Raw genomic sequence first — 72,089 nt, 5'->3', positions numbered from 1 at the left:
CCCTACTTCAAACAGTATCGAAACAATCCTCCTCCTCACCTCACCTCAACCCCCCCCCCCAAAAAAAAAAGAATAAATAAATAAATAACACTTAACCAGCACTTGCACTTGACCCCTCCCCGCCCCGACCCCATCCCCCCTTCTAGCTCTGACTCTACTGACAGCTACGTTATTAAGGAACAATGTACTTTCTATGCCTGTGATATGTGGTTGTACCACCTAGCTATCTTAAGACGAATGCACTAATTGTAAGTCGCTCTGGATAAGAGTGTCTGCTAAATTACTAAAACATAAATGTAAAATGTAGTTGATTATTTTAAGGCAAGGCAAAAAACAAAACATGCATCCTTTGGGGTCCCAAGGACCGAGTTTGGGAAACCCTGAACTAAAGACATGCCAGGAGGGCACAATTGTATTCATCTAAAAGTACCCTTTGAATGAATGAATGAAAAGTATTGATCCCCAGAGAGGAAATTTAGTTTGTCATCAGCATCAGACAGGAACAATACAGACAAATAAACAAACAATGTTTTTTTTATTTAGCCCTGGACCAGGAAGCTCCAGCAGGGCAGGCTGACAGGGCTGGGGGTGGAGGTGGCCCAGCACTCCTGCAGGGTGAGGACCAGGTTGGGGCCGCTTTGCTCCAGCACCCGCCACTCCACGTACACAGGTTTCCCAGGACCTTGGTGACAGGGTAGTCCTCCTCTGTGTGGTAGGAGCCAAACCTCCAGTCTGGACAGATGGGAGAGGGATGAGAGTTTTAAACCAGGGGTGTCTCTCAATCTTCTAAAGTGTCTTCCTCTCCTTGTTTACTTTCCTTCAATCTTTTGACAGGTGAAAGGAAGGGTGCCAAACCAACTATACTGAACAAAAATATAAACACAACATGCAACAATTTCATTGATTTTACCGAGTTACAATTCATATAAGGAAATCAGTCAATTGAAATAAATAAATTAGGCCTTAATCTATGGATTTCACATGAGTGGGCAGGGGCGCAGCCATGGGTGGGCCTGGGAGGGCATAGGCCCAACCACTTGGGAGCCCACCCACTGGGGAGCCAGGCCCAGCTAATCAGAAGGAGTTTTTCTCCACAAAAGGGCTTTATTACAGACAGAAATTCTCCTCAGTTTCATCAGCTGTCCGGGTGGCTGGTCTCAGACGATCCCGCAGGTGAAGAAGCAGGATGTGAAGGTTACACGTGGTCTGCGGTTGTGAGGCCGGTTGAACGTACTGCCAAATTCTCTCAAATGACGGAGGCGGCTTATGGTAGAGAAATTAACATTCAATTCTCTGGCAGCAGCTCTGGTGGACATTCCTGCAGTTAGCATGTCAATTGCACGCTCCCTCAAAACTTGAGACATCTGTGGCATTGTGTTGTGTGACAAAACTGCACATTTTAGAGTGGCCTTTTATTGTCCCCAGCACAAGGTGCGCCTGTGTAATGATCATGCTGTTTATTCAGCTTATTGATATGCCACACCTGTCAGGTGGATGGATTATCTTGGCAAAGGAGAAATGCTCTCTAACAGGGATGTAAACAAATTTGTGCACAAAATTTGAGAGAAATAAGCTTTTTGTGCATATGGAACACTTCTGGGATCTTTTATTTCAGCTCATGAAACACGGGACCAACACTTTACATGTTGCAGTTGCATTTCCGTGACTCCTCGCGTCCTCTCTCCTCGCGTCCTTCTCAAAATCCATTGGAATAAAAGGTCAGCGGGTAGGGAGTAGAGACCTCTGACTTTGTCATCCAATGGGTTTTGAGAGGAGGCGAGGAGTCAATGAAATGCAATTGAGATTCTTCCAAAGTTTGAGCAATTTAGTTATGTTAGTGCCTATTTCAAGGAAGGGATCGTTTGAATGTGTTTATGTCAATCTCTACCTCTAGCCAATCGAAGCTCCACGCATAGGGGTCCTTGGACCTTCATAGGAAGAGGAGGAGGAACCGCTAAGACCTAAGCTTCCAAAGGGACAAAGTCAGTTCTGGAGTATCTACACTGTATCCTAAGCCTGCAAGAGGAATGTACACATTATTTTTGGGGGGAAACCATCAATGCAACTGTAGAGCGATATTGGCCTCAGATAATTGTGGTTTACACTCACTGGTAGATGCTGTCCCTTGTAACACTGCCAGAGCGTCCTTCCATCACCTTGTATAAAGATGAGAAAACGTTATCATACAACACAGAGTCCCTTTCACCCTCAGATGAAAGGGTATCCATCACCACCTCCCTCTCCACCCTTTCCTCTCTGTAGACTGACAGTGGACAAGTCCAGATGAGGTTAGGTGATGTTTCTGGCCACCACAACCACAAACGGACCATCCCTGTTGCAGTGGAGAATCACTGAGAGAACTTGTCAATTTTATGTAATGGGTAGGTCTAGTCCAGATCTCTCTGACAAATATAATACAATTCAATTGGATATCTAAACAGCCAAAACAAATCCATATAGCCCTACACATGCACATAAACAAGATGTAAAGTACTACCATCAGATCACAATTCAATGTAAACAGCATATTGGGCCTACCTGTATTCCCATAATAACACTGCTGGCCGTCAAAACAACAGTACAAAGACTCACAATCAGTCTGATTGATATTTGAGCAACCACACCGCTATGGTTCACTGTGGTTTACCAAACAACAATTTGGCTACAAAGTCAGAGACCATCAGAACCAAGAGACAAAAGCTAACAGGGTGCACAATGCTCCCCTTGTCACAGTTTTTATGCAAGTAAAGTCATACTGTATTAAAACAAATCTGACAGCTGTGATGGAAACAGGAAGTTGTGGTACAATTTTATAAATGCAGACAGATAAATCATTTGTTTGACATCGTGGGATTTTTTTTGTGTCAGTACAATTTATTATGCGAGAAATGGTGGTGGAAAAGCCTTAATGTGAAATATTGCTATAATACCCATCATTTTGAAGTAAACTTGGAGTCATGCCATGATACAGTTTGTTGTATGGTCCTCCCACTACAACTAGGGAAACCATACCGTTTATTAGCATACAGACATAGCCATATGAAGTAGTTTGGGGTGGGGTTGCCGCAATTTTTTTGACGACGTATGCAGAAAAAAAAAGACATCTGTAATGGTCTGCTAATACAGGACTAGTAAAGGCCCAGTGCGCTACTTTTGTGATTTAAAAAAAACACGACATGTATTTGAGTGTTTACCAGCATTTGTAACTTGAGTCTGTTAGCCTAATTATCCGTACAAAACAGTTCATCTGATACTACGTCTTTGATATTTGTTTTCCAGTTTCTTGAAATACTTTGCAAATGCTTATTTCTATATGAAAACTGAAATGGTCTATTCATTCTCCATTTTAGGAGACTCTCTTATCCAGAGCAACTTACAGTAGTGAGTGCATACATTTTCATCCATGGGAATCGAACACACAACCCTAGCATTGCAAGCGCCATGCTCTCCCAACTGAGCCAGATCATCACATCACATCATCACATACAACTTGATGTGTCAATGTACTCAGTTACTGTATTGTGCATTGTTTTTCTTCATGGTGATGGAAAGTCTACAGGTACAAACCTAGATGACCAGCCTGTGTACAATACAGTAATGTACATTTACATTAAGTGGTTTGTAAGGATGGTAAGTTAATACTGCTGTAGTGTCGGTTATTCGTAGTTGTTACCGTCAATCAAGGAGTCTGCTTAGGCTGCATCGTGTTCAAAGGCCTTTATTAAAACCACGAGGTTACAGCATAAGTTTACAGATCCGCGGAGATCCGGAGAAGCAGTCCCAAATAAATCTCAATGCTATCTGCCCCTCCGTCGTTGTTCCCCCCTTATATATAACCTCCCAAGATGTGGGTGGCTCCCTCTTCTGGCCAATCACCAGTCTCCCCTGGGGCGTCACCCTCCAAACGCCACATTTGAACTAAGATCATAAAACAACATTCTTTGTTCCAAAACAGTCATAATGTTAATACACCACACTGCACAAAAAGTGATTGTTTCCATGTTATTTGATCAATAACAATATTACATTTGATGTGGATGTTTTGTGTCTTTTCCCATAACTTTGCACCTTTTGATGTAAATGTTTGAGGACAGGGTCTTGTTATTTCTGGATTCCATTAGAATGACAACTGCAGAGAAAGGGATAGGGCAACAACTCTTATAATTTCAACAATTGAATCCTGCAAGAAATTGTTCTTAATTATACAACTACCTTTTTTGGCAAAGCAGAGATGCAGATTTCTTTTTTGTCCGCCCTACAGAGGTCGGTCAGCTAATACTAGTAAAGGCCCTTTGCACTTTTATTTTATTTTTGGACATATTTCTTTCAGGGGGTGCTGCTGCACCCTAAGCACCCCTACTTCCCGCTGCTATGGCTACAGATGAAATAACTTATGGTGATCTTCACAGGGTGGTGAAAGTGCATGGTGATCTTGACACTCCTTTCCAATAAATATTGAGGGTCTGATTCTGGTGACAAGATGATCGATGCTTGACTGCCGTTTGGCAAAAAGATTCTCGCTCTTTAACGCAACCATTTTTGTGACAAAACTATCGGTAGAGTTGAAAATACGATGGAAACACATTGAACTTTGATTTTTATTCGGTACATGAAAACTTTTGTGTGCACTACGTCATCAAGCACTGATTTTATCTGCAACAAGTCCATTTGTTGGAAACACACCACTAGTGGGAAAATGCGCATATTTGCCTTATGCATATTTTAGAATTTGCATGAAAACCTGTAGCCAATTGGATGGAAACCTAGTTTTAGATATAGAAATTAGTGCTGATTGTTAATTTGCCAATCCAAGTTGTTGTAGATAATGAGGTGACCAATCAAGTGTAGACTACTGGCAGGTGCACATGGACCCTATTATGGATGATTTCACTTTCCCATAACAGAAAATTTAAAACATTTTACCATTTTATCAATGCAATTCTAGAGACAATTTCAAAATATACCACAAGATGGCAGCACAGCACAGTACAAATCTCCAGGGCTGTGTTAAAGCAACAATATGTAACTTTTTGGGCAACCCGACCCAATTCAAATAGAAATGTGAGTTATACATCTGTTATTCTCATTGAAAGCAAGTCTAAGAAGTAGTATATCTGTCCTATGTGCGTTATTTCTATGCTTTCTGTTCTTAAGTTTCATTTTTGAGTCTTTTACTTTCGGTTTTGTACACCAGCTTCAAACATCTGAAAATACAATAATTCTGGTCATGGGAAATATATTTCACAGCGGTTTTGATAGTACAATGATTCTCTACACTATACTTGCTTCCTTTGTCACAGAAACTGAAATTAGGGAAACTATTAGAATTTTAGCAACCAGGAAACGGCGGAGCGGTTTCTGAATAGTGCATCTTTAATGGTAAGTTCAATTAAACAGAAAACATGCTGTCCTGAACAACCAGGGGTGTATTTATTACGGAAACCGTTTACCTTTTAAGAATAAAACAGAGGCAAACAGAACGAAAAGGGGAGGGACCTATCTGAATTTGTCCAACAGAAACTCTAGTTTGAATTAATACACCCCAGTTGAAAAAGGGGTTGGGGAACACTGTCAGCATGGCTGTTGCACTTTAAATATGCCAATCATTGAGGGAGTTCAATTAAGCTAATCCGCAGTGCACTGGTCTATGGCCTGTGACATGAATGGGCAAAAGCGTTGAGGGAGGAGCGCCCTTCTCAAATGGAACAGTAATCTATGCCGCTGTTTCATGTTGTCAACAAGGCAGCATGGTGCATCATTCAGAAACATACAGTGGGGAGAACAAGTATTTGATACACTGCCGATTTTGCAGGTTTTCCTACTTACAACGCATGTAGAGGTCTGTAATTTTTATCATAGGTACACTTCAACTGTGAGAGACAGAATCTAAAACAAAAATCCAGAAAATCATATTGTATGATTTTTAAGGAATTAATTTGCATTTTATTGCATGACATAAGTATTTGATCACCTACCAACCAGTAAGAATTCTGGCTCTCACAGACCTGTTAGTTTTTCTTTAAGAAGCCCTCCTGTTCTCCACTCATTACCTGTATTAACTGCACCTGTTTGAACTCGTTACCTGTATAAAAGACACCTGTCCACACACTCAATCAAACAGACTCCAACCACTCCACAATGGCCAAGACCAGAGAGCTGTGTAAGGACATCAGGGATAAAATTGTAGACCTGCACAAGGCTGGGATGGGCCTCGGTCTGGGGCTCCATGCAAGATCTCACCTCGTGGGGCATCAATGATCATGAGGAAGGTGAGGGATCAGCCCAGAACTACATGGCAGGACCTGGTCAATGACCTGAAGAGAGCTGGGACCACAGTCGCAAAGAAAACCATTAGTAACACACTATGCCGTCATGGATTAAAATCCTGCAGCGCACGCAAGGTCCCCCTGCTCAAGCCAGCTAATGTCCAGGCCCGTCTGAAGTTTGCCAATGACCATCTGGATGATCCAGAGGAGGAATGGGAGAAGGTCATGTGGTCTGATGAGACAAAAATAGAGCTTTTTGGTCTAAACTCCACTCGCCGTGTTTGGAGGAAGAAGAAGGATGAGTACAACCCCAAGAACACCATCCCAACCGTGAAGCATGGAGGTGGAAACATCATTCTTTGGGGATGCTTTTCTGCAAAGGGGACAGGACGACTGCACCATATTGAGGGGAGGATGGATGGTGCCATGTATCGCGAGATCTTGGCCAACAACCTCCTTCCCTCAGTAAGAGCATTGAAGATGGGTCGTGGCTGGGTCTTCCAGCATGACAATGACCCGAAACACACAGCCAGGGCAACTAAGGAGTGGCTCCGTAAGAAGCATCTCAAGGTCCTGGAGTGGCCTAGCCAGTCTCCAGACCTGAACCCAATAGAACATCTTTGGAGGGAGCTGAAAGTCCGTATTGCCCAGCGACAGCCCCGAAACCTGAAGGATCTGGAGAAGGTCTGTATGGAGGAGTGGGCCAAAATCCCTGCTGCAGTGTGTGCAAACCTGGTCAAGACCTACAGGAAACGTATGATCTCTGTAATTGCAAACAAAGGTTTCTGTACCAAATATTAAGTTCTGCTTTTCTGATGTATCAAATACTTATGTCATGCAATAAAATGCAAATTAATTACCTAAAAATCATACAATGTGATTTTCTGGATTTTTGTTTTAGATTCGGTCTCTCATAGTTGAAGTGTACCTATGATAAAAATTACAGACCTCTACATGCTTTGTAAGTAGGAAAACCTGCAAAATCGGCAGTGTATCAAATACTTGTTCTCCCCACTGTACATCTCTTTTCCATAAAATCATTTTCAAATGAGTTTTCATTGGGAAGGCAGATAAAGTGTTTTTACTCTATGTGCTTAACCTACGTCACTTTTGTTTTGAGCCGACGTTGCTGGCGGTCAAAGCGGGGCACCTGGCTCACGCCCGGGAAGCAACCCAGATCCAAAACGAATGCAATCACTTTTCACCCGGTTCAAACTCCTCCCACTCGGGAAACCCGGGCGAGGTCATCGAATCCCCTCATTGCTTCAAGTACACCCAGCCACACCCACCAAACAGAGAAAAAGTACCTCAATGTCTGTTCAAGAACATTTTGGGGAAACATGTCTTTCAGTACAAACCGTTACGCAACGTAGCAAAAGTTCAATTGAACTGAATGCACCTTGTAGCTGCTACATTATTTTGAAATGGATAATATGCATTTGTACCACAACTTTTTTTATCCAGTATTAACTTTTTCTTGCTCCCTATACAGTAGAATCCCCATGAGAAGCTAAACTAGATTCAGATACATTTCAACAATCACACGTACACAATGTGATAAAAACAGGGATGTAGCACAGTTGGTAGAGCATGGCATTTGCAACGCCAGGGTTGTGGGTTCGATTCCAGTATGAAAAAAAAAATAATAATAAAAAATAAACATGTATGCACTCACTAACTGTAAGTCGCTCTGGATAAGAGCGTCTGCTAAATGACTAAAATGTAAATGTAATGTAAACAGAGTTTATTAAACATAAAAAAAAAAGAAATACATTTTGGAAACATGGATAAGGAAACAAACATTTTACATATAGTTGTACAAGGATTCAAAACATGGGCATACAATAACACTGACAAGGTAAAATGGTTTTCCAATTTCTTATACTTCCCCATCTTAGATATCCCCATGTTGGTATTTTAAGTGGATTTCATTATAGTGTAGCATTCTGAGTGTCAACTCACCTATTGAAAAGGCACATTTATGGTGGCTTCAGGAGTGTGTAAATTGATGATATTGATTCGATGCAAATTGTAAACCAAGATGACACATCTGTGAAAGCATTTGGACCGACACCGCTAGATGGCCTCTTCCTTCACAGATGATTTTAGAGTGGTGAAGTACTGAAAGCTCTGGGAGACTTGACTTGGTACACTCTATCAGAAGGCTGATAGTCTATGCAGAGATAGGAAATGTAATGTTCAGTTGATTGGTTTGCTACATACATTACTATTGCTGTTGAATGTAACATTGTAACTACGCTCCATGCATTCTAACTCTGCCCCACTCCATAGATCTTATGACCATATGGGACGGAGGGCGGGGTAATCCTGTTAGGGAGACTTTCACTCCGTCATTTTGGGTGATTTCACAGTTCTCCTGCACCGTCTGTCTTAGAGGGAAAACAGGGTCAGTGTTAAACACTCTGTGAACTCATGCTATGTTGTGTTTGCCTCTATTCAAGTGTCTATTTGAGTGAGTGTGGGCATTAGGTGTGAGTTTGCTTTGCAAGTGTTATACTGTGTGTCTCACCTTGCTCAGAGGTCTTGAGGACGTGCGTCTCACACAGGAAGGGTTCCAGCCTCTCCTCCTGATGGTGGAAGTACCAGTCCTCAACAACCTCCTCATGCTGCTCAAGTAGGGCTGTATGTTGATGTGTACACACCAGTGGAGGCTGGTGGGAGGAGCTATAGGAGGACGGGCTCATTGTAATGTCTGGAATGGAATAAATGGAACGGTATCAAACATATGGAAACCACAATTGACTCTGTTCCTTTTTATTACATTCCAGCCATTACAATGAGCCCATCCTCCTATAGCTCCTCCCACCAGCCTCCACTGGTACACACACACAGGTATGTACCTGTTTCTTCATGTTGGACATCTCCACCTAGGGTTCGTCCCAGACTTCATAGGGCAGGCCCAGCTCCACCTTCACCTTCTTATGCACCAGGTTCTTCAGAGTGGCCATGGTCCGACTGGTACCCTGAAACACACACAGACCATTAGTAGGTGTGTTACATAATGAGTGGTCAAATCACATAAAGACGTCCTCCAGCGATTTTGATTTTTACTGAAGAAGGACTTTAAGTCTACAACAAGAGAGCAGAGCTCAATGAAAGGATTGCCTCGTGCCTCTTCCTCTCCATAAGCTAAAGTGGCTTATTCTCCTTAAACCCTTCCCTTCATTGGCACTGATTTGAAAGGACAGATGACCCATCCTGTTTTATCAAATCACCACAGCTGAAGGAGAGGAGGGCCACTTTAGACTACTATCCCTGAGGTCACTTACGAGGTGTTTTATTTGATATTGCATCTGCGTTTCCCCGTGTCCAGCAGCACTCCCATCTACAGCACCTCCTTGGACCAGCCCGTCTTCTCCAGTGCTGCCTGCAACTCCACCGTCAGGAACTTACACACTGTGGGGTTTACACAGACAGACGTACTGACTGACACAGAGGAGCAGTAGCGGTGCGTGGGTAAAATCACTTGGGAAGCCATAAAAAAAGTCATATTACAACCTATGTGTTGTGATAACTGTGATGTTTGCCCTATAACCTGTTAGTTCATATGCCTTGCGACCGAGATATATAGGCTTAAGGCCGAGACAATAAGACGACACAGTGGAATAATAAATTCAACCACACCTTTATTTCATCACAAAACCGGAAAGGAACCTCTGTCAGGTGAAGTCCACAAAGCATATTGCATGTAACAAACAGTTACATGACCTACAGCATGGTCAAGCAAGTTAATGTTTCCGACATTTTCACTAAACAACTTCATTTTATTTCTTTTTTTTTACCCCCCTTTTTCTCCCCAATTTCAATCTTGTCTCATCGCTGCAACTCCCCAACGGGCTCGGGAGAGGCGAAGTCATGCGTCCTCTGAAACATGACCCGCCTAACCGCATTCCTTAACACCCGCCATTTTAACCCAGAAGCCAGCCGCACCAATGTGTCGGAGGAAACACCATTCAACTGGCAACCGTCCTCCCCTAACCCGGACGATGCTGGGCCAATTGTGCGCCATCCTATGGGATTCCCGGCCACGGCCGGTTGTGGCACAGCCCGGGAATGAACCCGGGTCTGTAGTAACACCTCTAGCACTGCAATGCAGTGCCTTAAACCACTGCGCCACTCGGGAGGCCCACAACTATTGATTTAGAACCACAGAGAGTTACCGCAAGTCGCAAAGAAATCAAGAGCTGCCTCCACTATTCCAGCAACATTTCAACTTCAACATTTCAACGTCATCAAATCACCTATGCTTAGTCTAATACAGTGACAACTTAAAGAAAACAATTTAGTCAACGTAAGCTAAATTGGATGTGGCTGTCCATGATTGTTCTGATTTCTATGTGTGCGTTCGCGTTCGTGCAAGTAGAAAAAACATGTTGACTCACCCTACTTGTAGAGAAATGCCAATGCCATCCTCCTCTCTTTCATGTTGAAGAAACGGTGTATCACTCTGTCAAACAGTACACACTTTAATTTTTTTGTTGTCCTAGGCTACCTGGCTAAAAAGCTTGCTCGCTAGCCTAACTTCCTTTCATGGGTAACGTTAGCTAGTTAACATTAGCCTTCTACATCTAGCTACATATTGAGGAAGCAAAATAACTCAGTTCTCTTTGTATTCACACTGCCCTTGCCTTTGAATGAGGACTCAACTCTTTTTCCAGTTCACTTCACCTATTTTGTGGTCTGAGTCCTCTTTGCACTCACATTGCTATGTTTAGAAAGGAACCAATATATTTTTCAAACATTCACTCAATGTACTCAGGGTTTTTACAAGGTGCAGGACAAGCAATTCCATCAGAATGTGTTGTCGGACAATTATATATACCTACTTACATTTTGGAAGCTAATAGATTGCATTTAGTTAAAAGATGAGACATAATAATTGTAATCAGAAGATACTATTAACATGTACGTAAATATGATTGTTAACAGAATAAATAGCATAAGAATAACTGCAGATTAAATAATGCTGTAATTGAAAATTGTACACCCAATGTAGGCTACTGCCACTTTAAGAGCTAGAATAGATTTTGTACCCTATGATGTGATTCTCACCAATGTGAGATGTTGTCTTACAAAAAAGGGAAACCGGATCAAGGAATTCAAGCAAACCGAACTCTGACGACCTCTCGAGATGGTCTCAGTTCGGTTCGCTTCGGGGGCTATTTTGAAGGGTCTGAGTTCCTTTGTAGTATTCACACTTCACCAAAAATAATTAAGCGAACCGCACTGAGTTCACAAAATTTGTCTGAAAGGGACAAAGTGTGCAAACACCCTCAGACTCACAGCAAGTAAATGGCAATGCACTGGTGCAGTGTAGAAGTTGGCACTACCCAAAAGGGGAATAGGGGGATTGTGCCCATTCGGTTTAGGAAACCTAGTCGAGCATTGAAAACATCAAACTCAAGGTAGGGAACGGTATTCAGAGTAAAATGTAACCACCTGCTTATTTGTTAACAATACAAAAAAAATATGCTAAGATAGCAATGCATTTCTTTTATCTCATAAGGATTTTATCAAGTGAAATTGGTTGGTGAGTTTGAAGCTTTGGAGTCCCCTGCTTGTCAGTGCTATAATTCTAGAGCTAGGGCCTTCTATTTATTTATAAACAGTATTTATAAATAGGCAGTGTAAATATGATTAATTATGACAGAGCAGGGTTTGTAGGGTTCATGTCATTGTGGTGCTATTCTTGTTGACAGTTGGTTATGAGAAAGGAAGATACTTCAGACAGGTATGAAGGAGTGAGTAGATTGATAAGCAAAGGTGGGGTTTATAAATAGATGACTGATTTAATGTGATTGTGACTAGCTGATACAGTAATATTTCATCCAATGCTTCAATGCCATCCAACTCTGAATCTCTCCTAAAATGGTGGGCCCTTGTCACAAAATGGCCTGGACGTTTAGGAAACATCATCAGACCTGCATCAAAATATTTTGGTAGACAATGGTAGACATAAGTTAAGTTAATAGCATCACATCTGTAATCCTATCTGCACATAGGCTCTTATGAGCATAAGTTTCCAGTCTGCAGTGTATCTAGTCAAAATATTGTCCTGTCCCACTGTTTCCTGTGTGTACACTGCAATCCAGCTGTTAGCTGCAAATGTGAACAACATGACATAGATACATAGCTATTTACATTTAAATGAGATTATCCGTTTTCAGTCTGCGATGACGGGGTTAAAGGAGGGGATGGGGAAGAGGAGGAGGAGGTGGTGCCCCCTGCGGATGGGGGGAAGAGAGAGGAGAGAGAGAGAGAGAGAGAGAGAGGGAAGGGAGAGAGGGAAGGGAGGAGAGAGAGAGAGAGAGGGGGAAGGCTGGAGAGAGAGAGAGAGATAGAGAGAGAGAGAGAGAGAGAGAAGAGAGAGAGAGAGAGAGAGAGAGAGAGAGAGAGAGAGAGAGAGAGAGAGAGAGAGAGAGAGGGAAGGAGGAGAGAGAGAGAGAGAGAGAGAGGGGGGGGGAGGAGAGAGAGAGAGAGAGCGAGAGAGAGAGAGGGGGGGGAGGAGAGAGAGAGAGAGAGAGAGAGAGAGAGGGAAGGGAGGAGAGAGAGAGAGAGAGAGAGAGAGAGAGAGAGAGAGAGAGAGGGGGGAGGAGAGAGAGAGAGAGAGAGGGGGGGGAGGAGAGAGAGAGAGAGAGAGAGAGAGAGAGAGAGAGAGAGAGAGAGAGAGAGGAGAAAGTGAGAAGGAGGGAGAGCGAGAGGGACGAGAGGGGTCTTACACAGATAAAGTTGCCGGGGGAGTATGGGGTTCAGGGAGAGGACAGAACCACTATCCAGAGGACCTGAAGAGAGGAGCAGACCCAACAGTAAGAGATACCTCCACATACACACATACACACACACACGCACAGGAGAAAGAGAGAGAAAGATCAATAAGTGCCTCAATGAAGAGACAACCAAACAGCACCTTAACGTGTATGTGCTGTGTGTCTTTGCATGGAATTGCCTACACACTAACAATTATAGCCTTGCATGGTCTCAAGTCTCAAGTTCTCTTGATTGGTTAGTTTGTGTCTGCTCCCTCTGTCCTACGCACCTGGGACAGTCCCCTATGTGCACTCTTAGAAAAAAGGGGTTCAGAAAGGTTCTGTGGCTGTCCCCATAGGAGAACCCTTTTTGGTTCCAGGTAGAACTCTTTTGGGTTCCATGTAGAAAGGGTTCTACATGGAACCCAAAAGGGTTCTACCTGGAACCAAATGGGGTTCTTCAAAGGGTTTTCCTATGGGGACAGCTGAATAACCCTTTTTGGTTCTATATAGCACCTTATTTTCCCTAAGAGTGTGGGTTAGAGGATGAAGAGTGTTTTTATTGTAATGGGTGAAACATTAGCATGTCTGAACGTAACCCTGTGGTGTTTCCCCAGTGTGAGAGGCTACAGTGGCTAGCTCTTGCTAATTGTGTGTTACAGTATGTCACAGAGCGATGGAAGGAGTATCCATTGTCTGTCTGGAGGGTAGGGTTACAGCAGCACAAAGCTACACAGGTCTACTGATGTTACTGATGCCCTGTCACGGTTACAGCCACAAACACTCCCACCAGACCTGGGTTCAATACTATTTAAAATCGTTGCAAATACTTTAGCTGGTCTTGATTGAGCGTCCCGGCGCAATAGGCTTAATTGAATAGTCGCAATCCCCGCCTATCTGGCAATCCAGGCAGGCTAAAGACAAAAATTGTATTTGAACCCAGGTCTAACCGACACACACATACACATCATATGAAGTCACATACGAATGGCACATGGCTGCACAGGTTGTGATAGGTTGAACATGGACATCACACATACAGCGTGGCACTCAACTCTAGGCGCTGTTACGTATTCACAAACACACTTAGGCGCTTTAAAAAGTCACAAGCGACGTCGCTCATGTCAGGACTACACACACAGAGCAGTCAGACAGAGAGAGGCACACACACACACATAGAGACACACACAGACACAGAGACTGAAGCTAAAATAAATGGCAATAGCCCAAAACATTAAGAGTTGCGATTCATGCTGTAATAACAGTACAGTCGTGGTAATTTTTTTTGAGAATGACACAAATATTAAGTTTCACAAAGTCTGCTGCCTCAGTTTTTATGATGGCAATTTGCATATACTCCAGAATGTTATGAAGAGTGATCAGATGAATTGCAATCAATTGCAAAGTCCCTCTTTGCCATGAAAATGAACTTAATCCCCAAAAAACATTTCCACTGCATTTCAGCCCTGCCACAAAAGGACCAGATGACATGTCATGTCAGTGATTGTCTCGTTAACACAGGTGAGTGTTGACGAGGACAAGGCTGGAGATCACTCTGTCATGCTGATTGAGTTAGAATAACAGACTGGAAGCTTTAAAAGGAGGGTGGTGCTTGAAATCATTGTTCTTCCTCTGTTAACCATGGTTACCTGCAAGGAAACACGTGCCATCATCATTGCTTTGCACAAAAAGGGCTTCACAGGCAAGGATATTGCTGCTAGTAAGATTGCACCTAAATCAACCATTTATCGGATCATCAAGAACTTCAAGGAGAGAGGTTCAATTGTTGTGAAGAAGGCTTCAGGGCGCCCAAGAAAGTCAAGCAAGCGCCAGGATCGGGGCACCACCAGTGCAGAGCTTGCTCAGGAATGGCAGCAGGCAGGTGTGAGTGCATCTGCACGCACAGTGAGGCGAAGACTTTTGGAGGATGGCCTGGTGTCAAGAAGGGCAGCGAGGAAGCCACTTCTCTCCAGGAAAAACATCAGGGACAGACTGATATTCTGCAAAAGGTACAGGGATTGGACTGCTGATGACTGGGGTAAAGTCATTTTCCGATTGTTTGGGGCATCTGGAAAAAAGCTTGTCCGGAGAAGACAAGGTAAGCGCTACCATCAGTCCTGTGTCATGCCAACAGTAAAGCATCCTGAGACCATTCTTGTGTGGGGTTGCTTCTCAGCCAAGGGAGTGGGCTCACTCACAATTTTTCCTAAGAACACAGCCATGAATAAAGAATGGTACCAACACATCCTCTGAGAGCAGTTTGGTGACGAACAATGCCTTTTCCAGCATGATGGAGCACCTTGACATAAGGCAAAAGTGATAACTAAGTGGCTCGGGGAACAAAACATTGAAATGTTGGGTCCATGGCCAGGAAACTCCCCAGACCTTAATCCCATTGAGAACTTGTGGTCAATCCTCAAGAGGCGGGTGGACAAACAAAAACTCACAAATTCTGACAAACCAAGCATTGATTATGCAAGAATGGGCTGCCATCAGTCAGGCTGTGGCCCAGAAGTTAATTGACAGCATGCCAGGGCGGATTGCAGATGTCTTGAAAAAGAAGGGTCAACACTGCAAATATTGACTCTTTGCATAAACTTAATGTAATTGTCAATAAAAGCCTTTGACACTTATGGAATGCTTGTAATTATACTTCAGTATACCATAGTAACATCTGACAAAAATATCTAAAAACACTGAAGCAGCAAACTTTGTGAAGACCAATACTTGTGTCATTCTCAAAACTTTTGACCACGACTGTATGCTCACTTACTGAAATCATTTATTTATTTTCCTTTTTCTTTTTATTCACATTTTATTTCAACCAGGAAATCCCATTGAACATAAAGAACATATTTTCCAAGGGAGATCAAGATGCCACTATAAACACTGGAAAACTACCACAAGACCTACAGCTGGTCTGCGAGCCTGTACGGGTTGCCTTAGAGACAGAGAAGACAGACAGGAACAACAGAAGCTGACCCTATCGCTCCATACAACCTCGCTCTCTCTCTTTCTCTCTCTCTCTAACATCCTCTATTGGATATATGGGAGTCCAGAAGTGGCTTTCCTGACTTTTAACTTCCCCAGATAACATTATACTGTATTGGACCAATCAGATGGAACTGTATTTATGACTAAGAGGGAGTGGTTTACGGGACGTACCTGAGCTCCGGGAATTTGCTCCTACCGGGAACCAAAGTGGATACAGTGACAAGCCGTCTAGAACAGGTACTCACTGTACTTAGTTAGAATATTTTATTTTATTGATTTACTTATTTGACTATGTACAGGTTAACAACTGGGCATCAAGACATATTAACAGATTGAGACATTATATTGCAAAGAAACACTGTAGTAAGGCTTCTGTCATTCTTACCTTTGTCATACACAGAGGATAGGTTATTTTCAGTTCTGCCATACTCTCATAGACAGCACCCATATCATTTACCCATATCATTTTAGAACTGTTAATGTGAAGAAGTGCTTCTCGTCTTTAACTGCCCTTAACATGGCGCCCAGAGAGGGAAAGCAAGAGTGTAATTTACTAATGTTGGCCTGTGTGTGTCTGTGTGGATGTGTGTGTCGGTACTCAGCACCACTAGATCTCCAGCCACCTACACCACACACACACCGGCTCCTGGCATAAACACTGACACAGAATCACACCTGGCTCACACACACTAATGTACACACACTCTCTGATGCACACACTCACACACTCACACATTCACACACACACATTCATTGACGCACACACACACAGTGATGCACACTCATACACACTCTGCTGGCTAGTGTCTGCCCCCTTGGCAGTAGCTAGGTCTAATGGCAAACTGTGTCCTCACCTCATGTCCCCTCCCCCTGACCCCTATGACCTTAACGTTAACCCTTCCAGCTCCACACTTTTCATTCATGTAATGTACTATCTGTGTAGAGCTTAGTTACTTTCTCGTGTTATTCTTATTGCTATTTCTCGTGTGTTTTTGTTCTACTTGACTTTTTAGGTGATTTTTTATAGTACTACTGATATTGATTACTGCATTGTTGGGAAAGAGCAAGCAAGAAATCATTTCACTGTACTAGTGCACGTGACAATAACAACTTGAAACTATCTTACTCTCGACACCAATAGAATGAGAAGACTGTAATATCACGTTCTAAATAGTGAAATGATTGGACATTCTCCTCGCTGTTCCCCCGTTTCCTCTCTCATGCCCCATCTCTTTCTCTCTCAATCCCTCTCTCTACTTTTTCTCTCTCATCCTCAGTATGCCAGAGAGAGTGTGTGGCTTCCAGGGGCAGAGTTTCCACAAGCTGAAGAGAGTGTGTCTGCGGCGGGGCAAGCTCTTCCAGGACCCCCTCTTCCCCCCCTCTGCACTGTCACTCTTCTACAAACGAGATCCACCCCCTGGACTCACATGGAAGAGACCACGGGTGAGAGAATGGGGGATGGAGGGGAGAGAGAAGTGGAGAGAGTGGGTGGATGAGTGCTAAGGAGGTGCCAAGGAGGCGCAAGTGTCAAACGCATTTTCCAGCCCTAAAGCCAGGTTCTGCAATTTACCTGTCTAACATCAGCTGTTGTGAGGAGGTGGGAGGGTGGCAATATTTGAGGTGTGTCCCCAGATAGCACATAATGTTCTAAGAACCATATGTTTGTTAGAGCTTGGTGAGAGCGTGGCTGTCCTATGGTTATTTTGCATACAACCTTCCCACACTGTTCTGGGAATGGTGCATGATACCCAGCTAGCACATAACGTTCTGAGAACCAAGTTTCTTAGGTGGGAATTTCAGTACTTCAGCATAACGTATTCTATAGGTTTCCTCATGGTTCTATTTAAAGTAATGTTCTCAGAATGTTCAGAGAAAGTTACAATGTTCTTCTGTGGGAATTTCAGTACTTCAGCATAACGTTTTCTGCAGGTTTCCTCATGGATTGTGTAGGTGAGCCATTCAGAGGGTGAATGGGAAAGACAAAAGATTTAAGTGCCTTTGAATATGGTATGGTGGTAGGTGCCAGGCGCACCAGTTTGAGTGTGTTAAGAACTGCAACGTTGATGGGTTTTTCACAATCAACAGTTTCCCGTGTATCAAGAATGGTCCACCACCCAAAGGGACATCCAGCCAATTTGACATAACTGTGGGAAGCATTGAAGACAACATGGGCCAGCATCCCTGTGGAATGCTTTTGACACCTTGTAGAGTCCATGCCCTGACGAATTGAGGCTGTTCTGAGGGCAAAAGGAGGGGATGCAACTCAATATTAGGAAGGTGTCCCAAATTTTTTATATGGTCATTGTATATAAAACATAGGGAAATCGCAATTTTGACTGCTCTGGGCCTTTAAAAACAAGCGCAAAAGTGAAGAATTTTTAAGACCCACATAAAGCAGTTTTTAATAACGCAGGTGATAATGGATTTTGTGCGTCATGGCAGCCTATCCTGCCATGACGCACAATGCCCATGGAAGGAGAGATGTGCCTTTTGTGCTGGTGAATCTCGTATTTATAAACATAAAAAAATACAATTGGTTTCCCACCATTTTGTTTAATTTGATAAAAAATCAAGCATAGCCTACCCTCCGCTTAGTCAAGTCTGGTTTATCAGCATTGCATAGGTGCATCTTTTCATCCTGGCCATTAGCCAACTTTAGCCTATGAATAAAAGTTTTTTTTAATGGTCTACTGAGAGTGCTTTGAAATATTTGGGAGGTTTTTGCCCTCATTGCTTTTTCATTATTCACAATTCCCATACCTGCAGACTTAATTTAGCTTGTTCAAATAGGCTATCCATCCCCATTTACAAAGAGCACTCCTTTCCAAATTACCAAACACACGCACCTCCAAACTATTCAGTCCTCCTATAATGCCATATTAACTCTGGATTCTTTTGAGAATCTGCCTCGCACATAGGCAGCGATACAATAGCGTAGTAAATTTAATCTTGCTTATTGTCCATGTCCAGACTGCAATTTACAGTAGGCCTAGCCCCTATATCAGTAGGAATAGCCTATAGCCTATGTTTAACAATGTATTTCTATATTGAAGCAAAGCAATTAGAACAATGTGGACCGTAAACATGTTTTACGTATTTAGCAAATATGGGGCAGGCTATTTAACGACCTAGGCTATAACGGACAAACATTGGAATTGGAGTTGATGACAACGCAATACATAAAAGACCGTAAATCCTGATAACACATTATTCCATAAAAATCAATCCATCAATTTCTTTTTTCGTCTACAACCACACACTAATGCCCTTTCCCCATGGCAGGAGGCACCAGTCTAAGTCCCCAGTCTAATTCTAGTCATCCACTCAGCAGGTTTTATTCCAGATCTAGTTAATTAAAGCCAGCCTTTCTAATGGACCAGAGGCGTCAGTACAGAGTAACTCGACCTGGTCCAGAGTGTGTGTGGCGCGTGTTGAGGATATCAGTGTGTGTTTATAAAAGAAACACTTGATTTAAATAGCATGTGTTTGTGATGACGAGTGGGGAAGGGAAGTGTAGTGGTGTGTCTTCAAGGGTGGCAATTTCTTGGATATTAGGTTGTGGTTGTATGTAGTCTTAACAAGTAAGACATACAGTGCATTCAGAAAGTATTCAGACCCCTTGACTTTTTCCACATTTTGATACGTTACAGCCTTATTCTAAAATGAATTAAATAAGTTAAAATCCTCATCAATCTACACACAATACCCCATAATGACAAAGCGAAAACAGGTTTTTAGACATTTCTGCAAATGTATTAAAAATAAAAAACATAAATACCTTATTTACATAAGTATTCAGACCCTTTGCTATGAGACTCGAAATTGAGCTCAGGTGCATCCTGTTTCCATTGATCATCCTTGAGATGTTTCTACAACTTGATTGGAGTCCACCTGTGGTAAATTCAATTGATTGGACATGATTTGGAAAGGCACACACCTGTCTATATAAGGTCCCACAGTTGACAGTGCATGTCAGAGCAAAAACCAAGCCATGAGATCGAAGGAATTGTCCGTAGAGCTCCGAGACAGGATTGTGTCGAGGCACAGATCTGGGAAAGGGTACCAAAAAATGTCTGCACCATTGAAGGTCCCCAAGAACACAGTGGACTCCATCATTCTTAAATGGAAGAAATGTCCAACCACAAAGACTCTTCCTAGAGCTGGCTGCCCAGCCAAACTGAGCAATTGGGGGAGAAGGGCCTTGGCCAGGGAGGTGACCAAGAACCTGATGGTTACTCTGACAGAGCTCCAGAGTTCCTCAGTGGAGATGTGAGAACCTTCCAGAAGGACAACCATCTCTGCAGCACTCACAAATCAGGCCTTTATGGTAGAGTGGCCAGACGGAAGCTACTCTTCAGTAAAAGACACATGACAGCCCACTAACGGACTCTCAGACCATGAGAAACAAGATTCTCTGGTCTGATGAAACCAAGATTAAACTCTTTGGCCTGAATGCCAAGCGTCACGTCTGGAGGAAACCTGGCTCCATCCCTATGGTGAAGCATGGTGGTGGCAGCATCATGCTGTGGGGATGTTTTTCAACGGCAGGGACTGGATCGAGGAAAAGATGAACGGAGCAAAATATAGAGTGATCCTTGATGTAAAGCTGCTCCAGAGCACTCAGGACCTCCGACTGGGGCGAAGGTTCACCTTCCAACAGGACCCTAAGCACACAGCCAAGACAACGCAGGACTGGCTTCGGGACAAGTCTCTGAATGTCCTTGAGTGGCCCAGCCAGAGTCCGGAATCGAACATCTCTGGAGAGACCTGAAAATAGCTGTGCAGCAACATCCCATCCAACCTGACAGAGCTTGAGAGGATATGCAGAGAAGAATGGGAGAAACTCCCCAAATACAAGTATGCCAAGCTTGTAGCGTCATACCCAAGAAGATTCGAGGCGGTAATCACTGCCAAAGGTGCTTCAACAAAGTACTGAGTAAAGTTGTTTTTCAGTTTCTTGCTAACATTTCTAAAACCCTGTTTTTGCTTTGTCATTATGGGGTATTGTGTGTTGATTGATGAGGGGGCAAAAAAAAAAAAGAATAAGGTTGTAACTTAACAAATGTGTAAAAAGTCAAGGGGTCTAAATACTTTCCGAATGCACTGTACATGAAAGATACACAAAAATTATCCTAAAGAAACCTTTCTATAGGACGTCTGATGTTGGGCCTCCTCATTGACTGTATTGCCAAATATAATACTGTACTTACAGGTAGTGTCTTAACAACTGCCTCTGTAGCCAACATTTCAACATTTATATGCCTATTTATTTTCACACTGACTCATCATCACACATTGTAAGCCAGCTAGTGCCAGTGACTACTAGGCCTAGAGACGATGAGAGACTATTGACATCGGGAAAAGAATGGCAATCAGCTATCATTTTCTTACTAAATTTTGTGGCGTTTTGGTGTTCAGCACGTCGCCCCTTTGTCGGTGATTGGTCAACAGTACGGACAGGATGGACGGGATTCTTCAATTAAGTGTTTGTTGTGCCTTTTTTCACTTGAGAAATACTGCACCACAATTCTTAGTTAGATGTAAAATTGTGCATCTAATACTTCCTCAGCAAAAACGTCAAAATTAATTACAGATTTCTTGATTTATCTTCGATTACTTCGGACTATTTTGCTACAGCGCCTCAAGAGGGACAAACATTAATATTGCCACTTTTTCTAATGCGAGGGATTATGCGAGGCAGCCATCCACTTCGCCAAGCGAGTTCTGCTAGGAGCAAACCGAACCTAGTATGCATGCGCCTTAACAGTGAGAGACACACATGACACTTCCAACTCAAATGTAGCCTCCTACACTTAGGTAAAATTGCCACGGGGATGGGGGGACATGTTGTCGTCGTCCAACTCCTCCTCTTTCTCAATTTCAAACAGAAATGGGGTGTGCTTTGGTGGTTCTTCAATATGTCATTTTGGTAATGTGCGCTGCGACCGACGTAGCTAGTTCGTTAGCTAAGCTAGCCAATTGTAGTTAGCCAGTAACTCCTCCAGTATGTGTTGACGTCGTTTCACAGGATTTGTTTTTGGAAGGAAGCTGAAGAGATGTCACTTCAGTAGCCAAATATCTTATTCATCAATTTATTTGTTTTTAAGCATGGAATAAGTAATGTCAAACTGTGTAGAATTGCAGGAAATTGATTTTAAAATATCCAAAAAACATCTGTCTACTGTTCGTCCGTCATCCGTCTGTCCGTCCGAATATAAATCACAATTTCGCACTTGTCAGTGGCCACTGCATGCAAGTCAGATGAGTGTGCTCTTGGGGCACTCATCTGACTTGCATGCAGTGGCCACCGACTGCGGGCACCGGGCGGGGAGACTTTAATACTGATATTCAAGAGCTTATGAAATTAGCTAGTTTGATGTGCAAATCATTTTATTTAAAATTAAAACCAAAAATCAAAAGAGACTCAAAATAAAATTCAAAATAAAAACATTCCACCGAGCTGACAGGGCACTTTTCCGTAGAAGGGCAAAAGGGCAGGTGCTCGAGGACTGGTTGAGCCCGATCTGTGCACGTTCCTGGTACTATAGGTGGTAGCTAACAACAAAGGGTTAAAGGTAGTGTGTTCCTAATGCTCTGCTCAGGTATTTTAAGCATCCATCCACCGGGGGTCGAATGATAGGATGACATCTGTCACCTCACTCTGCAGTGAGACACACACACTCATATAATTACTCACACAGGCACGCACACACACACACACACACTCACAGACACACACAGATACAGGACACATGGACACTGTGAACTTCCCTTCCTCAGCTATCAGAACTGTTATAAAATCCAGACAGCTTCAAACTTCATACAGTAGTTTGAACATGATATCATATAAGGGAAAATTAAGTTCATAACTTTTCTAAAGTTACATTTGTACAGGTTATGTTCTGTGTGTGTGTGTGTGTGTGTGTGTGTGTGTGTGTGTGTGTGTAGCAGTGATTGTGTGTGTGTGTGTTAGTGTATGAGTGTGTGTATCCTCATAACTCTGCTGTGACCTGATACTGTCAAAACTAAGATCAACAGCTCCAAGTGGACAGGATCTCTCTCTTCTACACTGCTCTGACATCAAAGTCAAATAAGCATAAACTGGATCGACACACTAGTCCTGACAAATACAATGGCCCCATGTCAAGATAAACTAGATCGAATGGGCTGACTGTACTGCATGTTGCACCCAGTTTACTTTTGGGCCTATAATAAATTAGAATATAATCTCTCTCTCTCTCTCTCTCTCTCTGTCTCTCTCTCTCTCTCTCTCTCTCTCTCTCTCTCTCTCTCTCTCTCTCTCTCTCTCTCTCTCTCTCAGGAGCTGTGTAAGGACCCTCGTCTCTTTGTGGACGGCATCAGCACGCGGGACCTGCACCAAGGCAGTCTGGGTAACTGCTGGATGGTGGCGGCCACTTCCTGTCTGGCCTCAGAACCCTCGCTGTGGAAGAAGGTGAGGGGTCAAAGGGCAGAAGCCGAATTTCTGTAGGTCACCTCACTGGTTTACTTCCTGGTCACTGATTTCATTTTCATTTCACTGAGAGGTCTTGATGATAAGTAGCTTATAGCTGAATCCAACATGTTAGCGCTGGGCTGGACCAAAAGCCTACACACCCTGTGACCACTGTAATAACACATTCAATGACCACCACTGAAACCTTCAAAACTCAAATTTATTTTGATTGGTTTAAACCACCAGGTTATTCCTGACCACATGGAGCAGGAGTGGAACCCCAAGCGTCCCGACCTGTATGCCGGAATCTTCCACTTCCGCTTCTGGCGGCTGGGCCGCTGGACAGACGTGGTGGTGGACGACCGCCTGCCGGTCAACGAGGATGGAACGCTGCTCTTCTGCCGCTCAGCCACGCCACGGGAGTTCTGGAGCGCCCTGCTGGAGAAGGCCTACGCCAAGTGAGACTTTACACTATGCTAAAGCCAAGACACAGCTGAGAGATTAGATTTCAGGTTGGCTAAGAGAAAGGTTGTTAATCAGTCAATTAATATCTTATTGTCCCAGTTGCACCTAGTAAATAGTTATCTAATGAATACAGTATACACCACACCTTCAACGTCTCTCCTCATTCTCAACAATTCCGCTCTTTCCCTGTCTTCCAACCTTCTTATTATCCCCTCTCGTTCCCCACCCACTCTTCTCCCCCTCTCCTCTCTCACCCAGGTTGAATGGCTGCTATGAGGCGTTGGAAGGCGGTAACACGGCAGAGGCCCTGATCGACTTCACAGGGGGGTGTCGGAGCCCCTAAGCCTGGACAGGGAGGCTCTCACCCTGCACCTCGACCAGAGGAGGGCACTGTTCCAGACTCTGGCCAAGGCCCATGGACGCAGAGCCCTCATCACCTGCTCCATACGGGTCAGTGAACAATAGACGTTTCCCTGTTTAACCGCAGATCTAGGATCAGCTTACCCTCCCCAAAACGTAACAGTAACCATGTGTGGGGAATTTTTTTTATTGACCTTAGATCAGTGAATTAGTACTAAAAGATCAGCTTGACTGTGGAACTTTAATCCATCACAATACCAGAGACCATTACTGGAGGCCTCAAAATCTAAGCTTGTGCCCACCTGCCCTAGATATTACATGAACATGTGCATGCAGGGTGGTAATGAATGGTTTGGGATTGGGCCAGAGAGCTTCTATGAATGTCATTCTACCAGAGAGGTCACCTCTACATACTGTACCGTACTGGGTCATAGAGAGACAGTTGGCTATATAGTGGCTGTGTTGAGCAATATCCAGCATTAACAATGTTAACACCAACCTTTACTGTACTATGACAGGAATGACACTGCATGCTCTCTATCCTGGCACGTTCTCTTGTCTTTGACTTCCTTGCTCTCTGCCCTTCCTCTTTCCTGTCCTCACAAACACTCCAGATACATGCCTTTATTGATTTAATGACCTGTATAGTTTATTGTGTAGTTATAGTATTGTGCATGATTCTTATTCTACAAATCAGGGCACCTTCATAGAGTGCCTGTATTGTGTATTGATATTAGTGTATTTCTATTGTGTATTGTTTTGCATATCTGTATTGAGTCTCTCTCTCTCTCTCTCTCTCTCTCTCTCTCTCTCTCTCTCTCTCTCTCCCCATCTGTCTGTCTGTCTCTCTCCCTGTCTGTCTGTCTGTTTCTCTCCCCGTCTGTCTGTCTCTCTCCCCATCTGTCTGTCTGTCTCTCTCCCCGTCTGTCTGTCTGTCTGTCTCTCTCCCCGTCTGTCTGTCTCTCTCCCCGTCTGTCTGTCTGTCTCTCTCCCCGTCTGTCTGTCTCTCTGTCTCTCTCTCTGTCTCTCTCTCTCTGTCTCTCTCTCTCTGTCTCTCTCTCTCTCTCTCTCGCTCTCTCTCTCTCGCTCTCTCTCTCTCTCTCTCTCTCTCTGTCTCTCTCTCTCTGTCTCTCTCTCTCTCTCTCTCTCTCTCTCTCTCTCTCTCTCTCTCTCTCTCTCTCCCCGTCTGTCTGTCTGTCTCTCTCCCCGTCTGTCTGTCTGTCTCCCCGTCTGTCTGTCTGTCTCTCTCCCTGTCTGTCTGTCTGTCTGTCTGTCTGTCTGTCTGTCTGTCTGTCTGTCTGTCTGTCTGTCTGTCTGTCTGTCTGTCTGTCTGTCTGTCTGTCTGTCTGTCTGTCTGTCTGTCTGTCTGTCTGTCTGTCTCTCTCTCTCTCTCTCTCTGTCTCTCTCTGTCTCTCTCTGTCTCTCGCTCTCTGTCTCTCTCTCTCTGTTTCTCTCTCTGGGTCTCTCTCTCTCTATTTGTCTGTCTCACTTTCTCTGTCTGTCCCAGCCAGCGGACGGGGAGACAGTAGAGTCAGTACTAGACTGTGGTCTGGTGCGGGGCCATGCCTACGGTATCACCGCGGTGAGGAAGGTGCGTCTGGGGGAGTGTTCGCTTCTGGGTGGCTGTGGTGGTCGTCTCTGCATGGTGCGCATGAGGAACCCATGGGGTACAGCCGACTGGACCGGGCCCTGGAGTCAGGGGTGAGGGGGCTACTACTGTACTGTTCATAGGTATAGGTCAAGGTAGCCCCACTTGGGTCATAACAAATGTCAGGATCTGGCTAGAAACATGTTTTTGTCTATTTTGGTTGGCCACAAAATTGGAGGGTCTCATAGCAAACGACACATGAAGGGAACCACTGACACAGAGCTTATTTGCGCCCCCTTCAGGTCTCAACATTGGCAGCAGGTTGGTCGTGGTGAAAGAGAGAAGATGGGCCTCATAGTCAGAGATGTGGGAGAGTTCTGGTAAAGACAAATAGTCAAATAAATGTTACTCTTTTAACAGATAACAACGTAAATGCTCCATGCTTAGCATACGTTACAAATACACTTCAATTCATGCTGAAAAGCTCAATAAATAGTGTTTTTCACCTCTCCTTCTCGCAGGATGGAGTTTGAGGACTTCTGCCGCTACTTCACAGACGTGGTGGTGTGTCGTCTGGTGGAACGAGCCCTGCTGTGGCCCAGAACTCACTGGAGAGAAGTACGCTGCCCTGGGGAGTGGGCTCCAGCCCCTAACACCCCCGGCACCCTCCTCTCTAGCCGCCATGCACCCAACCTGGGGAAGAACACTGCCAAGCCTGGGGGGTTGAACCAGACTCAGAGAGGGGACCGGAAAGAGGCAAGACTGGGGGAGAGACAGAGGGGTGGAGGGGGAGGAGGTAGAGGTGTTCGTGATGGAGGGAAGGAGAAAATGGTTGTTGCGAAAGAGAGGGAGAAGAAGATGAAGAGGAAGGAGGAGGGGGTGAAGAAGGAGGGAGAGGTGGATGGAGGATGGGATGAACAGACTGATAAGAACAGTAGGTGTGGAGGATGCATCAACCACAAAGACACTTTTCTACACAACCCCCAGGTGAGCCTACACTTCAGCTAGGTTTATGCTCATAACAACTGGTTAAATGGTTCCAGGTCGATGTCCCGTTTATCCTATACTCAGAGTATGTTTGGTTATGACTGGGTGGGGGAGAACTGTCTGGTGACTGGGTGGGGGAGAACTGTCTGGTCCTAATTTAGTTGTTACATTCTGACTGTAATGATAAACACATTCTTGATATTCTGAGAAGGACACTCAATATGCTAGTATAGTATCTAAAATCGAATATGCATATATACGACAAGCATGCAAATAGTTTGTGTTGCTGAAATTGTAAGGACTTAATGTGAACTATTTTGGCAACTGCTACAATCGTAATGGCGTGGAAATAGACCTGTGAAAGCCTATTCAGAGTGGTGCATTTGGAAAACAACATGGCTGATACTAAGCTATATTAGTGTTAGTGATTTTTATAACTAAACCAAGATAGGCCACAGCTTGTTGTTTCCAATGGGAACAAATGAGTCATAGTGGGCAGAACAAGCAAGGAGGTGGGCAGAGCCAAGCACACGCTAGCAATATCCTATTGGCACGTTCTAGTATACATCTGCAAATTTCATTGCGCGTGTGCAATAACTCAATTCGCCTTTGCACTCCTTCTAAACAGTGCGATTTTAAAAACGTATGAAAAGAGTAAAGTCTACAAAACCTAGTCCACTCTGTTCATGAAAATCAGAAAGGAAAACGCCGCACACTGCTGCTCATGCTCCCAGGTGATATTTATTTATAACAACGTTTCGACCCTTAGGTTTTCATCAGGCATCCATTTTTTTTCACTTTGTTCATAACAGATTCTAGTTTTGGGAACAGAAAACTGTATTGAGATCAAATGTTTAATCGATGAGAAAATCTGCAGAATGTCGGCCAAAATCCATCTTGTTCCATTGCCTGCCAGTGGGCTTCGTCTCACTACCATATTTGGTAGTGAGTGGAAACGCCAACCAGTTGCTTCACATTTATACATCCAGTGAAATATCTGTCTCATTGTTCTATCTGTGGTGTTACTCTAAAACTGCTATCATAGGACTCTCTTTCTCTCTCTCTCTCTCTTTCTCCCCTTCTCTCTCTACCTCTCTCAGTTCATGTTTGAGGTGCAGGGAAAGGAGGATGAGGTGTTGATCTGTCTGCAGCAGGAGGACAGGAGGATAAAGAGGAAGGATGGAGGAGGAGAGAATCTGCCCATCGGCTTCGAGGTGCTGAGGGTGAGTCACAGGGCTTTAAAAGGGCCATTGTAGAATGTTATAGTACACCCAAGGGGTGTGTGTGTGTATGTGTGTGTGTGCAAATGACCGTGAGTGTGTGTATACTCAATATTTCCTGTGTGTGTTTACCCCGCTATTCATTCACCCTCCACCCTCCACCCCTGAGGGCACACACTTAGTGTGTTGTGAAATCTGCTGTGAATGTATTGTAATGTTTTTAAAATTGTATAACTGCCTTAATTTTGCCGGACCCCAGGAAGAGTAGCTGATGCCTTGGCAGCAGCTAATGGGGATCCATAATGAATACAAATACAAATACAAATCAGGTGGAGGTGAACCGGCTAAGCCGTGTGCAGTGTGTGGTGGAGCAGGCAGCGAGCTCTGTGTACATGGACTCCCGTAGTGTGGCCCTGCGAGTGACCCTGGGCCCCGGCCGCTACGCCCTCCTCCCCACCACCTTCCAGCCTGGGGCCACCGGACGCTTCCTGATACGCCTCTTCTCACATTCCCACCTCAGACTCAGGTTAGGGGCAGGAAGGGGGAATGGTGTGAATGTTAGAAATGAAGGAATGGTGTGAATGTTAGGAATTAAGGAATGGTGTGAATGTTAGGAATTAAGGAATGGTGTGAATGTTAGGAATTAAGGAATGGTCTGAATGTTAGGAATGAAGGAATGGAATGTATCTTATGAATGAAGGAATGGTGTGAATGTTAGAAATGAAGGAATGGTGTGAATGTTAAGAATGAAGGAATAGTGTGAATGTTAGGAATGAAGGAATGGCGTGTATCTTAGGAATGAAGGAATGGAATGTATCTTAGGAATGAAGTAATGGAATGTATCTTAGGAATGAAGGAATGGAATGTATCTTAGGAATGAAGGAATGGAATGTATCTTAGGAATGAAGGAATGGAATGTATCTTAGGAATGAAGTAATGGAATGTATCTTAGGAATGAAGGAATGGAATGTATCTTAGGAATGAAGGAATGGAATGTATCTTAGGAATGAAGGAATGGAATGTATCTTAGGAATGAAGGAATGGAATGTTTCTTAGGAATGAAGGAATGGCATGTATCTTAGGAATGAAGGAATGGAATGTATCTTAGGAATGAAGGAATGGAATGTATATTAGGAATGAAGGAATGGAATGTATCTTAGAAATGAAGGAATGGAATGTATCTTAGGAATGAAGGAATGGAATGTATCTTAGGAATGAAGGAATGGAATGTTTCTTAGGAATGAAGGAATGGCATATATCTTAGGAATGAAGGAATGGAATGTATCTTAGGAATGAAGGAATGGAATGTATCTTAGGAATGAAGGAATGGAATGTATCTTAGGAATGAAGGAATGGAATGTATCTTAGGAATGAAGGAATGGAATGTATCTGAATGGAATGTATCTTAGGAATGAAGGAATGGAATGTATCTTAGGAATGAAGGAATGGAATGTATCTTAGGAATGAAGGAATGGAATGTATCTTAGGAATGAAGGAATGGAATGTATCTTAGGAATGAAGGAATGGAATGTATCTGAATGGAATGTATCTTAGGAATGAAGGAATGGAATGTATCTTAGGAATGAAGGAATGGAATGTATCTTAGGAATGAAGGAATGGAATGTATCTTAGGAATGAAGGAATGGAATGTATCTTAGGAATGAAGGAATGGAATGTATCTTAGGAATGAAGGAATGGAATGTATCTGAATGGAATGTATCTTAGGAATGAAGGAATGGAATGTATCTTAGGAATGAAGGAATGGAATGTATTTTAGGAATGAAGGAATGGAATGTATCTTAGGAATGAAGGAACATAATGTATCTTAGGAATGAAGGCATTAAGAATGTCAAGTGTTTGTCTGAGTTTCCTTTGCATTTAGCATGTCAGCACCGGATAATGATTGATTGTATCGATTCTCCCTCTTTTCCACTTTACTACAATTATTTAACTATTTTATTTAATCACTTTTTATTCTGTCTTCCTGCCCGTCTCTCTCTCTCTCTCCATCCCTGTCTCTCTCTCTCTCCCCATCCCTGTCTCTCTCTCTCTCCATCCCTGTCTCTCTCTCTCTCCCCATCCCTGTCTCTCTCTCTCCCCATCCCTGTCTCTCTCTCTCTCCCCATCCCTGTCTCTCTCTCTCTCCCCATCCCTGTCTCTCTCTCTCTCCCCATCCCTGTCTCTCTCTCTCTCTGCCTTCTCTTAGTGAGTTGAGAGAGGAGTTGCCTGCTCCCTCACTGTGGCAGTGTTGTCTTCCCCAGCCCATTATAGTGACCACCGTCCACCTACGTCGAGCATCTGGACTCAGCCAGCCTAAACAGACCGGTATATACTGTATGACATCACTGTGGCATTACGAAATAACATTATCATAACATACAGTGGGGAAAAAAGTATTTAGTCAGCCACCAATTGTGCAAGTTCTCCCACTTAAAAAGATGAGAGAGGCCTGTAATTTTCATCATAGGTACACGTCAACTATGACAGACAAATTGAGGAAAAAAAATCCAGAAAATCACATTGTAGGATTTTTAATGAATTTATTTGCTAATTATGGTGGAAAATAAGTATTTGGTCACCTACAAACAAGCAAGATTTCTGGCTCTCACAGACCTGTAACAACTTATTTAAGAGGCTCCTCTGTCCTCCACTCGTTACCTGTATTAATGGCACCTGTTTGAACTTGTTATCAGTATAAAAGACACCTGTCCACAACCTCAAACAGTCACACTCCAAACTCCACTATGGCCAAGACCAAAGAGCTGTCAAAGGACACCAGAAACAAAATTGTAGACCTGCACCAGGCTGGGAAGACTGAATCTGCAATAGGTAAGCAGCTTGGTTTGAAGAAATCAACTGTGGGAGCAATTATTAGGAAATGGAAGACATACAAGACCACTGATAATCTCCCTCGATCTGGGGCTCCACACAAGATCTCACCCCGTGGGGTCAAAATGATCACAAGAACGGTGAGCAAAAATCCCAGAACCACACGGGGGGACCTAGTGGATGACCTGCAGAGAGCTGGGACCAAAGTAACAAAGCCTACCATCAGTAACACACTACGCCGCCAGGGACTCAAATCCTGCAGTGCAAGACGTGTCCCCCTGCTTAAGCCAGTACATGTCCAGGCCCGTCTGAAGTTTATTAGAGTGCATTTGGATGATCCAGAAGAGGATTGGGAGAATATCATATGGTCAGATGAAACCAAAATATAACTTTTTGGTAAAAACTCAACTCGTCGTGTTTGGAGGACAAAGAATGCTGAGTTGCATCCAAAGAACACCATACCTACTGTGAAGCATGGGGGTGGAAACATCATGGTTTGGGGCTGTTTTTCTGCAAAGAGACCAGGACGACTGATCCGTGTAAAGGAACGAATGAATGGGGCCATGTATCATGAGATTTTGAGTGAAAACCTCCTTCCATCAGCAAGGGCATTGAAGATGAAACGTGGCTGGGTTTTTCAGCATGACAATGATCCCAAACACACCGCCCGGGCAACGAAGGAGTGGCTTCGTAAGAAGCATTTCAAGGTCCTGGAGTGGCCTAGCCAGTCTCCAGATCTCAACCCCATAGAAAATCTTTGGAGGGAGTTGAAAGTCTGTGTTGCCCAGCGACAGCCCCAAAACATCACTGTTTTAGAGGAGATCTGCATGGAGGAATGGGCCAAAATACCAGCAACAGTGTGTGAAAACCTTGTGAAGACTTACAGAAAACGTTTGACCTGTGTCATTGCCACAAAGGGTATATAACAAAGTATTGAGAAACTTTTGTTATTGACCAAATACTTATTTTCCACCATAATTTGCAAATAAATTCATTAAAAATCCTACAATGTGATTTTCTGGATTATTTTTTCTCATTTTGTCTGTCATAGTTGACGTGTACCTATGATGATAATTACAGGCCTCTCTCATCTTTTTAAGTGGGAGAACATGCACAATTGGTGGCTGACTAAATACTTTTTTTCCCCACTGTACATGATCAATATCATAACATACATTATAAACATACATTATCAATATCATAACATACATTATAAACATACATGATCAATATCATAACATACATTAAAAACATACATTATCAGAAAATACATTACCATCATACGGAATGGTGGCTTTTACCAACAACTGACCACATCTAGTCTCATTGTATACAAACCTCGATATCTATCTTTTACAAGACTACCTAGACCACAAAGTGAGACTAATTGTATATGTATTGTGTTTGTCTTTGTGTTGTGTAGCACCAGATGTGTATGCTGTGATCTGGTGTGAGGATGACACCATAAGAACACATGTGTTCAAGGAGGATGGAAACCCAGAGTTCAATATGAGGGCCATTTTCTACAGGAGATACCCAGACGCACATATTAGCATTGAGGTTAGAAATATACACATCTCTGTGACACAAACACAGACACATCAGTTAGATACACACACACACACAGCACACTGTGGTTGATACAGTAATTGAAGTATTATGATTCAAGTTATATTCAGGGGCGTAATATTTGCTTTTCTTTGGGTGTGTGTACGTGTGTGTATGCTTGCATGTGTGTGTGTGTGTGTGTGTTTAGTTGTGGAGCCGTGGTCTACTGTGGGACACACTACTGGGCAGGGCTCGCCTCCAGACTAGCGACAGCGAGAAGGGGAGGAGCCGAGTGATTGATCTGCAGGGTGGCCAATCACGGTCAGGATCCAGGGGCTGTATCTATGTGGAGACCTCATCCAGCAAATGCCTAACAGACTTATAACTGACAGCTGTGGCTTGTTCCACCCACGATACAACCATGCAATCAATGTTTTTTTGGAAGAGGCCGCAGATTTGGACGAAGATGGTACCGGTTCAATAGCTTTATCCATTTGGGGTAAAAAAATTAATAAATTGGGACTCCCATAAATAACAATGACAAATACCTCTTTGATTTAACTTAATGCATATACACTGAACAAAAATATAAAAGCAACATGCAAAGTGTTGATTCCATGTTTCATGAGCTGAAATAAAATATCCCAGAAATTTTCCATACGCACAAAAAGCGTATTTCTCTCAAATTATGTGCACAAAATTGTTTACACGATGTTAGTGAGCATTTCTTCTTTGCCAAGATAATCCATCCACATGACAGGTGTGGCATGATCATTACACAGGTGCACCTTGTGCTGGGGACAATAAAAGGCCACTCTAAAATGTGCAATTTTGTCACACAACACAATGCCACATATGTCTCAAGTTGAGGGAGCCTGCCATTGGCATGCTGACTGCAGGAATGTCCACCAGAGCTGTTGCCAGAGAATTGAATGTTAATTTCTCTACCACAAGTCGCCTCCAACGTCATTTTAGAGAATTTGGCAGTGCGTCCAACCGGTCTCACAACTTGTGTGGGCAAGTGGTTTGCTGATGTCAACGTTGTGAACAGAGTGCCTCATGGTGGCAGTGGGGTTATGGTATGGGCAGGTATAAGCTACGGACAAAAAAACACAATTGCTTTTTATCTATGGCAATTTTAATGCACGGAGATACCATGACGAGATCCTGAGGCCCATTGTCGTGCCATTCATCCGCTGCCATTTCTCATGTGATCTGTACACAATTCCTGGAAGCTGAAAATGTCCCAGTTCTTCCATGGCCTGCATACTCACCAGACATGTCATCCATTGAGCATATTTGGGATGCTCTGGATCTAAGTGTACGACAGTGTGTTCCTGTTCCCGCCAATATCCAGCAACTTCGCACAGCCATTGAAGAGGAGTGGGTCAACATTCCACAGGTCACAATCCACAGCCTGATCAACTCTATGCAAAGAAGATGTGTCGCGCTTTATGAGGCAAATGGTGGTCACACCAGATACTGATTGGTTTTCTGATCCACGCCCATACCTTTTTTTAAAGGTATCTGTGACCAACAGATGCATAGCTGTATTCCCAGTCATGTGAAATCCATAGATTCGGGCCTAATGAATTGATTTCAATTGACTGATTTCCTTATATGAACTGTAACTCAGTAAAATATTTTAAATCGTTGCATGTTGCATTCATATTTTGTTCAGTATAGTTATGAGACCTCTGAGCACTACTGAGTAAAGGGGAATAATTTGGAACACAAAAGCACAGTGATCAGTTTGTTGTTCACCACTAGTGCAGTGGTTAATGTGTAAAATACATGCCCTGGTTTTACATCTCTGCTGGTCAGACCATGTAGGGCACAGCATTATCCTAAACAAAATAATCAAATTGTGACACATTATTGGTTCTGGACACTTACCAGCTGCCAAGGTTATCTGAAGTTGTGTACATAATAAGTAGGCTGAATCCCTTTTAATGACTTTAGGGGAAAAAATGTGTGCTATCGTTAAAATGTTATCTTCTTTCTTTTTTCTCATGCAGGTAAGCACGATAGGTATTCTCAAAATATGTAAATATATTATTTTGGCTTTGGCACTGGCTCTTCTTACTGGCAGATGTATCAGCACATACTTTAATAACCAACAGGAAACAGTTTGTCACAAGACGAAGCACGAAAGTAAGTCGCACAAAATCAAATGACAGTGGATTTATGTTTTTGTTAATGAATCTGCTTGTGAAATATGGACTGTTTTGTGTGTATTATTGTAATGGATTCTCCCCAATTTCGTGATATCCAATTGCGATCCAATCACGATTTTGTCTCATCGCTGCAACTCCCCAACGGGAGAGGCGAAGGTCGAGTCATGCGTCCTCCGAAACATGACCCCCCCAAACCACGGTCCTTAACACCTGCCCGCTTAACCCGGAAGCCAGCTGCACCACTGTTCAACTGACGACCAAAGTCAGCCTGCAGGCGCCCGGCCCGCCACAAGGAGTCGCTAGCGCGCGATGAGCCAAGTAAAGCCCCCCCGGCCAAACCCTCCCCTAACCCGGGCGACGCTAGGCCAATTGTGCGCCGCCCTATAGGCCCTGTTATAGTGTTCTTAACTATGTAGTAATTCATGTTCTTAACTTTATCTTTTGAAAATAAACACATAAAAATATTCTGGGGATGAGCATGCGCATCTTCAATTCAATATGTACTCATTGTTCCTCTTTAATGTATTTTAACTATATTGCAAGTAAAAGCCTTGGGCAGCAAGTTGATACAATTCCAAGTCTGGACGGTTAAAACCGCCATCAGACTTAGGAAGATGTAAAATGTTCCTTTTTATTCTATGATTTTTATTTGGCCATATAAAGTCTGTTATGACCGAGTATACTTTTTTAAAGAAAGTCTTCGGTGGGGTAATTGGTATTACCGAAAATAGAAAGCCTTTGGGAGCCATGCCATTCTGAAGAGGTTTATTCTACCTGTAAGATTTATGGGAAGATTATTCCATTTAATTAAATCTGCTTTCATGTTTGTTGTCACAATTTTTGTAGTCCAATTAAAGGATTATGATGACATCATTTTGTGACGTTTTGGTTTGTTTTGGTCTTCAGCAAGAGTTTTGTTGGCTATTCATGCACACAATTCTTTGTTGTTGAGGCAAGCCGAAGTTCAGGAGCCAAAGTCTACGCCCCTTCGTCAGTCATTGGCCAACAGTAGGGATTTTTTAATAAAGTGTTTGTTGACATTCAACAATAAACAGTTTTTCATGCACATTTTTCACTAGAGAAATACTGCACTAAACATCGTATTTACAGTGGCTTGTGAAAGTATTCACCCCCCTTGGCATTTTTCCTATTTTGTTGCCTTACAACCTGGAATTAAAATTGATTTATGGGGGGGGTTGTATCGTTTTATTTACACAACATGCCTACCACTTTTTTAAACAAACAAAAAATCTGACAAAAAAACAGAAAACTTGAGCGTGCATAACTATTCACCTATTTCCCTGTATTTAGCGCCATCCATCATTCCTTCAATTCTGATCAGTTTCCCACTATGAAACATCAGCATCATACTGTGGGGATGTTTTTCATGGATGGTGTTCTCGGGCCAATGAGAGGTGTTGGGTTTGCGCCAGACATAGCGTTTTCCTTGATGGCCAAAAAGCTACATTTTTGTCTCATCTGACCAGAGTACCTTCTTCCATATGTTTGGGGAGTCTCCCACATGGCTTCTGGTGAACACAGGTGCCTCACAGGTCCTCAACTGGCAGCTTAATTAAATAGTACCCGCAAAACACCAGTCTCAACGTCAACAGTGAAGAGGCGACTCCGGGATGCTGACCTTCTAGGTAGAGTTGCAAAGAAAAAGCCATATCTCAGACTGCCATCTTAATCTTTTCTTTTTATTAGCCAGTCTGAGATATGGCTTTTTCTTTGCAACTCTGCCTAGAAGGTCAGCATCCCGGAGTCGCCTCTTCACTGTTGACGTTGAGACTGGTGTTTTGCAGGTACTATTTAATAAAGCTGCCAGTTGAGGACCTGTGAGGTGTCTGTTTTTCAAACTAGACACTCTAATGTATTTGTGCTCTTGATCATTTGTACACTGGGGCCTCCTACTCCTCTTTCTATTCTGTTTAGAGCCAGTTTGTGCTGTTCTGTGAAGGGAGTAGTACACAGCGTAGTACGAGATTTTCAGTTTCTTGGCAATTTCTCGCATGGAATAGCCTTCATTTCTCAATAGTTTCAGAAGAAAGTTATTTGTTTCTGGCCATTTTTTGCCTGTAATCAAACCCACAATTGCTGATGCTCCAGATACTCAACTAGTCTCAAGAAGGCCAGTTTTCATCTGTGCTAACATAATTGCAAAAGGGTTTGCTAATGATCAATTAGCCTTTTAAAATTATAAATTTGGATTAGCAAACACAGGACTGATGGTTGCTGATAATGGGCCTCTGTACGCATGATATGATGTTTTTATGGTGTAATGATGTCATGTCAAAGTATCGTGGGGAACAGGATAGAGTTACTAGATAAGTGGTTAGGAGACAGAAAGTCTACATTCCATTATGTCAAAGGAGATTACTGATGTTTAGGGTAGTATGAGTGATGTACAGGATATAATGACCTGGGGCAAAAGGTAATAACAACAGAGAAAGGGAGTGCTATGATGGTTGCCAGATGTATGTGAAAGGGAGTATAACCAAGAGTATAAAGGAGGTTAGATTTGTATGTGTGGGCAGTTCAACTGACGAAGGGCAAATCCATGTCCGTTTGTTAAATGAACCCACGAGCTCGTGATCCAATAAATACTTGGTATAAAATCTCCACAGAATGTCTAAGTAAATTCTTGCATCTTGAACTTCTCAATACCAGAAACTCATCATAACAACACCTATGTAGATATTCCATAAAAAATCTGCAATTTCCAGCTACAATAGCCATTTACAACATTAACAATGTCAACAGTATATGTCTGATGAATTTGATGTTATTTTAATGGACAAAAAAATTGCTTTTCTTTTGAAAATAAGGACATTTCTAAGTGTCCCCAAACTTTTGAAAGGTAGTGTATGTGAAAATGTTGTCTATCGTTAGTAGTAGTGTCGTATCGGATGAATGGTGGCAATTATTGCTGATAAACAAAGGAGTCCGCTCATACTGAATCCTCGATCATAAGTTTATTCAGATCACAAGCTTTCAGCATGAGTGACAGATGTCATGACATCCGGAGAACGGCGCCTCAGATTGGAATGGCCGTTCTGCCCTTTCATCGTTTAACCCCTACTTATAAACAATGCAAAAAGATGGGCTCCCTCTTCTGGCCAATCACCAGTCTCCCCTGTCTACATCACACTTCCTGTCTGTTGTATGTGACGTTACACTAAAACGTTCCCTCTTGATACTAAAATCAACATTCTTTCAGTTCCACTTAAAAACATTTAACAACGTCATAATCTCAATACACGACATATCCCCCCTTCGAGACGAACAGTCTCGAAAACAAACAGAATAGGATTATGACAAGTAACAATTTATCTTATTGAGTATCTTTAACATTAAACCAAAAACATTCTTCTCTAGAGTGTAAATACCTTTCTATGAAATAACTGTTTATGAAGTGTGAATACATTACTATGAAATATGAACAAATCTCTATGGAGTGTAAGAGCGAAAAACTGTCCGGCAACCTTCGTTCCAAATCCATCCATCAATCAAGACAGTAAAATTCTCTCACGGTCCCTCTGCCCCAGGCAACCACCTCGGTACTCCCGATAAACTCATAAACAATGTAAATGCATTTGAAACTATGATGCAATTAAATACACATGTAAGCCCCTGCAAACAAAATCCTATCCAAAAAATATCCACTCTAAGGCTGGTCAACCCATTGGACCCTAAAGTGGACCTCTCCCTGCCTAAACTCCCTGTCCCTAAGCATTCACGAAATAAACAAAAACATCTAAGATCCTCACATGTATTCAATAACATCAAACATCATTCTACAAAAATTAATACCTAAGAATATGACACAATTATGTATTACACATGCAAATATGTCTATATTTCATTGCAGACACTGGAATGTAGTCCACTACACTTCATCTCCCCGTAGTCTCCTCTTCCAATGGACTGTTGATGATGGAATCGGCCACACCCTCCTTGTTTCATCTCCTCCAGTCATATTGTCCCTTCATATTGTCCTTGTTTGAGTATTTCAATCTCCATATGTTCCCCAAATGCTTCTGGAAGAAAAGAAAATACCAAACAGTATCTTTTGCAAAACAAACACTTTCAAATTAAACATCAATATCAACTAAGAATATAAAAATGATATATAAATGATGTATGAATCACATTAACCCTTTCCCCCCTTTGATTCATAAAATCATACCAAAATCACCCTAATATTGAAATTTTTTTTGGGAAAAATGATCAAATCATAAAAAATGATATTTATCCATTCAGTTCCACTTGTCCATCTTCATCCAGATCAGGAACAGTCAACACCGGCATCTGAGTGTTGTCTCCAGGCATCACTCTCCAACCTATCTCAATATCATAGCTTTCTCAAAGGTCAGTAACAAATTACAAACATCACACAGTGTTATCAAAGCTGCCATTAAATGTAACCCATCACTGCCCCTACTGGCCTACCTGATCTTGCAACCAAATCTTCTCAGATCTCCCAAACGCATCCCTTATATTCTTCAATGCATATATAACCCTAGTGATATTATCGGAACTATCTGGACTCAAAGTATACCTAATATTATCAATATGATCTTCCCAAATATTACACCATACCATGGAAAAAGTCCCCCCTTCTCCCTTAGATTTATCCTTCAATGATAGGCTTGAAGACTATGACATGTAGCCATGTCTCTTTTCATCCAATTTCAAACCTAGCTTCAGATTTCTGTGTCCGGTGCTACCCCTCTTTTAATGGTAAAACTTCATATGGAAGCTTCAACGTTGACATGTAACAACATCCTGTCCATCCATAATGTAAGAATATATATGCTTTATCACCACAAACCCTCAAAATATCTCTAAAATTTCCCATAGTCACATTGTCAGGCAAAAGCTGATCTTTCACCATCAAAGTCCTGCTCTTCTTATTACCTGGTACATAAAAAGTTACATTATATTTGTCCTCTCTAACCTTTTGTTCGTGCTTATCCAAAGTCATCATATAATCATCACAATCTGATATTCCCATAAACATACCATTTACATCATCTGTTTTATTAGAACAAAAACAACTTTTAGCCCTCACTGGTTTCACCTCAAATGCTTCAGTTACGCTGTTACCTGATTTTACTTCCCATCTAACAAATGCACCCAAGTTAATTCACTTAACCCAATACCACCTAACCCTAGGCTTAAACAAATGTTTTGACAACGACATTATTTTATCGGTTACTGATTGTTGTTGATACCACAGTCATGACAAAGCATAAGACTGACACACACTTGATAGAGGTCGAACCCCACGTGTCTGGTGCTGGAATTCTCAACAGACATGGACCCTCAAGATTCCTCACTGATCTTACAGAATGAGTTAACCGCTGGAACCAAAGATTCCTACCTGCCATCTATCTCTAACTTTCACAACAGAAGAATCAAACCACTCCCTTTAGTTTCTCTCTCCCCTAACGAGCGGTACTGATCAGATACCTCTCCTTGTCTGTCATTAAAATCAAAGACCTCATCCTGTACTTCCATGATAGTTTCCTTCACTATTTCAGATGAATCTATATTGTCTCTACCACTATCTGCTCTCCTATTTTAAGTCCTTCTTGCTACCCCTTTAATTTCAGAAAAGTTGTTGTCGGTGTCATACTTCCTACATTTGCTATTGCCATCGTATCATTAATCCCTTCCAAAGTTACCATTAAAGTAGTTGATTTAGCTGATGTATTAACCTTAATTATTTCTAGTGGCAAAGTTACCAATATCCTATGTGTATTATTTACTGTTGGAGTGACTACTGTAACATATTCTTCCTGACCTCCTTTGATTAGGTGCAACAGCTTCTACTCCTGGTCCTGATAACAATACTTATTCTCCATAATTATATCTCCATGTGGGAGGAACGTCCCCATCCTAACCCTAAAAAGTATTTTCGTCTAAAATTGGTGCTGGAGCTATTGCTTCCCTTATAATCAAATGCGATATATTTATGGCTTTAATAACTATCAATGTTGAAAGAGTTAAATTGCTTCCCACTGTTGTTATAACAGACTGAAGTGTTGGTGTTATTGTTGTTACTTCATCCCTAGTTTTCGTAACGTTTTGGTCTGACTTTTCTCCTAACTGGTCTAGGCCTACTTTGTCTAACTGAATCACTAGCTTCTCCTGTAACAGAGTTGCCCTTGGTGGTCTTTGCTGCTTCACATCCCACTGAAATATTCCCTGTTGCTTCTGGGACATATTGAAAATCAATTTCCCCAAATCTTTGAACTCTTTGCTTGTACTTCCATCTATCACCACTAGTGTCACTTTTTCCCAACTCTCAGTCCTATCTCTAATCCCTGACTTTCAAACTTTTGATTATAAAATATACACCTACAATTACCTTGATCTCCCTGCTGTAAAGTGTCCTTCACCACTGTTCTCTCTCTCTTACTACTAACTTTGAAACTTAGCTTACTGTCTTAGAGTTCCTTCAACCTAGTTCTCCTAACTTATTTTAATCTAATCTTTTCTCCTAACCTTTAAAAACCTTTTCCACTGATTTATTCACAAAATCCCTTTACCACCAATTTAGAATATGTGATTGGGAAAGTCCCCACCTGCTTCTGACTTCTTTACACACAGACTTGGCAAACGACTAAACACCTTTTAGCCTAGCCTGAAATCCCTTGGTGTAAGAATGTAACCCAGAATAACAGTCACCCCTTTTAACTTTATTTTTCAGACCGATTGTCTAATAGGCAGTCTAATAGATTATCATCCTTCCTATGATATTATCTTTTTAAGCAAATATGATTCCCAAAAACCTACTTTTTAAAATCTTCTACCAGACAGCCGTTTAGTGTACATCCTACCCAGTTCAATTTAAACAATGCATATCTTCCCAACACTGCAATAACAGTATCTTCTAATATTAGTATGTCTATTTTAATTTCTCCTTGATTTTTTATAGCAGCTGGAAGTGTAGCTGAAATCTTCCTCCTCCTTCTAAGCCTTCTCGTCCTCTTCCTCTCCAATTCTGTGTCTGTCCAGAAACTGTCTGTGGATATGGAACACCTGGTACCCCCCTTGGCTGGTACAATTGCATTTGATATTGTTCAGTTGAAGCTGTAACAGTGATTGTTGCTTTGGTTCACTCTGATTCTTCATAACCAAAGCTTCTCTTCTCCACCAGTTGTATGATTGAGTTTTCTGAGAGTTTCTTCGTCCTGTTCTTTCTTGTTGACATATCAGGATTCTTCAACAGCTTATATTCTAAGTTCTGTCCTCAAAATATCATCTTCCATCATCTTCTTACTTTTCTTCTGTGCCAGTCCTTGTAGGACAAACTCCTTTTGAATACACAGCACCTTCAGTCTCCTCTTTCTCGCTGTCTTCATCTGAACTCGAATCTCTTGTATCCTTCTTCCTTCAACTTCCATCAGAGATCAAATCTCTAGTATCCTTCTTCTTTCCTCTCTTGCCAACTTCCTTCTGATCACAGAGTCATATCCACCCATGATCTCTTCTCCATCACTCTGATCTTCATCATCTTCTTCAAGTTCCATCTTCCTAACCTCCCTCTTCTCTTTCAGACATCTCATTTTCTTCCTTCTGGAGTTCTGGATTCATCTTCATTGTCGTTTCTGCTTGTCCTCTATCTATTATTCATCTTCATCTCTGATGCAACAATCACCCTCCTGGATGATCCCTGGAAGCTGAGGATAAACATCCCTAAGCTCTACTTCCCTTAGCCTTATCTCTATAGCTTTGTTTATCTTATCGCTGGAATCTTTTATCAGTTTTTGTTTGAGAATGAAGGGCAACTTTTGTTTCATTTGCCGGATAACCTAGCAATACTTTAGTTAAAGGATTACTATTTTGTACTATATCAATCGGTGTAATGACTTTTATAGCCTTGATGTCGTTTTTCCCCATTGTAACTACTCTTTTATATTCCTTTATTATGAATTATCTTATTTTAGACTGTATAGCCTATGGCTTCCCCCCTCTAATTATTAATATAACCCAAACAACCCAAAAAAAAAAAAAATTTAATTGATTTTTTTTAAATAAATCAATTAAAAATCATGAATAATTAAAACCAATTTTTATTCCTATATCCTATGTCACCAATTTATCAATTAGTGGTGGCTATCTTACCACAACCCATCAAATGCAAATGTAAGTTAGTCAACTTCAAAGCAATCCCCAAAAACAAAGCCTCTAACCCTTCAACACTACAATTACCATAAACCCTTATCTTAATTTTACAGAATAATGTCAGTCCTCGATTCCCAACACATCTGTAATTAACCCAAGTGATGCACATAGCCTCCAAAATGCAATTTTTAATGAATCAGTTTGCCAAGCCTATGTGAAATTGTCATAACATCAAATATTTTGTAAGGGATGATTTTGTGAACTAGCCTGATATCTGATCCTCTGCCTGCGTCACACCTTGTCACGTGACGCACGTCAGCACCCCTTCTCTTTCTCTCTCTCTCCTGTCGTATCGTCCTATTGCTCCTCTCATATGACAGAAGAACAGAGACACAGGAAAAGATTTTAGTAGTTACTGCAATCACTGAGTTATCTCAACCATATTCAACATTCCTTCGTTCACCCATTATTCACTCTAAGACTAAACTCAGAACTAAATAGATCGCTCAAAAACATTTTATTTAATTTTAATCGTCTTCTAATTCAATTTATTATAATCCGTCAACATATCTCTCTCATTTATCAATTCAATAGGTCACAAAACAAGTTTCATCTTTAACCAACCGCCGCTTTACAACTAGAAGACTCGTGTCCCAATATCTCTTTGTCTGTGTGTTTCTCTGTCTTCCTGCAGCCCCCAACAGAAATATGACCCATTAGCAAAAACGTGTTGTAGTTTAGTACCGTAAACCAAAACGTGTCCTAATCTCGTGCCATAAACTACAACTCCCACGTTTTGTAGTGTAGTGTCATAAAATTAAACGCATGCGCAAATGCATCCAATGATACGATTCCCAGACAATAGAACGATAGCATTACGCTACAGCTTCACTATTTTATACCTTATACTCACACAATTACACATAACAGAGCTCACATTTGCGTAGAACTTTGAATTCTACACACACATACATATTTTAAGAGGCTTATCCAATCGCAACAGGACCTCTAAGGATACGTTAGCATGTAGCACGCAACACAATTAGCATTTAGCATTAGCCGCCATGTACCATGTAGCATGAAACCCAATCCAGCATTTAGCATTAACATTAGCCTTAGCCTTTAGCTAACTGCGGCCTACCACGCCCTAAGTAACCTTGCATTGTGCCCAAATCATTGTCCATATATCACCTGCTAACTTTATGCTGCCGTAAGTTCTGGATAATCATATGAGCGGTTACCCCAAACGAATAATCCGTCGACTATAAGATGAGCATAACATACAATATCATCGTCCAGCTCATGGTTCCCAGAACCAACCTGACCCCACACTAGCGCGTTGCCAGGATTTCATGGCCCACTCCTAAAGAGTCGCCTCGTTTCGAGGTCTTTCCAGATTCACAATGCTCTAATTGCATATACGTATCTACCTTACTTTATTCTGCCAATATCTGCCGTTAATATCTGCCTTCAATTGCTGTACAATTTTAGAATAATTATTACCAGACTCCTAGTCAACAGCAATAACGCCACCCGAGGCACGGTCGTATGGTACATTTCTCCAGTGTACAATCACATAGCATCCAACCTAACAATCTCCAAAGCTGTGAGGAAAACTCACCCTTTTCTGAAACTTCAGACCGAAGTTAGCTTGGCGGCTACGAATGAGCAAAGGAGAGATGCAGACCAGCCCCACGTTGGGCGCCATTTGTCGTATCGGGTGAATGGTGGCAATTATTGCTGATGAACAAAGGAGTCCGCTCATACTGAATCCCTGATCATAAGTTTATTCGTATCACAAGCTTTCAGCATGAGTGACAGATGTCATGACATCCGGAGAACGGCGCCTCAGATTGGAATGGCCGTTCTGCCCTTTCATCGTTTAACCCCTACTTATAAACAATGCAAAAAGATGGGCTCCCTCTTCTGGCCAATCACCAGTCTCCCCTGTCTACAACACACTTCCTGTCTGTTGTATGTGACGTTACACTAAAACATTCCCTCTTGATACTAAAATCAACATTCTTTCAGTTCCACTTAAAAACATTTAACAACGTCATAATCTCAATACACGACAGTAGCTAGTAGCCTAGTCAATGATGCATCAATGCAATATTGGCACTCTACATTTTGTTACAGACCAACTAAACAAGTAAACCTTGAATTTATAGGTTTAAAATATCCCTCTAGTGGCCAGGGTTGACCTATTTTAAGAAATGCAATTTTTGGGTGGATATAAAGTCTGTGGTGGAGGACGTGCTTATCGTGACCATCTTGCTAGCCTTCACGCCTACGCGCCGCTCTCCTCCCACAATCTCCTGGCAACTTTGTACTCCTCCTTCTTCCCCTCCACCGTGAAGTCACTTGAATATACCCATTTATTGAACCCAGAAATGTGAAATAGTCTATCCTTGGTACTTACTGCTACAACCTTCCCTGCCAATTTAGTGTAACCCGTAGGCTCAGGTGTTACATTGGCCATTTGGAGGACCTCCTGGCATGCATTCCCATCCACCAGGTCCATGTTCCTAAACAACTTGGTTTCCGGTCGAAACATTAGGCCTCCAGCCTTCACAATTACATTTTTGGTCAGGAACGTCTGTCCCTCCACCACCCTCTTTGCCAGGGTCTCTGGGACTACCACCCGGGCTACCGTGGTCCCATCGGAGACCGCGGCACAGAAGGTGGTTGAGGATGTGCTTATAGTGACTGTCTCGCTAGCCTTCACGTTGCTTTTATGACAATAACCTTGGCCTTTACAGGTTCAGGCCTGGCATAGGGGATTGTGGGGTTCAAGGCAATTCTTAATGCACTGGCCATGATCTGGAATAGGAAAATAAAAAGACATTACATTGTTATTGTAAGGGAAAACATACATATGATCATTAAAAGCTTCCTGTTGTAACAGAGATATGCTTCCTGGGGATTGGGCACTTTTTATTGGCTAAATCATTGTGCCATTTAAAACCCTTTATGCAAATAAAAAGTTTGTAGGTTTAGACTGCCATAGAGCCACAATGATTTAGACAATAGTTTTGTTATTGTTTGTGTTGTGATTGGATGTTTCATTTATGCTATGCTTATTCACTATCAACCATGTATATTTTGTCAAAAATAACCATAATTGACTCACTGATACCATGCAAGTTGCAACATGTGAACCGGTTTATCAGGTGTGGTGACAATGACAACACTGAAACATAGGTGTGTTTACAGCTGCCATAAGAGTTCTGTAAGCAGTTTGTGTCATCACCATTGTGAGTGTGCAGTAGATTTCTGACCAGAAGACGCACTGCTGTGTTCTACTTGGGATCAGATCTACGAACACAGTTGACGGTAAGAGATAGATTTATAAATACCACGTAGAAGTTCAGAGTCATGAGTAGATCATGTGATAACATAGTTATATTGTACAGTGTATACTGTACACTATAGTGTATCATTGACACCCCCCTGATTATAGGCTATTTGTTGAGACATTTTGTAATACTGAATAAGTTGTAGCCTACTGTTTGAAAAAGTGCCCAATCCCCAGGAAGCATATCTCTGTTACAACAGGACGCTTTTCTCTACAGTGCTTCATGAGACCTGATGACAAGGACAGTATGCAACAGAGTTTAATGGTGTGTGTGTGTGTGTGTGCGTGTGCGTGCATGGTTTTCCATCTACCCCTGCAGACCTGTCTGTGTTCCTGACAATCGATTATAGTGGAGTGGTAGATTGGGATTCTAAATTGGAAGAAGATTTGAAAAATGAAAAGAATGCCTTCCAGACTACTTCTAGGTATGTTAAATCCTTATCAGCACACTTGAAGGTGTATGCTCATGGAAGAAGACTCATACAATCAAAACTCCAGTATTATATTTCAATGTTTTATTTGTAATTATTTTGGCTTCCACATATTATAATGTGATTTACAGTAATCCACACCATCACATTTAGCTGTTGGTTAGGCAAGCAGTTGTATTTTGAGGTTTAAAATCAAAGCTAAGACTTTTTGTAGTTGGAATTGCAGTATGTATTCGGCATTTGCCAAGCACAGGAATGTTAGCACAAAACAGGTCTGGACCTATGTCAGTAGGTGCTGTAGGTGGGTGTGGTGTGGAATCAGGCGCAGGACGCAGAAGTTAAGTCCAACAAATACTTTTAGTAGAGCACACAAAAATACAATCCAAACAGCCCGGAGGCGAGAAAATGTGCACACAGGCGTAAACAAACGGGCGCACTAAACATGTGCGAAAATCCTCTCCTAAAAATACAAGGAGGCAAGCTACAAATAGCGCACCGAAACGGGTAGCGCACCAACACGACAATGGGAACAATTCCAGACAAGACCAAACGAACATAGAAACATACAACGGTGGCAGCTAGTATTCCGGAGACGACGAACGCCGAAGCCTGCCCGAGCAAGGAAGAGAGGCAGCCTCGGCCGAAACCGTGACAGTACCCCCCCCTTGACGCGCGGCTCCAGACGTGCGCCGACTCCGGCCTCGGGGACGACCAGGAGGACGCGGGGCAGGGCGCGTCGGGTGACTACGATGGAATTCCGTCAGGAGAGACGGGTCCAAAATGTCTCCCCTCGGCACCCAGCACCGTTCCTCCGGGCCGTACCCCTCCCACTCCACCAGATATTGGAGACCCCCCATCCGACGTCTCGAATCCAAGATGGACCGCACTGAGTACGCCGGTGCCCCCTCGATGTCCAATGGGGGCGGAGGAGTCTCCCTGATCTCATTTTCTTGGAGTGGGCCAGCTACCACCGGCCTGAGAAGAGACACATGGAACGAGGGGTTAATACTTTTATACTCAACAGGTAGTTGTAATCTGTAACACACCTCGTTCAATCTTCTCAGGACTTTAAATGGCCCTGCTTCCGGCAGGGCAGGCGGAGGGGCAGGTTTCTGGTAGAGAGCCAGACTCGATCACCAGGTGCGTACACCGGTCCCTCACTGCGGTGGAGATCGGCGCTCGCCTTTTGACGACGGAGGGCCCGCTGCAGGTGGACGTGTGCAGCGTTCCACGTCTCCTCCGAGCGCCGCACCCACTCATCCACCGCAGGAGCCTCGATCTGGCTCTGCTGCCAAGGTGCCAGAACCGGCTGGTAACCTAACACACATTGGAAAGGGGTTAGGTTAGTGGAGGAATGGCGTAGGGAATTCTGGGCCATTTCTGCCCAGGGAACGTACCGTGCCCACTCCTCAGGCCGGTCCTGGCAGTAAGATCTAAAAAACCTACCCACATCCTGGTTCACACGTTCCACCTGCCCATTACTCTCCGGATGGTAACCCGAGGTGAGGCTCACCGAGACCCCCAACCGCTCCATAAAGGCTCTCCAGACTCTGGAGGTAAATTGGGGACCTCGATCAGACACAATATCCTCGGGTACCCCGTAGTGCCGGAAAACATGGGTGAATAGCGCTTCGGCGGTCTGTAGGGCCGTAGGAAGGCCCGGCATAGGGAGCAAACAACAGGCCTTAGAGAACCGGTCCACAACGACCAGTATAGTAGTATTCCCCTGTGAGGGAGGAAGGTCAGTGATGAAATCCACCGAGAGGTGAGACCATGGTCGTTGTGGAACGGGCAGGGGTAGTAACTTACCCCTAGGCAGATGTCTAGGCGCCTTACACTGGGCGCACACCGAGCAGGAGGAGACATAAACCCTCACATCCCTCGCCAACGTGGGCCACCAGTACTTAGCACTAAGGCAGTGCACTGTCCGGCCGATACCAGGATGTCCAGAGGAGGGTAACGTGTGAGCCCAATAGATCAATCGATCCCGAACCTCGAGCGGAACGTACTTCCGACCCTCCGGGCATTGAGGTGGACTAGGGTCGGTGCGCAGACAACCGGTGCCACCAGACAAGACTCCGGCAGTATGGGAGTGAGCTCCACTGACCTCTCCTCCGTGTCATACCGCCGAGACAGCGCGTCTGCCTTACCGTTCTGTGACCCAGGGATGTATGTGATCTTAAATATGAACCGGGTCAAAAACATATTCCACCGCGCCTGGCGAGGGTTTAGTCTCCTAGCTGCCCGGATGTACTCCAGGTTACGGTGGTCCGTCAAAATGAGGAAAGGGTGTTGAGCCCCCTCAAGCCAGTGCCTCCACACCTTTAGGGCCTGTACCACGGCTAACAGCTCCCTGTCCCCTACGTCCTAATTTCGCTCCGCCGGACTGAGCTTCTTGGAATAAAAAGCACAGGGGCGGAGTTTAGGTGGCGTGCCGGACCGTTGCGAAAGCACGGCTCCTATACCGGCCTCTGACGCGTCCACCTCTACCTGAAATGGTAAAGAGGGATCCGGATGCGCCAGCACCGGAGCCGAGGTAAACAGGTCCTTCAGCCTCCCAAACGCCCTGTCCGCCTCGGCTGACCACTGCAAACGCACCGGACCCCCCTTCAAAAGAGACGTTATGGGAGCTGCCACCTGTCCAAAACCCCGGATAAACCTCCGGTAGTAATTCGCAAACCCCAAAAACTGCTGCACCTCCTTCACAGTGGTTGGCGTTTGCCAAATACGCACGGCTGACACCCGGTCTACCTCCATCTTCACCCCTGACGCAGACAACTGATAACCCAAAAAGGAGACCGACTCCTGGAAAAACAGACACTTCTCTGCCTTGACATACAGGTTGTGCTCCAACAGCCTCCGCAACACTCGGCGCACCAGTGCCACATGCTCGACTCGGGTAGACGAGTACACGAGAATGTCATCTATGTACACGACCACCCCCTGCCCCTGCATGTCCCTGAAGATCTCATCTACGAATGATTGGAAAACTGAAGGAGCGTTCATCAACCCGTATGGCATGACAAGATACTCATAATGGCCCGAGGTGGTGCTAAAGGCTGTCTTCCATTCATCGCCCCCCCTAATGCGCACCAAGTTGTACGCGCTCCTGAGATCTAATTTAGTGAAGAAACGCGCCCCGTGCAATGACTCCGTCATGGTCGCAATCAGCGGGAGTGGATAACTGTACTTCACCGTGATCTGATTGAGACCACGGTAATCAATGCACGGGCGTAACCCACCATCCTTTTTCTTCACAAAAAAGAAACTTGAGGACGCAGGGGAAGTGGAGGGCTGTATGTATCCTTGTCTCAGAGATTCGTCTATGTAAGTCTCCATAGCTCTCTTCTCCTCCTGAGACAGAGGATACACATGGCTCCGTGGGAGCGCAGCTCCTGCCTGGAGGTCTATCGCACAATCTCCCTGCCTATGGGGAGGCAACTGCGTCGCCCTCGACTTACTGAACACAATAGCCAAATCCCCATACTCAGGGGGAACGTGCAATGCGGGCACCTGGTTTGGACTCTCCACCGAGGTAGCCCCTACGGAAACGCCTAAACATCGACCCACACACTGGGCAGACCACTCCATCAGAGCTCTCTCCTGCCACGAAATGAACGGGTTATGGGTACTCAACCAGGGCATGCCCAGCACCACCGGATACGCAGGCGAGTCGATCAGAAATAGCTGGATCATCTCCTGATGACCCCCCTGCGCACACATCCTAAGTGGCGCCGTGACCTCCCTGATCAAACCCGATCCCAACGGACGGCTATCTAGGGCATGAACGGGGAAGGGGACGTCAACAGGGAGAAGGGGAATCCCTAAGGCTAAACAACATTTCTTATCAACAAAATTCCCAGCCGCGCCTGAATCTACCAGCGCCTTATGCTGGGAATGAGGTGCTACCTGTGGAAACGCACAGGTATACAGAAGTGCGCAACAGAGAGCTCTGGGTGAGTGGGGCGCCTACTCACCTGGAAGGACTCCCCAGTGCGGGGCCTGTCGTCTTCTCCCCTAGGAGGCCATCCCCAGCACCTAGCCGCGGTGTGTCCTCCCCGACCACAGTTGGTGCAGGAGATGGACCCCCTCGTACTCCGACCCCTCCTCTCTCTAGCGCCAGCGCCCCCGAGCTCCATGGGGCTCGGCTCGGAGACGCTGGAGGGTGAAATGGACGGACCTCCCTCGGGACGTCCGCGGGTAGCCAGCAGGGTGTCCAGCCTGATGGACATGTCGACTAACTGGTCGAAAGAGAGGCTGGTGTCCCGACAGGCCAGCTCCCGACGGACGTCCTCACGTAGACTACAGCGGTAGTGATCGATGAGGGCCCGCTCATTCCACCCTGCATCCGCCGCTAGAGTACGGAATTCCAACGCGAACTCCTGGGCACTCCTCTTCCCCTGCCGGAGGCAGAACAGACGCTCCCCCGCCGCTTTCCCCTCTGGTGGTTGGTCAAACACCGCCCTGAAGCGGCGGGAGAACTCAGCGTAAGTGATGGTGGTCGCGTCTATCCTCCTCCACTCGGCGTTGGCCCATTCTAACGCCTTGCCGGAAAGGCAGGAGATAAGGGCGGACACGCTCTCGTGTCCCGAGGGCGCCGGGTGCACGGTGGCCAGGTAAAGCTCCACCTGGAGAAGGAAGCCCTGACACCCGGCAGCGGTCCCATCGTAGGCCCTCGGGAGCGAGAGTCGAACTCCTCTGGGTTCCGGAGCGGGAATGGGCTGATTTGCTGATGGTGATGGTAGGGACGGTGGCGTTGGGGGTGTTCCTCGGGTCTCCCAGCGTTGGAGCGTGTTGATCACATCCTGCAGGGCGGTCCCGATCTGCAGAATCTGGTCGTTCTGCTCCCGAACCCGATCCTCCAACGTCTCCTGTGCTGCTGCGGCTCCTGCTGATTCCATTCAGAAGGTGAGTGATTCTGTCAGTAGGTGCTGTAGGTGGGTGTGGTGTGGAATCAGGCGCAGGACGCAGAAGTTAAGTCCAACAAAGACTTTTAGTAGAGCACACAAAAATACAATCCAAACAGCCCGGAGGCGAGAAAATGCGCACACAGGCGTAAACAAACGGGCGCACTAAACATGTGCGAAAATCCTCTCCTAAAAATACAAGGAGGCAAGCTACAAATAGCGCACCGAAACGGGTAGCGCACCAACACGACAATGGGAACAATTCCAGACAAGACCAAACGAACATAGAAACATACAACGGTGGCAGCTAGTATTCCGGAGACGACGAACGCCGAAGCCTGCCCGAGCAAGGAAGAGAGGCAGCCTCGGCCGAAACCGTGACAACCTATTAGGTGATCTTCTCTCCTCTCTTCCTTTAGTGTGCAGCAATATACTCCCGGTTGCCCTGCTAATTGCTAACATCGCCATGGGTGAGTAGATGAATTAAAACTATTTTGTCCTGAACCGCATTTTACTTTTGTACTTGAGCCACTATAATATCTCTGTTTCTGCAACTGCCCTCCTAGCCGTAGAAATAGCTTCTGTTTCTATGTTCCCAACATGTGCGTTACAACTGTACAGGTGCGGTGTACCTGAACGACTGCCCTCGACAGCCTTACATCCCCATCTATCTGATAGTTCTGGGGGCCTTTGGCCTGGTCACCATCCTCCCCTTCTGCTTCTGCCAGCCCAATCTGGTGCTTGTCTGCACCCTCTGGAACGGCCTGTTGGACACATTCCTGTTCTGCTGGTTCATCAATGGTGAGTCTGAGGGGTGTCTGTGGGGAGGTGGGGGGTAGTGTGTGTGTGTGTGTGTGTGTGTGTGCGTGTACCCTTGGTGAGTGTGTGTGGCCAGGTGGGGGTGGTGTGCGTGGGTTTGCGTACGGACGAAGGGATGGATTGTTGATTATAAATCTATAATGCTTGAGACATGCATATGAACTTGATCCTGTGTAGAGATTCGTACCAGTCCTACAAATTCTCTTTCTCTCTCTCTCTCTCTCTCTCTCTCTCTCTCTCTCTCTCTAGGTAACGTGTGGATCTACTCCATCTATCAGCCTAACTACAACCAGACTCTGACTGAGAAGGACCCGTACCAGTCCAACTACAACCAGACTCTGACTGAGAAGAATCTGTACTGTAACAAGACCCTGTACCTGTTTGCCTTCTGGACCACCACACTGAATTACTTGATATTGTTGAGTCTGTGCGTGGTTCTTTGTTGTTGTTGCTGTGGTGTCGCAATATGTGCTTGTATAGAAGGAGGACCTGAGGTAGAAAGGGTTCCGATGGGAGAGAGTGGTGATCCGGAAGGGGAGATTTAGAAAAAGGTTTAGTACAGGGTTTCCCATCCCTTTCCTCAGCCCCCCCCCCCCCCCCCCCCTCCAGTTTAGGTTTAAAACAAAGATGTGAAATGTCTGGGGGGCCGAGGAGAGGGTTGGGAAACCCTGGTTCATGTTAACACTTTACATTAGGGTAGATCTACTTTATATGAGTTTATAATACTTTACATGAGGGAATATCCAAAGGGAGGTTGTAAAGGGTTTTTATAGATAGTAAATTATTACTGTAGTTTATAAACACATAACTCATTGGTTCAAATGGTGTGATTGTTATTTTGGCGCTTGCCAATAGTGAGCTAATATGTGGATGCACTGTTACCAATAACAGTAGCCTAATAATCAATTACAGTGCAGCCATATAGTCTGGTTTATGTGAAGAAAATAAACAAATTAAAGGATAAATATGGACTCGTTCTGCACCCCTACAGTATGTGCAGCAGAGACAGTAGTGGTGCATGAGTAAAATCACTGAGAATGCCTGAAATAAATCATTAGGGAGCCAGAAAAAAAAGCCATATTACAACCTATGTGTTGTGATAATTGCATTGTTTGCTCTATAACCTGTTAGTTCATATGCCTTGCGACTGTGATATATAGACCTAATGCCGAGACACAGTTGTAAGAAAACACAGTGGCAGAATAAATTCAACCACACCTTTGTTTCATCACAAAACTGGAGCGCAACCTCTGTCCGGTTTAGTCCACAAAGCATATCGCATGTAGCAAAAAGTTACATGACCTACAGCATAGGTTGTAATATGGCTATTTTCCAACATTTTCGGACTACTAAACAACTATTGATTTAGAACCAAGGAGAGTTACCGCAAGTCACAAAGAAAACAGGACCTGTGTCTACTATTCCAGCACCATTTCAACTTCAACATTTCAACAACATCGAATCCAAGATGGCGTAGTAGTGCGGTCGCGTATTCTGTTGTCTGCTTGTGTTAATAGCCTGTTAGTTTTTTTGTTATTGTCTTTTTTTCGTATATATTTCTCTATCTCACTTTCCATCCTTTAACTAAATATACTTTCCTGCAACCCGCCTCACCCAATGTAGAACGGATTCTATTATTTCTTTATTTTTATCAAGAACCTACGGCTGAAACTAGCCAGCTAGCCAGCTAACTAGCTACTTGCTATTAGCCACCATTAACGGTCTTCACCACTGTCCGTGGCCTGCACTACCTACCAGCCAGCTCTAGCCTGGACAATTATCGGCCAGTCTGCACAGCGTGCTATCGACCCAGAGCATATCGGATTTTCTGCCGGAATCACTGAATCACTGGACCTTAACTCCAGACCATCACAACTAGCTAGCTGCAACCGAATGGATGTTGTTGTTGGCTAATCACCACTGTCCCGACGTACCAGTTAGCCTTGAGCTAGCCTTGAGCCAGGCCCATCTCCCGGCTATCTACCTCTCTGTCAACCGGATGGGACCTCCTAGTGTTGACACGGAGCCCCGCCGATCCATCACGACTGGTCTGCCGACGTAATCGTCTGATGTGGTTTCAACAGGCTTCCCGTTGCGATGACCACGAAGATCCATCTGCTAGCCCCGGCCCGCTAGCACGCGCAATCAACAGCCGTGCCTCCTGCTCGCCTGTGCTGTAACAGCCTACGAACTGCTCCCGGACTTACTTATTGCTGTTCACTGGACTTTATGATCACTCAGCTACACAGCTAATGCCTGCTGGACTGTTCCTTTACACAGTACCCCATCCTGTTTATCTGTTTAGCCTCAGCCCAAACTTTCGTCGCCATTACCAGTTGTTGTCTTAGCCCTCTCGAATAACACCTGTGATTGCGTTATGCCTCTCTCCCATGTCAATATGCCTAGCCTATTGCTGTTTGGGTTAATTCTTATTATACAATTTCACTGTAGACCCCCAAGTCCCGCTCAACCAGCCTCAGAGAGCTCCTTTGTCCCAACCCCCATACACGCGGAGACCGGCTCAACCGGTACCTCCAGCGATGCTATCTCTTTCATAGTTACCCAATGCTTAGGTGTACCTCCACTGTACTCATAACCATAATGCTCTGAATCTATTCTACAACGCCCGGAAATCTGCCCCTTTTATTCTCTGTACCCAAAGCACTAGAAGACCAGTTCTTAAAGCCTTTAGCCGTATCCTTATTCTATTCCTCCTCTGTTCCTCTGGTGATGTAGAGGTTAGCCCAGGCCCTGTAGCCCCCAGTATCACTCCTACCACCCAGGCGCTATCATTTGTTGACTTCTGTAACCAAAAAAGCCTTGGTTTCTTGCATGTTAACATCAGAAGCCTCCTCCCCAAGTTTGAGTTATTCACTGCGTTAGCACACTCTGCCAACCCTGATGTTCTAGCAGTGTCTGAATCTTGGCTTATGAAGGCCACCAAAAATTCAGAAATGTCCATCCCGAACTACAACATTTTCCGTCTAGATAGAACTGCTAAAGGGGGCGGAGTTGCAATCTACTGTAGAGATAGCCTGCAGAGCTCTATCATACTATCCAGGTCTGTGCCCAAACAGTTTGAGCTTCTACTTCTAAAAATCCACCTTTCCAGAAATAAGTCTCTCACTGTTACCGCTTGCTACAGACCCTCCTCAGCCCCCAGTTGTGCCCTGGACACCATATGTGAATTCCTTGCCCCCCATCTATCCTCAGAGTTCGTACTGCTTGGTGATCTAAACTGGGATATGCTTAACTGTCACGCTCGTTGATTGACGGGACGGACCAAGGCGCAGCGTGATATGCATACATGTTTATTTTAACTTAATAAACACTCGACAAAACAATAAACCAACGACACGTGAAGTCCTAAGGTAACACACAACAAACCTTACACGGAACAAGATCCCACAACCCACTAGTGCCAATAGGCTGCCTAAGTATGGTCCCCAATCAGAGACAACGAACGACAGCTGCCTCTGATTGGGAACCACACCGGCCAACATAGAACCATACATACATATTAGGGGTGTAACGATCCATCTACTACATCGATGTATCGATTTATATTCCTATGATCCAACTACATCGATCTGTGCTCGGCGAGTTGGCCTTTTTGACAACATATATCGATCTAACATCGTTTTAAAATGTAATAAATCTATTGTATCGATACTAGGAAATAACCCATTGGATTTAAGCACGTCAGACTTTATATGGATGTTTTTTCTTAGCACTTTTAATGATAAAGGCTTTAAACATTACTCGATTCAGTCTGCCTATCCGTGACGTCATCGCGCCAGCAGCAGCGCAAAGGCGCCAAGACAACAAAACATAGCATGGCGGACGACAGAGGAGAAGCCGACGAGCGAGAAATTATCAAGCCACCATTGTGGTCCTTACAAGAAACAGGAATCTAGGAAACTTCACCTGCACTGTCCAGTATCCAGGTATTTATTTCAGTCACACTGGTTGAATTTTTGGCTAAAAGGTTACTGAATCGATTTCAAGTCACTGAATCGTTTCGGATCGTATCGTTCTAAATGAACCAATATCGTCCTTGAATCGTATCGACAACCACGAATCGTGATACAAATCGAATCGTTGTTAAAACGAATCGTTACACCCCTAATACATATTGTAAAGTGGTTATCCCACTGGCTATAAGGTGAATGCACCAATTTGTAAGTCGCTCTGGATAAGAGCGTCTGCTAAATGACGTAAAAGTAAAATGTAACTAGCCGGTTGACTCTGCACTGGTACCCCCCTGTATATATAGTGGGGAGAATCTAAAACAAAAATCCAGAAAATCACATTGTATGATTTTTAAGTAATTCATTTGCATTTTATTGCATGATATAAGTATTTGATCACCTACCAACCAGTAAGAATTCCAGCTCTCACAGACCTGTTAGTTTTTCATTAAGAAGCCCTCCTGTTCTCCACTCATTACCTGTATTAACTGCACCTGTTTGAACTCGTTACCTGTATAAAAGACACCTGTCCACACACTCAATCAAACAGACTCCAATCTCTCCACAATGGCCAAGACCAGAGAGCTGTGTAAGGACATCAGGGATAAAATTGTAGACATGTACAAGGCTGGGATGGGCTACAGGACAATAGGCAAGCAGCTTGGTGAGAAGGCAACAACTGTTGGCGCCATTATTAGAAAATGGAAGATCATGTGGTCTGATGAGACAAAAATAGAGCTTTTTGGTCTAAACTCCACTCGCCGTATTTGGAGGAAGAAGAAGGATGAGTACAACCCCAAGAACACCATCCCAACCGCTCTTCTGCAAAGGGGACAGGACGACTGCACCGTATTGAGGGGAGGATGGATGGGGCCATGTATCGCGAGATCTTGGCCAACAACCTCCTTCCCTCAGTAAGAGCATTGAAGATGGGTCGTGGCTGGGTCTTCCAGAATGACAACGACCCGAAACACACAGCCAGGGCAACTAAGGAGTGGCTCCGTAAGAAGCATCTCAAGGTCCTGGAGTGGCCTAGCCAGTCTCCAGACCTGAACCCAATAGAAAATCTTTGGAGGGAGCTGAAAGTCCGTATTGCCCAGCGACAGCCCCGAAATCTGAAGGATCTGGAGAAGGTCTGTATGGAGGAATGGGCCAAAATCCCTGCTGCAGTGTGTGCAAACCTGGTCAAGACCTACAGGAAACGTATGATCTCTGTAATTGCAAACAAAGGTTTCTGTACCAAATATTAAGTTCTGCTTTTCTGATGTATCAAATACTTATGTCATGCAATAAAATGCAAATTCATTACTTAAAAATCATACAATGTGATTTTCTGGATTTTTGTTTTAGATTCCGTCTCTCACAGTTGAAGTGTACCTATGAAAAAATGACAGACCTCTACATGCTTTGTAAGTAGGAAAACCTGCAAAATCAGCAGTGTATCAAATACTTGTTCTCCCCACTGTATATACAGGGGGGTACCGGTGCAGAGTCAATGTGCGGGGGCACCGGCTAGTTGAGGTAGTTGAGGTAATATGTACATGTGGGTAGAGTTAAAGTGACTACGCATCAATAATTAACAGAGTAGCAGCAGCATAAAAAGATGGGGTGGGGGTAGTAGTCTCCCTAGTGTTATTTTATTTTACTTCTGCACTTTTTTTCTAAACACTTTTTTGTTGTTGTTGTTTTATTTTACTTTTTTATTAAGAAATAAATGCATTGTTGGTTAAGGGCTGTAAGTAAGCATTTCAGGGTAATGTCTACACCTGTTATATTCGGCGCATGTGGCAAATACCATTTTATTTTATTTTATTTGAACCAGAGTTACACTGTTAGCACTGAGGCGGTGTGCCCTAGTAGGTCAGGTCTAATATAAATAACATGAGCAAGTACAGTTGAAGTCGGAAGTTTACATACACCTTAGCCAAATACATTTAAACTCAGTTTTGACAATTCCTGTCATTTAATCCTAGTAAAAATTCCCTGTTTTAGGTTAGTTAGGATCACCACTTTATTTTAAGAATGTGAAATGTCAGAATAATAGTAGAGAGAATGATTTATTTCAGCTTTTATTTATTTTATCACATTCCCAGTGGGTCAGAAGTTTAGATATACTCAATTAGTATTTGGTAGCATTGCCTTTAAATTGTTTAACTTGGGTCAAACATTTCGGGTAAGCTTCCACAATCTTCCCACAATAAGTTGGGTGAATTTTGGCCCATTCCTCCTGACAGAGCTGGTGTAACTGAGTCAGGTTTGTAGGCCTCCTTGCTCGCACATGCTTTTTCAGTTCTGCCTACAAATGTTCTATAGGATTGAGGTCAGGGCTTTGTGATGGCCACTCCAATACCTTGACTTTGTTGTCCTTAAGCCATTTTGCCACAACTTTGGAAGTATGCTTGGGTTCATTGTCCATTTGGAAGACCCATTTGCGACCAAGATTTAAACTTCCTGACTGATGTCTTGAGATGTTACTTCAATATATCCACATCATTTTCTTTCAATTTTTGTTTCATCAGACCAGATGACATTTCTCCAAAAAGTACGATCTTTGTCCCTATGTGCAGTTGCAAACCGTAGTCTGGCTTTTTTATGGCGGTTTTGGAGCAGTGGCTTCTTCCTTGCTGAGCGGCCTTTCAGGTTATGTCGATATAGGACTTGTTTTACTGTGGATATAGATACTTTTGTACCTGTTTCCTCCAGCATCTTCACAAGGTCCTTTGCTGTTGTTCTGGGATTGATTTGCACTTTTCGCACCAAAGTACGTTCATCTCTAGGAGACCGAACGCGTCTCCTTCCTGAGTGGTATGACGGCTGCGTGGTCCCATGGTGTTTATACTTGCGTACTATTGTTTGTACAGATGAACGTGGTACCTTCAGGCGTTTGGAAATTGCTCCCAAGGATGAACCAGACTTGTGGAGGTCTACAATTGTTTTTCTGAGTTCTTGGCTGATTTCTTTTGATTTTCCCATGATGTCAAGCAAAGAGGCACTGAGTTTGAAGGTAGGCCTTGAAATACATCCACAAGCACACCTCCAATTGACTCAAATTATGTCAATTAGCCTATCAGAAGCTTCTAAAGCCATGACATCATTTTCTGGAATTTTCCAAGCTGTTTAAAGGCACAGTCAACTTAGTGTATGTAAACTTCTGAACCACTGGAATTGTGATACAGTGAATTATAAGTGAAATAATCTGTCTGTAAACAATTGTTGGAAAAATTACTTGTGTCATGCTCAAAGTAGATGTCCTAACCGACTTGCCCAAACTATAGTTTGTTAACAAGAAATTTGTGGAGTGGTTGAAAAACAAGTTTTAATGACTCCAACCTAAGTGTATGTTAACTTCCGACTTCAACTGTATTTATTTTTTATCAGGGGATGCTGCAGCATCCTCAGCACCCCTACTTCTTGCAGCTATGTACACAACATGAAACTAATGTTTGTGTGTATTGAATACTGTACTTTAGTCTATGTATTGAATACTGTACTTTAGTCTATGTATTGAATACTGTACTTTAGTCTATGAATTGAATACTGTACTTTAGTCTATGTATTGAATACTGTACTTTAGTCTATGTATTGAATACTGTACTTGAGTCTATGTATTGAATACTGCACTTTAGTCTATGTATTGAATACTGTATAGTTTTATCAATAAGTGATTTGAGGTCTGTGGACATCCATTCACTATGATTTCAGCATTTGAAATAAAGTTAATAAAATGAAGTTAGTAAAGTTCATAAAATAAATTAGTAAAGTTAATCAAATGTAATAATATGTGCTAACTATAGTGTGTGTGTTTATCTTATGCATTATCTATCTTGTAAGTGGCACATTGTCTAGTGAATATAAACTGCAACTGGAATCTTTAGATGTCTGAGTTTTTGCTGTCTGCAATTAAGTAAATAAAAACTTTGAACCTTGAACCATCTATCATTTTAAGTCAGATTTTAAGTCCATTGAAATAACTGTTCAGAGACCAATCCTGTGTCTATATACCTTCAGAATTAAAGGAATCACAAAAGATGGAGACAGAAGTCTCCAGTTCTGTCTGCTGTACCTCTCATACAGTATAACAACATAATATGAGTGTTCAGTATTTTCAGCATGGTGTTGAGTTTGTGATCTCTCTCTCTCTCTTAAAAAAATAGCAAATTCTTCTTCTGAGTCTCAAGATTACATAGTCATTCTGAATGACGCATACATGCAACAGTACAGACGTTGGTTGATACGAAACTGAAACAATGTTTCAGTTGAACAATGAGAACATTCAGACATCTGCTACTTTGTCATGTTGTCTGATGCAGAGTGAAATTCAGCAGCTTGAGTCAGTTCAAGGTTTGGTTTGTCATGAGTTGAGGCCTCTGAGAATACTGTGTCCTTTGTGATCTGGGTCACAGGGTTAAGGAAAACCCTTTTATATTTCAAACCGTTTTAACTAATGTGTAAGCAATTAAGCAGGCTAATCATGTTATGATTATAAACAAAAAATATGTGAAGATACTGTAGTTCGCACGGTGTGGATGCATGAGAACTCTGTGGCACCAAAAACAAACTGGTATAAACAAGTATTTTTGTCACTGCAATGAAAAATAAAGCAAATAAGAAAAACTGCTCTCCTTACAAAATATTTCATTTTCTATGAATGTATTCGTTGAATGTGTGTTTACTGTAGTCAGTGGAACCTGGCATTTCATTATTCTAATGTCGAGAGACTGTGGCTGTGGTGGTACATTTCGAATCTCCCCCAATGGCGTAGAGGTCAACATGAACCAATGGCGTAGAGGTCAACATGAACCAATGGCGTAGAGGTCAACATTGCACAAGTGGGGGTTTGACCCTTCCAATGTAAGATGATACATTTGAAAACAAAACCAACTTGTTAACTGCTACCACAGTACTGTAACTTAAATAAAGTTGTCCTACTCTGATCTCCGTTTTCAGTTTCAAAACAAGTCAAAGTAGAGTAGACTACTTGTGGAGGACCCTTTTCGATTCCAATGGCAGGCAAGTGAACTACAATAGAGACCATTATATTTTATTATCAGCGGTATTTTAAACACAGGGTAGGCCAATCTTAAATGTGACTCTGCAGATAGAGCTTAAAGCATTACGTTTGTACGTTTGTGTTGATTTTATTTTCTTCTGTGTCCTCCTACTCCTCATATCCCGTGCACAGACAACGCCAAAGTGAAGGAACTTGTTTCAAAGTGCATCCAGGCACGGGAAATGGCATATTGCCCTTACAGCCGGTTCACGGTCGGTGCCGCCATATTGACAGCAGAGGGCGCTATAATCAAAGGTAATATCTTAGAAATTACTGACTAACGTCACCTTTCCACTATCAACAGCAGCACATTTTACATTTTACGCTCATTGAAGTAAAATGAATTTCGACATGGAACGTATGTGTGTGTTTGTTTGTGTAATAGGTTGCAATGTGGAAAATGCCTATTTTGGGCTCACAGTGAGCCGTAGCAGAGGGACATAGGAAATTCACTGCTATTGCTGTTACATGGTGAGATACTAGCCATGTAGCCCTCTAAATCATACCTTTTAAATTACTTATAAGACTGGTGAAACTGAACATATTGACCTGTTTATAACCATGATCTATAATAACCAGTCTAACCATGTCTGTCTCTCTCTCTCTCTCTCTCTCTCTCTCTCTCTCTCTCTCAATTCAAAGGTCTTTATTGGCATGGGAAACACATGTTTACATTGACAAAGCAAGTGAAATAGATAATAAACAAAACTGAAAAAAAAAAAAAAAAAAAATTAACAGAAAACAGTACACTCAAAAAAGTTCCAAAGGAATAGAGACATTTCAAATGCCATATTATGTCTATATATAGTGTTGTAACGATGTGCAAATAGTTAAAGTACAAAAGGGAAAATAAATACTCTCTCTCTCTGTCTGTGTGTGTTCTGTAGTGGCATTGTGGAGCTTCTTCCCAGCCCACTTGGAAATTAACTGAAACAGCCATGGGCATAGCCATACACATTTACAGTAATTCTCACAATATAGATATGATATTTCATATTTCAAATACTACTTCTCGCCACATTCTGTCTAGGCCTAGTGGTACAGCCAGGCCGAATTTATATTTAGAAACATTATATCATATTTTTTTCAGAAGAGAGAGAAAATACTTGCCTGGCTACACACTCCTTCCTGTGGCCAAACGCTACACCACGCCCACGGACGTTAGTTTAGTTTGACTCATCAGGCTAAGAATCAAACTATGTTCAATACACTTGTCTGTATGCATTAAATAAAACCATATGATTTTAACATTTACATTTACATTTACGTCATTTAGCAGACGCTCTTATCCAGAGCGACTTACAAATTGGTGCATTCACCTTATAGCCAGTGGGATAACCACTTTACAATATGTTTTTTTTTCTTTTTTTTTGGGGGGGGGGGGGGGGGTAAGGGGGGTGGAAGGATTACTTTAACGTTTTTGTAGCGTCATTTGTAAGTGACAATGAAACTTTATGTATTTATTATTATTGTTTTTAGTATCATTATTATTATTGTTTTCGCATATGATGTAGCAAAAACGTGTTCCATTGGAAACATGGAAATTATATAATTTTTGCTAGAATGATTGGTAGTCACTAGTTACCACAGCCATGAATTGTATCGATATAGCCACTTTTGACTTTGTGGCTGTGGTATCCAGTGGAAACCAGAATGATCAGGCTTGTCACGTGGTAAAAGTGGGCGTTTCCAGTCAGTTACTTCTGGAAACATGGAGGCTGTTGTGAGCGATTTGGTATCTCCCGAAGACCTTTTGGTGAGTTCACGTTTTATTATTCTCATGATTTATAACGTAGCTGTATGATGTTTAGACAACATGTTGTCGTAGATACCCAGCTACATTCGTTAATATTTGATCAAACGTTTACAACTGTCTAGCTGTAGAAGTGAAACATATGCTAGCTAACGTTAGCCATATTGCTAGTAGCTAGCTGTGTCATTCCTTACACATCATCATTTACACCAGCTGCGTTCTGGTATGTCATTTTGCCGAACTACACAGTATACAGATATGTATGAAGCCTTTTGATGGATATCCAAAGGAAAGTTTAAAAGCCAATTGTTGAGCACATTAAGTTTATCATATTGTTTTCATTTACGTCATTTAGCAGATGCTCTTATCCAGAGCGACTTACAAATTGGTGCATTCAACTTATGATAGCCAGTGGGACGACCACTTTTGTTATGTTTCTTTTTATTTAATTTTTACTTTTTTTTATGGGGGGGGGGGGGGGGGGGGGGGGGGTAGAAGGATTACTTATACTATTCCAGGTATTCTTAAAGAGGTAGGGTTTCAAGTGTCTCCGGAAGGTGGTCAATGACTCCGCTGTCCTGGCGTCGTGGGGGAGCTTGTTCCACCATTGGGGTGCCAGAGCAGCGAATAGCTTTGACTGGGCTCAGCGGGAACTGTGCTTCCGTAGAGGTAGGGGGGCTAGCAGGCCAGAGGTGGATGAACGTAGTGCCCTCGTTTGGGTGTAGGGTCTGATCAGAGCCTGAAGGTAAGGAGGTTGCCGTTCCCCTCACAGCTCCGTAGGCAAGCACCATGGTCTTGTAGTAGATGCGAGCCTCAACTGGAAGCCAGTGGAGTGTGCGGAGGAGCGGGGTGATATGAGAGAACTTGGGAAGGTTGAACACCAGACAGGCTGCAGCGTTCTGGACAAGTTGTAGGGGTTTAATGGCACAGGCAGGGAGCCCAGCCAACAGCGAGTTGCAGTAATCCAGACGGGAGATGACAAGTGCCTGGATTAGGACCTGTGCCGCTTTCTGTGTAAGGTAGGGCCGTACTCTGCAAATGTTGTAGAGCATGAACCTGCAGGATCGGGTCACCGCTTTGATGTTAGTGGAGAACGACAGGGTGTTGTCCAGGGTCACGCCAAGGTTCTTTGCACTCTGGGAGGAGGACACAATGGAGTTGTCAACCGTGATGGCGAGATCATGGAGCGGGCAGTCCTTCCCCGGGAGGAAGAGCAGCTCTGTCTTGCCAAGGTTCAGCTTGAGGTGGTGATCCGACATCCACACTGATATGTCTGCCAGACATGCAGAGATGCGATTCGCCACCTGGTTATCAGAAGGGGGAAAGGAGAAAATTAATTGTGTCTCATCTGCGTAGCAATGATAGGAGAGACCATGTGAGGATATGACAGAGCCAAGTGACTTGGTGTATAGAGAGAATAGGAGAGGGCCTAGAACTGAGCCCTGGGGGACACCAGTGGTGAGAGCACGTGGTGCGGAGACAGATTCTCGCCACGCCACCTGGTAGGAGTGACCTATCAGGTAGGACGCAATCCAAGAGTGAGCAGCGCCGGAGATGCCCAACTCAGAGAGGGTGGAGAGGAGGATCTGATGGTTCACAGTATCAAAGGCAGCAGATAGGTCTAGAAGGATAAGAGCAGAGGAGAGAGAGTTAGCTTTAGCAGTGCGGAGAGCCTCCGTGACACAGAGAATAGCAGTCTCAGTTGAATGACCAGTCTTGAAACCTGACTGGTTTGGATCAAGAAGGTAATTCTGAGAGAGATAGCAAGAGAGTTGGCTAGAGACGGCACGCTCAAGAGTTTTGGAGAGAAAATAAAGAAGGGATACTGGTCTGTAGTTGTTGACATCGGAGGGATCGAGTGTAGGTTTTTTGAGGAGGGGTGCAACTCTCGCTCTCTTGAAGACGGAAGGGACATGGCCAGCGGTCAAGAATGAGTTGATGAGCGAGGTGAGGTAAGGGAGAAGGTCTTCGGAAATGGTCTGGAGAAGAGAGGAGGGGATAGGGTAAAGCGGGCAGGTTGTTGGGCGGCCGGCTGTCACAAGTCGCAAGATTTCATCTGGAGAGAGAGGGGAGAAAGAAGTCAAAGCATAGGGTAGGGCAGTGTGAGCAGGACCAGCAGTGTCATTTGACTTAACAAACGAGGATCGGATGTCGTCAACCTTCTTTTCAAAATGGTTGACGAAGTCATCCACAGAGAGGGAGGGGGAGGAGGAGGAGGAGGAGGATTCAGCAGGGAGGAGAAGGTGGCAAAGAGCTTCCTAGGGTTAGAGGCAGAGGCTTGAAATTTAGAGTGGTAGAAAGTGGCTTTAGCAGCAGAAACAGAGGAAGAGAATGTAGAGAGGAGGGAGTGAAAAGATGACAGGTCCGCAGGGAGTCTAGTTTTCCTCCATTTCCACTCGGCTGCCCGGAGCCCTGTTCTGTGATCTCGCAATGAGTCGTCAAGCTACGGAGCAGGAGGGGAGGACCGAGCCGGCCGGGAGGATAGGGGACATAGAGAGTCAAAAGATGCAGAAAGGGAGGAGAGGAGGGTTGAGGAGGCAGAATCAGGAGATCGGAGGGAGAAGGGTTTAGCAGAGGGAAGAGATGATAGGATGGAAGAGGAGAGAGTAGCGGGAGAGGGAGAGCGAAGGTTGCGACGATACATTACCATCTGAGCAGAGTGAGTAGTGTTGGAGGAGAGCGAGAGAGAAAAGGATACAAAGTAGTGGTCGGAGACTTGGAGGGGAGTTGCAGTGAGATTAGTAGAAGAACAGCATCTAGTAAAGATGAGGTCAAGCGTATTGCCTGCCTTGTGAGGATTGTCTTGATGTTATTCGACCAGCTTGTCTGCTACTGTCCCATGTGAGTTGGCTATTACACAACATGCATGACGCGTTATGAGACTGCATTACTCTAGCTACTGTACTGCCAACATCATCACCATCAAACTTCCATTGCTGAAAAAATTTTTTTTTTCATTATGACATGAATACAGCAAGTCTTGAAATGTACCACAACAATTGAGTGTTTACTGTCACTGCCTCCTGTCAATTCAACATAAAGACTATCAACACCCTGGCCCTAACATATCACCCATGCCAGTCAGTGTCTGAAACCACTAAAGGTACCCATATTTGTTCTGTTTTGACCATCAGAAATTTGAGAAGAAGTACAATGCTGAGATGGTGAAGGGGGGCGTGTCAAAGGAGACCAAGTTTGAATATGCATGGTGTCTGATCCGGAGCAAGTATTCCGACGACATTAAGAAAGGAATTGTTTTGTTGGAAGGTGGGTAGCCTACAGTATTTGTGTACTCAGAAGACTGTCAATAAGATGTCCTTACAAATGCCTCTCTAAATAGCTACGAATATGAGTGATTGGATTTCTAACTTATTGGAATGAAATTCTGACATAGTGCAATGCAATATGCATTGGCCTACTTAACCCGCCTATAATAATGTTACTGGTACTATTGCTCAATTTTTTTTATAGAGCTGGTTAACAAGGGATCAAAGGACGATGCCAGAGACTTCCTGTTCTACCTAGCTGTGGCCAACTACAGACTGAAGGTGATGTTCATTGTACTACTATATTACCCATAGGTTTTAAGACACAGCTCACTAGATAACTCCATTTCCCATCTCTCTTGAGTTATTTGAGGAAGATATCATAGCACCTTTTACTCAATTGTATCTCTCTTTATCACTCACTATCTCTTTATCGCTCCATATATCTCTTTATCATCACAGGATTATGAGAAAGCTCTAAAGTATATCCGCACTCTCCTGAAGAATGAACCGGGCAACAACCAGGCCTTGGAGCTGGAGAAGCTCATAGATAAGGCTCTAAAAAAAGGTGAATGGGGAGGCCAAGGAACACCTATCAAGGCTGGTTCTCAATAGGTCTAATTTGCATAATTTTATGATCACTGATCAGGCAGGACATGATGGGTAGAAGCTGGATAGGTATTGGTAATAAGGGCAATGTTAATGTTTTGATGTCACTTTTTTCCCCACACAGATGGCTTTGTTGGCATGGCAATCGTCGGAGGAATCTGCCTGGGTGTGGCAGGATTAGCAGGCCTCATTGGATTGGCTGTGTCCAAGGGTCATGGTCCAAGGTCCTAATATGGAGTGGGGAGGGCCTTAGCTTTGCTAACACACCTCAAAGAAAGACTGACATGCCCTCCTTAAACTTCTCCCCCATAACAAATTCAAAATGGCTGCCGTTTCCCAAGATGAGAAGACCACCCGTGGCTCTCCCAAAACATTTCACTCATATTGTCCATGGAATAATGTTTGGGGATTGGTTTCTGAAAATAGCCTTACATTTACTTAAATTGTCTTCATATTTTAACAGGTGTTTTTGATTCCAGTGAATTTGACATGTATATTCATACAGGGGTTTAACGTGGCACTTTGTCTTCCATATTATACATTGTAAATAAGTGTGATGGAACATGTTACTGAATGGCATCTCTTGACTTACTGACCTCAGTATGTTAGCATGCATCCTGAGCATCCACTTTGAGTTAGCATCTAAGCATGCAGTGGACTGTAATTAATTTATTTATAAAAGTGCAATGTTACTTCAATTATTGTTGTTGTCGTCATTTAATTTAGACAGAGGAAGCATTGGTGTTTAGGGAAGTGTCTTCTGTTTAGAGTTAGTATTGCGGTATAGGTTCAAATCCAGTAACAGTGTGTCTGTGTGGTGTAGTTGGTAAGAATTATGCAGCTGTGATGTGGGTCACTCATGTTGTCCACAGGGTGCGTCATATCTTAGGGATAGGGTAAAGATGAATACCCAGACAGTGCAAGAGAGTAAAACAGCCCTTAGGAAAAGTTTTTAATTGGTCTTTAATTGGCAGTGTAGATGCAAGAAAACATGTAAAAATAACATTATTTATCCATAATATAAACCCATTTACTCAAGTTATCTTAATGGCATGATACTAACAGATTTTGTGTTATGAATCAAAATACCAAGACGTTTCAGCTATTTTATTTTTTTCTACAGTTTTGATTGTAAATAAAAATGTTTCAATTGATTGTGTATGGTTTCTTAAAATGTATATGACTGTAGGACCGATTCTTGTGTTTTGAATGGATGTAAATTATCAACGGGATGGGAGGAAATTAATGAAGTGCATGGTACCTGTCATGAGTCAACAATGTTGGCAGAGCTGCTCTGTCCATGACAGACTGAGCAGGTGAATCCAGCTGAACACACCTTGTAGAGTCCATGCCCCGACAAATAGAGGTTGTTCTGAGGGCAAAAGGGGGTGCAACTCAATATTAGAAATGTGTTCCTAATCTTTTTGTACACTGTATATTTTAGTACCTGTATTGATGTGCATGTTTTTCTCTTATCGATACAGTATAACGATGCAGTCACATACTGTAGTTTCAGTTGGACAGAAAAAATGTGCCTGGCTATTCACTGGCCTAGTTCAGTTTGGTGTCAAACGTGCACAGTGTGGCCCCAGAAGGGCTTCAGTTAACTCACTGGGGCTATATTTTTACAATGGGAAGGAATAAGAACGCTAGGTTATTATGTATTCTTTATCTTTATAAGCTGCCAGTGATGTTAGCTAGCTAGCTACTCATTAACCCTTCGACGTGACTGAAACTCACCATGACAAAGCATCGGGCACAATCATTATAATTTGGGTTGGTGTGATGAGGCCAGGGACACAAGGACAAGCATGTCACTGAGAAGCACATTAAGTTAAAGGGATAGTTCAGCCAAATTACAAATGTGTATATTTAGCTGCGTTTACACAGTCAGCCCAATTATTATCCTTACCCCAATTATTGGTCTGATTGGTCCAAAAAACAATTAGTGGAAAAATATGGACAAGGAGAGTCTGCAATCCACAATTTGGTTTTGTTAAATTAACCACTGCCACCAACCGCTAATATAAGCATTTTCTAACCAAATTACAGAGAAGGGCATTTAGCTGTCCATATCAGACTGCAAACCCTGCTTAGTTTATGCATTTTCCATTATACCAGATAAATTGATCAGATCACTGGCACCCGCCTGTGAAGAGCAGATTTGGGCTCAATTTGAATTGAAGGCTGTCAATTCAGGAAGTGATTTGAATAAAACATTCTGAATTTTTTTAACGTTTTAAATAAATAGCTTCTACTTTTCAATTATTGAGAAGTAATTGAAAATGCCCTTTTTTCTATTATTGAATTGTAAGCAGCAACGTGTGTGTGTGTGTGTGTGTGTGTGTGTTATATGTGTGTGTGGGTTTGTGTCAGTGTAGTGTGTGAGTGAGTGAATACACTGAGTGTACTAAACATTAGGAACACATTCCTAATATGAGTTGCAACCCCCCCCCCCCCCCCCCCCCCCTTTTGCCCTCAGAACAGCCTCAATTTGTCAGGGCATGTACTCTACAAGGTGTCTAAAGCGTTCCACAGGGATGCTGGACCATGTCGACTCCAATGCTTCCCACAGTTGTGTCAAGTTGGTTGGATGTCCTTTGGGTGGTGGACCATTCTTGATACACACGGTAAACTGTTGAGTGTGAAAAACCCAGCAGCTTTGCAGTTCTTGACACAAACCGGTGCACCTGGAAGTAGAAGTCCTTGTCCAAATGGAGGTTAGTGATAGCTGTTCTGATGTCCAGCAGGTCTTTTGGGTCATAGGAAACAATGGCGAAAACACTATGTTAAAAAAAGTTACGATCAGCACAAAAAAAATACATAAAATAGCACAATTGGTCAGGAGCCCGTAAAACGTCCGCCATTCCCTCCAGCGCCATTATCTCTACAGGAGGGTAGCTCTCCAGGAAAAGGGTTGTAGTGAAAACCTACAGGAGGGTAGCTCTCCAGGAACAGGGTTGGAGTGAAAACCTACAGGAGGGTAGCTCTCCAGGAACAGGGTTGGAGTGAAATCCTACAGGAGGGTACTCTCCAGGAACAGGGTTGGAGTGAAAACCTACAGGAGGGTAGCTCTCCAGGAACAGGGTTGGAGTGAAATCCTACAGGAGGGTAGCTCTCCAGGAACAGGGTTGGAGTGAAAACCTACAGGAGGGTAGCTATCCAGGAACAGGGTTGGAGAGCCCTGCTGTACAGTAACACTGAATTTGTGTATTTCTCCTCCCTTCCTGCGCAGTGCCTTAGATGTTGGCAGATACTCCGTTAATGTTATAGCAAGCCGAGCTGCTGGAGGGCCACCACAAGCTGATGAACCTGGAGTGCTCATGGAATGACCTCACGTACGATGTGGACCGCATGGACAGCAAGAACACGCACAATATGAACCTCAGTTGAACTACTTTGGCAAGGTGCAGGGCCTGTCGGACGACCTGGTCAAGCAGCTGTGGATAGTGCTGCAGCGGACATGGGCAAAGCTGGACGCCACAATGAGCACGCGCTTCGAGGGCACCCAGTCGGTGACACACGAATTGGACAGGATGTGGCTGAAGGTGGAATCACAAACCTAAAACCTCAGTTTTGAGTTACAGCAGCACACTGACTATCTGCCGCGGATGTTGTTTATAATTATTGCCCTGTGTTTTGCGCAGTCATGTAACATAGCAATATTTTGCCCTACATTTCAAGCCTTATCCAGAAATGAGAATTACATCAAAAATGAAAGCAATTGTCTCAGGATGGTGCTGGACTATCTGACATGGAAAGAGGACAGTCATCAAACTGTCCATGCATTCATCTCCTACCGACATGACTATTGCAACTCATTACTCTCCGGCATCAACTCAAGCTCTCTACATAAGCTTCAAATGGTTTAAAACTCTGCAGCCCGACTCCTCACCCACACTGGCAGCACATCACCCTTGTCATCTATGAACTCCACTAGCTTCCTGTCTCCCATCGCATTAACTAAAATATCCTCCTTTGACCTACAAAGCTCTTCTGTGACCAAATCAGTGGGCTTGTGGTTAATGTTCTCCCTGAGATTGAAAGGTTGGAAGTTTGATCCCCAAAGACTGTCAAAATAGGACCCAATGCAACTCAGAATTGTAGAGATAGATTGGGGGTACAGCCCTGTGATAGACTAGCACCCTGTACTTGTACATCAAGCTGCCTCAGGCTCCAGAAACAGGAGATAGGCTTCTGCTCACAGAGATGGATAGAGAAAGCATCCCTATGATGAAAAGATGACATCGACAGACATGGCAGCTCTGCTTATAGCTCCTAAGCAACGTCGCAGTATTTTGCTTTTTTTGGTGTTATTTCTTACATTATTAGCCCATAACGTTTTTAGTGTTATTACATACAGCCGGAAATAACTTTTGGATATCAGAGCGGCGGTAACTCAACAGCAGTACAACCAGGAAAACGACTTTCCCGAATTGGATCCTTTGTTCGTACCCCTCAGGGCAATTGAACTTATCCCAGAGGCTGCTCCAAGACGCCGCCGGTGGAGAAGAGGCATTCGGAGTGGACTTCTAGTCCGACTCAGGAGGCGTGCACACCATCCACCGCTTCCGAGTATATTACTCGCTAATGTTCAGTCTCTGGACAATAAAGTAGACGAGCTTAGGGCGAGGATCTCGTTCCAGAGATAAATACTTTGTTTCACGGAATCATGGCTCTCTCTGGATATGTTGTCCCCGTCCATACAGCCAGCTGGGTTCTCAGTACATTGCGCAGACAGGAATAAAGAACTCTCCGGGAAGAAGAAAGGCGATGGTGTATGTTTCATGATTAACTACTCATGGTGTGATTCTGATAACGTACAAAAACTCAAGTCCTTTTGTTTACCCGATCTAGAATACCTCACAATCAAATGCCAACCGTATTACCTCCCAAGAGAATTCTCTTCGTTTATAGTCACAGCCATTTATATTCCACCTCAAGCCGATACCACGACGGCCCTCAAGGAACTACACTGGACTTTGTGCAAAATGGAAACCACATATCCTGAGGCCATATTTATTGTAGCTGCGGATTTTAACAATGCAAATTTGAGGAAAATGCTACCAAAGTTCTATCAACACATTGACTGTAGTACTCGCACTGGAAAAAATGCTCGACCACTGCTACTCCCC

The 72,089-nt window shown here is 43.5% G+C and overlaps 3 protein-coding genes across 3 annotated transcripts; all 3 read left to right on the top strand.

The window, feature by feature from the left end:
• Nucleotides 1–17,305: 17,305 nt before the first annotated feature.
• Nucleotides 17,306–32,862, top strand: LOC311112904 (calpain-5; the record flags this gene model as incomplete). The annotated part of the gene is given in 13 exon segments (XM_084156043.1): nucleotides 17,306–17,470; nucleotides 23,349–23,480; nucleotides 23,727–23,938; nucleotides 24,204–24,271; nucleotides 24,274–24,395; nucleotides 25,813–26,006; nucleotides 26,196–26,273; nucleotides 26,415–26,880; nucleotides 27,981–28,103; nucleotides 28,430–28,626; nucleotides 30,307–30,425; nucleotides 32,353–32,489; nucleotides 32,686–32,862. Coding segments are annotated over 13 exon segments (2,190 nt in total).
• A 13,155-nt stretch (nucleotides 32,863–46,017) lies between these two features.
• On the top strand, nucleotides 46,018–53,917 carry LOC311112740 (transmembrane protein 272-like). The gene is made up of 5 exons (XM_084155869.1): nucleotides 46,018–46,126; nucleotides 46,468–46,573; nucleotides 51,906–51,956; nucleotides 52,108–52,287; nucleotides 52,555–53,917. Exons 2-5 carry the CDS (start codon nucleotides 46,543–46,545, stop codon nucleotides 52,848–52,850), a joined length of 558 nt encoding a protein of 185 aa, XP_084011995.1. The 5' UTR covers nucleotides 46,018–46,126; nucleotides 46,468–46,542; the 3' UTR covers nucleotides 52,851–53,917.
• A 9,106-nt stretch (nucleotides 53,918–63,023) lies between these two features.
• On the top strand, nucleotides 63,024–68,108 carry LOC311113116 (mitochondrial fission 1 protein-like). The gene is made up of 5 exons (XM_084156262.1): nucleotides 63,024–63,082; nucleotides 66,214–66,346; nucleotides 66,551–66,627; nucleotides 66,808–66,913; nucleotides 67,079–68,108. The coding sequence occupies exons 1-5, from the start codon at nucleotides 63,038–63,040 to the stop codon at nucleotides 67,183–67,185; spliced, it is 468 nt and encodes a 155-aa protein (XP_084012388.1). The 5' UTR covers nucleotides 63,024–63,037; the 3' UTR covers nucleotides 67,186–68,108.
• The last annotated feature ends 3,981 nt before the right edge of the window (nucleotides 68,109–72,089 follow it).

Source organism: Coregonus lavaretus, assembly GCF_964263955.1.
Source record: "Coregonus lavaretus genome assembly, chromosome: 39".
Lineage (NCBI taxonomy): Eukaryota > Metazoa > Chordata > Actinopteri > Salmoniformes > Salmonidae > Coregonus > Coregonus lavaretus.
This window is presented reverse-complemented; position numbering and strand designations above follow the sequence as displayed.

Coding starts and splice junctions, on each gene's coding strand:
- LOC311112740 (XM_084155869.1), top strand. CDS start 46,543: ATGAAAAGAATGCCTTCCAGACTACTTCTAG. Junction 46,574..51,905: donor GCCTTCCAGACTACTTCTAG/GTATGTTAAATC, acceptor CTCTTCCTTTAG/TGTGCAGCAATATACTCCCG. Junction 51,957..52,107: donor AATTGCTAACATCGCCATGG/GTGAGTAGATGA, acceptor ACAACTGTACAG/GTGCGGTGTACCTGAACGAC.
- LOC311113116 (XM_084156262.1), top strand. CDS start 63,038: ATGGAGGCTGTTGTGAGCGATTTGGTATCTCCCGAAGACCTTTTG. Junction 66,347..66,550: donor AGGAATTGTTTTGTTGGAAG/GTGGGTAGCCTA, acceptor TTTTTTTTATAG/AGCTGGTTAACAAGGGATCA. Junction 66,914..67,078: donor AGATAAGGCTCTAAAAAAAG/GTGAATGGGGAG, acceptor TTCCCCACACAG/ATGGCTTTGTTGGCATGGCA.